Here is a 60948-nt window from a genome sequence, read left to right as displayed (position 1 = left end):
AAAGCTGTAGCTGGGACCTCACAGGTAATACCCATCACTATAGAGGGCAGCTGTAGGAAAGCGTCCATTCAGGGGCGGGTGGCCTTAGGGTCTGGGAGACAGTCAGAGGCAGAGGCGTGGGGGCACCTGGGCAGTTGGCCTGTCCAAAGGGGACGCTGCAGCTCTCTTCCTTGTGGAGGTTTTCACAGGCTTCTCGGGAAAGGTTGTCAATCAGATTTTGATGGTATTTTTCACTTTTATTCATTTATTTAAAATACTATCTTATTTTTTAGATATTTATTTATTTGACTGTGCTGAGTCTTAGTAGTGGGAGTCAGGATCTTTGCTGTGGCATTCAGGGTTTCTAGTTGCAGCATGTGGGATCTAGTTCCCTGACCAGGAATCAAACCTGGATCCCTGCATTGGGAGCTCAGAGTCTTAGCCACGGGACCACCAGAGAAGTCCTTTAAATGTTATTTTATTTTTTAAAAATTTTAAAGATTTTTTTGATGTGGACCATTTTAAAGTCTTTACTGAATTTTGTAACAACATTGCTTCTGTTTTATGTTTTGATTTTTTTGGTCATGAGGCATGTGGGATCCTAGCTCCTTGACCAGGGATGGAACTGGCACCCCCCTGAATTGGAAAGTGAAGTCTTAACCACTGGACACCCCCCAGGGAAGTCCACTGATTTTTTAAATGTTGGAATCAACTAACACTGTACAGGCTGATCAGTAAGGTTTGCAAACTCTGCCTGCACCAGTATGGGGGTGATAAGGCTGACCTGGGGCCAGGGTCCGTCACCACAGCCAAGGCCCCCAGGACAGGGGGTGGGTAGGACTACAGGAGGACAGGCCACCTTCGTTTGTTTGCAGGGCTCCGAGGGACACTGACGCCACGGCAGCTGGCTGGCTGCCACATGCTCCTTCCATCCCCCTGAGAGAACAGAGATCATAGAACAGAGTGACTTCCATTAAGAGATAAAACCTCTAGAAGAAAACAGGAGAAAATCTTCATGATCTGGGTTTGGCAAAGATTCTTTTTCTTAGATGGTGATATGGATGGTTCATTTCCCCCTGTATTTAACAAATGCCAGCATTTCATCATATATGCTTTAAAACTTAACATAACAGATTGCTGAAAACTTCTGTGGCCCTTCTAATTTCACAACCATATCTTTGTATTTGTATGCATCCACAAAGAACACACTGCATGATTTCAGGTAGTGTTTCTATGCACTAGGAAAAAACAGTAGAAAATGAACTTAAAAATTGATACCATTTACTGCATCATGAAAATACATCCATGCATATCTAGAAATACATCTGATAAAAGATGCTCAGGGGTCTACAAAAGTTTACTAAATATTACTGAGAGAAAGTAAGAATTTCCACCCTTTTGTCTGAAGCAGAAGGTGGGGAAGGGAGAGTGGGGTTGGGTGCCTCAGATGGGTCTTGCACTGGGGGCTCAGGGCTCCTGCCACACAGTGGTCCTGGAATGTAACAGATATGTTCCCCAGCCAGTGTGCAGACTGGCCGACTGTTCTCAAGGCTCCTTTCAAAGGGGTGCTAATAATGTAATAGCTGCTTAGCTGAGCTCCTGGTCTCTGGAAGATTCTAGGAGAGGCAGGGTGGCCAACACTTGGAGACAGGATTTCTTCTTATTAGGTCAGGGGCTGGTATGATTTTATGAGGGGCCTACGACCTTCAGATTCTTCAGGAAACAAACGACCTTCAGATTCTTCAGGAAACAACACGCAACACGTCAGTATCTTCGCCCGGGCTGGGGAAATCTGGTGTGGTGGTGATGACAGCTGAGCCTCACTGAGCGCCCCCTAGTGCTGGGACTTTGTTTGCTGCTGCTGCTGCTGCTGCTAAGTCGCTTCAGTCGCGTCCGACTCTGTGCGACCCTATAGACGGCAGCCCACCAGGCTCCCCCGTCCCTGGGATTCTCCAGGCAAGAACACTGGAGTGGGTTGCCATTTCCTTCTCCAATGCATGAAAGTGAAAAGTGAAAAGTGAAAGTGAAGTCGCTCAGTTGTGTCCGACTCTTAGCGACCCCACGGACTGCAGCCTACCAGGCTCCTCCATCAATGGGATTTTCCAGGCAAGAGTACTGGAGTTAGGTGCCATTGCCTTCTCCGGGGACTTTGTTTACTGTGCCCTTGTTCATTCATTCAAACCCTGTAAGAAGCTTCCTGGTGGGTGTTATGATTACCCCCATTTTACTGCTGAGGACACTGAGATGGGAGGCTCGCTAACTTGCCAACAGCAGCGGTAGGAGGCCGAGCAGGGATGGAATCCCGGTGGCTGACTGCAGAGTTGGTGCCTTTAACTCTTGTACCATTCAGATGTCATCCATGGGTCTGGGCTGCAGGGCTCCCCCAGCCTTGGGAGCTCTGCTGGAAGGGGTCTCTGGGGAGCCCCCAGTCAAGCCAGGGTTTACAGAGAGAAACGAAGGCTCCAATCCTGCATTTGTGGCTCTTGACCCCACATGACAGCTTACAGTCATCAGCGACCAGCGGCTAAGAGGTCACCTTTCCAGGAAGAAGCCCATTGGCTTCTTTTTAAAATGGACTTTGAACACTATCGCTGAGCTCTAAAAATGTCAAGTGAAGCTTTAACAGAGGCGATTTCCTCATGGGATCAGATTCTCTCTGTTGTTTCTCCTGGGAGGTGGGGAAGGGGTCTAGTGCAGATGAAACGGACGTGAAAAGTTCATGGTATCCACATTCACCCCAGTCCTGAGGGCGGGATGACCACACAGTATGGAGTCGGGGGCAGCCTCCAAATGCCTGCGGTATCTTGGCTACATTTAATTTTTTGTAATATGATGAAATGATCAATGTTAACTTTCAGATTCTGCTTGGTGTTCACATACACACTAATACATATATTAATACATATTGGCAGTGTTTGTTCACTGGACAATTTGTCATCCCGCAGTCATTTCTTCTACGTACACTTTCCTCCTCCATCAGCACTCTGTCCATATGGGAGCTGCCAGGGGCCCCTCACTCCTGACATCTGTTCTCCATTAATCACGTGCACCAGTTCTTCTCGGCCATTCACGGTGTGGCTGCCCCTCTGCCCTCATGGCACAAACCTCCCCACCGCCCTCCCCACCGGTCTGGAGTGGGGAGTCCCTACCTGGTCCCCGCACAGCCAGGGAGAAATGATGGCTGATTCCTTGTGTCGTGGAGGCAGTCAGCCATCCCCCTGATGGAAACAAAGCAATCCCAGCACAAGCTGAGGGCGGCAGGCCCCCCAGGAAGCAGGGCACTCCTCGGATCAATCAGTTCCCTGACTGCTTCCTGGAGGTGAACACCAGGAGTGCGCACAGCCAGGTGGCAATCTTTGTCTTCCTGTAAACCCACATTTCCCACAGAGGCAAAGGCGCTCGTTGAGCATACTTTTTAGTTGGAAAAAGAAACCTCTTGGGTCAACAATGCTGTAAATAAAGCCAATGGTCTAGAATTTTGTTTTTGAAAGAACAACTGATGTTCACTTTGAACACACAGTGGTCATTTAGCCTAAATGCAAGGTACCGTTTCATCATGAGATGAAAAAGCGCACAAGTTCAGGGTGCCTCATTCTTCCTGGAGCGCTATGCATTTGGGTGCTCCATGTGGTGGGTTGGGTGGGCTCCTCTTGGAGCCCAGAGGCTGTCAGGATACATCCAGAGCATCCTTGCGCCTATGATGGGAGTTGACTGGTTGTCAGTGGGTGAGTTTGCTGGGAAGCCAGCACTCACCCACTGGTCTGAATAATCTCCTGTGTCATTTGGTCTTAGCTTGGGTTTGCCTTCCTTTTAGTCAGACTCAGCAAATGCATGGCACACCTCACCCTTCAATCCAGTGTCTAAGGATTACCAGCTAATCACAGTCCTCTTTCCTATTGAGCCCACTGTGACCTCAGAATTGTTAAGCCAGTGTGCCAGGTAGCAATGACCAAGCATCTGGAGAGCTGTTTTAAGTCCAGGTTTCCTTCTCATTCGTTCTCAAAACCTCATGTCTCAGTTTTGCCACTGGATACACAAGGATCTTGAGGGCATTTTGTCTCTTTTATGTCTCATCCTGCAGGCACTTCTCTTGAGAGGATTAGCCTTGGGGACAATGACGCTTAAAGAACCAGGAGCTCTGATGTTCACTGGACTATTGTTTTCTGAGACATCAACCCTCCTGAAGACAGCCCTGAAAATATTCAGACTTTGCCAGTAAAAGTGTTTATTCTTTTTGTCATTATAGTAAGCAATCACATGTATCCCTGGGAGATGAGGAGGGCCTGAACGATGACAAAGGTTTTGGAGTGGAGTGGACATGGAGTTAGAGGAGCAGGTCAAATATGGAACACAGCGGAATGGAGCAGATTTCTCACTGAAAGGGATGCAGGAGTCGGTAGTGGCCACCATGAGTCTGACTTTGGGCTTGGGGATACATTTACTGTGTTGGCAGTCCAGGAGGAGGCAGAGGTAATCTGGGGGAGAGAAGTGACCTGGGTTAAGGGTCTTTTGACTCAGGGAGGCTGGCAGGACATCCAAGAGGGGGCATCCCAGTTGCTGCCTGACTTTTGGTTTTCTTTAGTTCTGTTCGCAGAATCAGAGAGAAGCAACATCCTGTCAGAGGTGGCGGATTCCCCTTTGGTCCCTCTGCTGGGTTTTCTCCAGCCCCTTGCCCTCGGGCAAGAAAAGAGCCAGCAGCGCAGTCTGGTGCGGGCTGCAGGGCAGGCTCTTAACACAGCAGGGCCCTTCAGATGCTCCGCCACTGACAATCTCAGGCCTACCGCCTGCCAGCATCTGTTCACGGAGACACAGCATCACAAACTCTCCAGACTGGAAGGGACTTTAGAGGTCATCCACGGCAGCCTCAGGGCTGGCACTTTCAGACTGTTCTAACAACTTGAGAGTTCTTCCTTCTATTATTCGGAGACTGTTTCTTTGGACTTCCCTTTAACATGCTGTTAAAGATATGGGTCAGTCGTGGAAGCCTTGGTAAGGAGAAGCATGTGCGGGCTCGTGTTTGTGGGTCTAGCGGTGAGGAGCGCAACAAGGCCAAATTTGGGAACATGAATTCTTTTTGTCCTTCACACGACAGCTACAAGAATGGTCTCCATGGTTACAGCAGCTTCTCAGAGGTGTCTAGATTTTCATTTGCTATATTTCCCTAAATGTCTGATTTATGAATAATCTGTTTAGGTAACCTGCTGGAAAGTTTCTACAAGTATATGAATATCAAGGAATATATATTTATATATATATTCACAGCAACAAAAAGTAGGCTGATGGGCATTTTTGGAACATTTTTTTTTCTCCCATTAAAAACAGAAATTAGGATCAACTTAAAAATTTTCAAGTTAAACAAGATTCACTGCCTTCATGTTCTTCAAAGGCATGTGAGCTGGAGAGGGGCTGGAGCTAACCTAATTATGTTTCCTTTAATGTGAAATAGCTATTTGCCTGACATTCTATTTGCATCTCACCATCACATTCAAATAGCTGGGACATTGATTTTTTTTCCCTAACGTTCCCTTTGAACATGAAAGTGTTTTTTTTTTTTTTTTTCTCCTGCTTGTGAGAACAGTGATAAGAATGGATCGATAATTACATTGTTGGGTAAAAATGAATATAAATTTTATTGAAAAACAACACCAGCAACAATGAGGGGAAATCATACCTAACAGCCAGTGGCCCACACAACTCAATGCACACGTTATGAAAAGTAATCACCTCTTCAAAGCTCCAGCTATGCATCCAAATGAAAAGAAATGATCGACCTCAGATAAACTGACGGGGGACGCAGATGTACACCACCTCTCACCTCGGAAAGCTTTGCCAACAGCAAAGGACGCTACCATGCTATTCGGTCCCCCGTTTGCTGTGGGTGATCCAGTGAATTTCAAAAATTAAACTGGTTTGGAAAGAACTGGTTAGCATGGCAGCAAAGACCCAAGACCACTGAGAAATTTTTTCTACTTTTCCAGTCCTTTGAGAAGAGGATTTCACAAACTTTCTTGGCAACTTGTCCCTCCTGCTTAACAACAGGAAATACTTCTTTACGTCTAGCCTAAATCCTTCATGCTTCAGTTAATCTATTTATTTCCTCTTAATCTCAGCAGGCTGTCAGGGGTTTGTCCTGGTGGGACAATGTAACATATGGGGAACACACAATGATCACAATCAGATTGGAGGCAGAGTCCAGCTGTGCTAGTGGCGCTTCCAAAACAAGTTGAACAGAAGTTAATTGCAGTTGTGGTTTTCGCCCATTTGCCTCGTCCCACTCTCCCACCCTCCCCGACCCTCTATGCCCTTCTGTGGCTTCAGGGCTGCCATCCTAGGGCTTGCAGCAAAAGCTTTCTGAGTTCCATCAGTTCCAATTTTTCACTGATTTACGAATGAATGTGGTCAGACTGTCCCATCCACTTCTACCCGATTTCCGGGTAAAATATTCCCAAACGGTTATCACGTTCTCGTCTTCGCACCATGCCAGGCAGTTCCTTGCCTCGCTTCACAACTTGTGTGGGAACGACGTGCTCCACGGATACATGAGAAAACTCCGAGAAGCCACGAGAAGGCACTCAGTGAATTTAATATAAACATCCCAGCCGCATTTTTTTCAAATGCTGCATAAAACCCCCAGCCTCACGGGAGTTTGCAGCACCTGCAGCTCCGCATTTCGGACAGCAGGGGACGCCCGTGCCATTCCACTGGCCGTTAGAACGCCTCGGTCGGGAAACAAAGATGGGGATTTGAATAAAAGACTTCAAAATGCAACCCCGAATTCTACCCTGAGCAGCATGCGTGTAAAAATTCATGAAGATTGGATTTCATTTCATGTATTTTTACTTCAATGGAAAGAAATGCAGGTGTTGTCTGTGCCTACAGCTGTCTTTACAAGGAGCGGGGGGCGCCTGGTTAAACGAGCAGGGAGGGGTTGCTGATGCTCCCAGGCGCTTGGCGAGGCTGGGCCACCGTCTCCTGCTTGGGACAGCTCCTGTTTTGCTGGGTGGCATCCTTTGTGTGCTCCAGAATGTATAGACTAATTATACTGTTTTGTAGAGGATGCAAGTTTTTCCCAGCAGGACTAGCAGCCAGCTCTGGGTCCAGTGAGTGACATGAGTCATAGAAGGCACTTATTATTTTGATGAAACACAGCGCGTTTCTTTCAGCCCATAAAATCAAAGGGGTGAGAAAAGGCTGTTTCCAGGGTGTAAAAACTCCTCTTGTTCCCCTGTCGTGGTGCACAGCAGTTCCGCCTCTGCAGCCTTTGTGCATTTTCCAGGCGTGAGTGACACAGTGCTGAATGCCTGGGTGGCAGAGCCTGCCAGAGGATGCTGGACACAGGCCAGGGCAGCTCAGCCCACCGTGATGTACTGCCCTCGTGTTCCAGGGCCCCCGGCCTGGTGGAGGATGGGCCCCCTGAGACATTCCTCTGGACCGGGTCCATGCTGGGGCTGGTGGGGATCTTTGTGGGGTGGGACCTTAGGGAGATGATGGACTGGAGTGTTTGGGAGCCTGGAACTTGAAACAGGCTTGGGCAAGGGCGGCAGCTGCCACCCTTGCTCTGGGACGGCTGGGGCAGGGCTGCAGCCCCAGCACGGAGGACTGGCTTACACAGTACTTGGTTAAGTGCTCCACGAACATTCGCTGAATACACAAATGTCAGGATGAAGGAAAGGAGGCGTGAGGATCCCCAGCAGCTTTGGCTGTAGCTAGTCCGGGGCATCCAGAGCGGCAATGCAGGGAGGGGAGTACTGGGCAGTGCTGGCTCTTCCAGGCCCAGGCCCTGGTAGGCGGGGCTGCAGAGCCGAAGGAGCCAGGAGGGCAGGTGAGACCACCTCCAACCTCTCCATGTGCTGGGATGGTGCTGCAGCGGCCATGCAGGGCCTCTCAGGGCCTCTCCATCCTTCCCTCCTGCTGCCCTCATTGGAGCCAGTCTTTCTGCTGTTGCCATGGCAACACTGGCCTGAGGTGCTGCTAAGGGCCGGCTGGGCAGGCGAGACTTCTCAGGCCTGAGCAAACAAGGAGCTCTGGACGGTCCCTACAGAAGGCAGACCCTGGGGGTCTCTCTTGAGAGGAAGGAAGGGACATGGGATAGAAACTGCTCCCAGGGCAGGTCGAGGTTCCCCAGGTGTGGCCTTGGTGGTAGAGATCTTGGGGCTGGTGGGACTCTGCTATTGTGGGGGCCCCCAGCACTGCACCGTTCTTACTACTTCACCTGAAGTCTTTTTGAGGGTTATTGCCAGGGGTCCCTAAGGGCCCAGAAGCCTCCTGGGGTTCCCAGTGTGGGTTTCAGGCTGGGGCCTGAGGCACAGGCTCTGAGAGGGCTTGCAGGAGCTGAGTGAACTGCTGATAGACCGAGTAGATGGTATTAATCCCTCTGAGAGCAGAGTCAGGGGTCTTACATCCTGAGACCAGGGTGGTGGGACTGCCATGCATCCCTGCCTCTCTGGCCCCCACCCAGAACACGAGGAGGCACTGGCTGCCCTCGGTCCTACAGTCTCCCATGACGTTTCTGGTGCTACATTTCAGGCACATACAGGGATTGTGGAGGCCCTCGGCCACCGGGCTAGTTGGGGGACAGTTAGCTTCCTCTCTACGCCTTCCTTCTCAGGACCTGGAAGAATAAGAAGCAGCATCGGGAATGCAGGAGGTGGTCAGGTCTGGAAAAAAGATGACAGTCTGACCTCCCCTGGGGTCCGAGAGTTGGTGAGAATTTCTGTGCAGCTCCTGGGAAGGGGCTTGAGAATTCAGGATGACTCAGCCTCACGGATCACGCCCGCTTCTCTCTCCCCATCACGGAAAGGTGTTTGGCCCCGGGCGGCAGTCCTGCTTCCCCACACCAGCCCGAGAACAACAAGGACAGCGTTAGCACGAGAAGGGGGGTGTCTGGGCAGTGAATACAGTTACAATACCTTGGATTTACATAGCACCTTTGTCGTCTAAAGGGCCTTTGCCTCTGTCCCCTTGGCCACTGACATTGCAGCCTCTGGCAGAACAGGAACACGAGGCAGAGGTCCAGAAGGGATTCCATGCAGACTCAGTGGTGTCCGGGCTCTGTGCGTGGCCCGGCAGGGGTCGGGGTGGCAGGTGGCCCTCACTGGGCGTTGACCTGGTACTTGAGGATGTAGGAGTAGAAGCTGTGGTTGGCGTTCTCCAGCACCATGACGTACACCTCCTGGCAGCCTGCGGTGCTGCAGCTGCCCTCCCAGTAGCCCTCGGGGCTCAGGGTCAGCGGCCACGTGTCCTGCCCCTTCACCAGGGCTTTGGCGACGCCGTGCAGCTTCAGTTTGAACGGGACATTGCGGTTGGCGGGCAGCACGCCCGACAGCGGCTCCAGCAGCTCATTGTCCACCCCCCAGTTGCCAAAGCTCTCGGGGAACACGGGCCAGTTCACCTTGGTGTTGGTACAGCAGATGAGGTAATTGAAGACGAAGAGGTAGTTGCCCGGTTCCTGCCTCTTCTTGACGAAGATCTTGAGTGCAAACTTGCCGGCGTGGGGCAGCTGCACCTTCAGCTCCGTCTGCTTCTCCCGGTGCAGCTGGAAGATGTAGCGTCGCTGGGTCTCCTCGGTGACGGGGCCATCGTCTCCGTGCAGTGAAGCCAGGACGCTGATGCCCTCCTCCACACCGAAGCTGACGGAGCAGCGCCCGTCGCTGGTGTAGATGACGGGCTCAGGGTGGGACGGCTTGGTGATGCCCATCTGCTCCGAGAACCAGCTGGGGCCCACGGGCTGGTGCAACTCAGCTGGCAGCCGGACGTCATTGTCTGCACAGTGGCACTTGAGCGTGTACTCCAGCACGGAGCTATAGATCTCCGAGTTGCCCTTGGCAAAGATCTGCAGCTTGTAGGTGCCCGCGGTCGGGGGGTACACATCCAGCTTCATCCCGTTCTTCCGGAGGCTCAGCAGCCCGTGCTCCTGTTTGCCGTTGAGCATGAACATGAACAGCGTCGGAGAACAGCTCTCGATGGTGACTGTGGCCTTTCCATTCACTGTGGGGAGAGCCAGGATCAGGTGAGAGGAGTCCGACCTGTGCTGGTAATCGTATAACAATAGGATCTCTGGGCAGGGAACCCTGACTTACAGCATCTGCCCATTTCCCTGGTGGAAACACCTTCACCCAATTATTTTAAGCCACCAGCATGACCTCATTGAACATCATATAAGCCGGTGGCAGCACACCTCTGGAAGGGTTCTCACCCCTTTGGGTGGTTCTCTTCCACCAGCTGGGGGTGGTGGGTCTCAAGAAAAATCTGCCCCCAGTCATACGTGCTTGCCTTGCCCATTTGATTCACATCAGGTGAATGTTGCCAGGGGGCTTAACCTGATTCCAGGGCAGGGGAGAGGGCTGAGGGGCACGGAGGGCCAAGACCCTGGTTGGAGAGCCATCTCTGACTTTGCCTCCAAGTCTCAAGTCCTGCTTCACCCTGCTCCCTTCACAGCTGGCATGTCAACAATCACCTTAAAAACTTGTTGCTTCCCTCCTGGAGACTGTGCTCCAGGGACAGAACTGCTTCCTTGCGGGTCCTCCCCGCACACCCACCTCCACCCTCTTCTCCAGGCCGTGCTTCCTGAATGGAGTCAAGTGCACAAGAGGATCGTGTGCATCCCACACACGCCTCGCCCCTTGCCCTCCAGCGCTGTCTTCCTCTGTCCTGGTCATTGCTGTGGGTGTACAGGGGGTCAGTTCTCTGTCTTTACAGCCCATGGGCACTCCCCTCCCTGGTCCCTGCTGCTTTGCAGGATCACAGGGAGGGGCAGGGCTTCTCTGAGAGCCTTGCCTCCCCCTCCCTCAGAAGCTGATCACCTGCCCCTCCTCCCAGCCACCTCCGACTAGTGTCTCATTCACACTCTCTAGTAGCCTCTCCCACATCGGGATCCAGAGTTCCTGCTCTGGAGGCAGAAAGCCATGCTCAAGAATGCTATAGGATGAGTGCCCCTGAGACTTCCCATCTTATCAGCCACGAGGCCCAACTCCAGGATGCTCAGTTGCTGCATTCAGTGCTACCTCCCATCTTGGGAGTGAGAATCCCCACAAGGGGAAGGGGGCTCCACTGGCCTCCCCGCCCCCTGCCCCCACCGCCTTCTTTATGGCTCTTCGAACCAGAAGACGTTCCCTGCCTTCTCAGGCACTGCCAACGCCTCACCTGCCTCTCCTCCCACGCCCCTCCCTGCTGCAGCTCCCTCCCACTCATTCAGGTCTCTGAAACCTGGCTTCGGCCCCCATCCTCCAGGTCTTCAGTGACTTCCTTGGAGGATCCGGGTCGCCGATCATACAGCCACCTTGCTGTTCGTCTTGCATCTGCCACCCACCCCAGCCTGGCCTCCCCACCTCCTCTGATTCTTTTTCCTTTCTGTTACACGAATGGTGGTATTCTTTGTGCTTTTGTGCTGTTTTCTTCGTGTATGCTCCTTCTCCATGGCTATCAGCCACCATGAGACATGGTTACCTCCAGAGGAGAGTGACCAAGAACAGCAGATCACTATCAACTTCTCTCAGTTGAATCCCTCCTCAGGAGGCAGAAGCTGCCTCAGCCTTCATGGACCCTGTCCTGCTCCAAGTCGCACCCTAGAGGTCCCCGTGCAATTCCTTTGATGCATCGAGGGCTCCTGGCATCTCCACATGGTAGCTCAAGGGCTCCTGAAAATATCTACCCTGGGGCTCCCTTCCGTGTGTCACAATCAAACTGGAGGCCAGAGGAGAGGCTTGTCCCCTCCTGCCTTGCCCAAGTCAGGCCCATCCTCAGGCCCACATGGTATTCCTGTACCTGCTCCAGGGGGACACCCCTTCATGTTCCAGGGCCTTCACATATGCTCAGTGTCCCCCAAACCTGGCTAAGACTTCAAGGCAATGTTCTGACCACAAAGAAGGCTTTTCTGATGCCCTGGGGTAAGGCAGGCGGCTGAGTGAGCTGGAAGCTGCCCTTTTGGCCCTCCCTCTCCTCTAGGGAACTTAGCAGTATAGTAATGTATCAGTGATGGGTAATGTGGATCCTCCCTGCTGGGTGTGGGTGCCACAGGGAAGGGCCCGCCTGTCTCCTTTCTTGCCATGTCCTGGGCCTGGCTGGGGTGCCCACCTCAGGGGGTTCCTGGTGAAGGTGAACTGAATGGCTGGGAAGCCTGGAAATAAAGGAACGGAGACCCTTGGGACTTTGTTAGAGCCTGTGACCTCCTCCTCCCCTCACGCCTCCGTCACCCTCTCACTATCCCTTCTTGCATTTAGCCTACCTGTTTCCCTCTCTGCTTTCTTGTCATCTCCACTCTTAACAAAACTAGCTCCGGCAAAGAACTATTCTTTAAATATGCTTCATGAATATGCAATCAAATTTTAGGTTTACTGTATATTCGGAAACCCAGTGTTTACATTTCTCTGTCTCTTAAAGAGGCAAGCTCCTTGGTGGCACTGTTTTGACGTCTGTGTGACCTGGCGCAGTCCTCCCCGTGGCCCCTGCTGGCTGGAGCAGCCCCTGTCTGACAGGCATCCAGGGGGCACAGGCACACTCTGAGACAGCAGCCTCACGCTGTTATTTCAGCAGCAGGAGGCATTCGTCGTTTTAAAAATTATCCCAGAGCTTGGCAGCCTGGTTATGGAGACCGTTGTGAGGTTGAAGGGAAGAATCGGCTGGGACTAACATGGGTGCCCGGTCACCTGAGTGTGGGCATGCGTTGGCCAAGCTGGGCCGGGTTCTGCATGCCAGTGGCCTAAGGACCTAGTCGGGGAGCAGAGGGGGTCTCCCAGGAGAGTGCTGGGGGCTTTATCAGGAAGGGGGCTGCTGAGCAGCAGAGTGTTGGGAACTGGCGGAGAGCAGGCATCACAGGAGACAGGGACGGACATGTTTCAGGGAGGACCCAGCAGGTCTCCCACATGTGAGCTCAGGTGCCCCAGATGAAGGCCGGGCTCCAGGGATGCAGCCTGGCCTCTGAGGGCTCCCCTCACCACCTGGATGCCTATTCATCTGCCTCCTTCCTGCCTGCAGGCAGAGCCAGCCTTTTCCAGGCAACTTCCCCTGGGCTGGATGTACAGGACCTCTAGCTGTCCCCAAGGCTGGCCTGGACTGGCATTCGCTCCCCATCTCTCCACAGGGACCACAGGCAGCTGGATGTGGACTGGGAGGCATTTGGGCACCGGGTCCCAAGGCGCGCAGCACCACAGTTAGGGCTCAGCCCAGTGGGGTCAGTGCACCCCCACACTCCCACCAAGGGCTGCCTGTGTGCTCCAGGAGAGAAGGCCAGAGCTCACCTGGGGCTGTTGGGAGGCCTGTGGGGCCTGTTGGGAGGGGTTTGGGGCCTCCCAAATGGCATTAGTAGTAAAGAACCCGCCTGCAATGGAGGAGATACGGGTTCCATCCCTGGGTCGGGAAGATCCCCTGGAGGAGGGCATGGTAACCACTCCAATATTCTTGCCTGGAGAGCCCCATGGACAGAGAAGCCTGGAGGGCTACAGTCCATGGGGTCTCAGAGTCAGACATGACTGAAACGACTTAGCATGCACACACCAGGAGTTTAGGAGCTTCTGTCGCGCACCTGAGCTGGAAGGCGTCGGAAGCCAGGCTGAAGCAGTCCTTTCCCCACTGTGTGAGCTGAGAGAGGCTTCCCCAGTGCGGGGCCACTAGCCCTGGCCCCCCAGCATGCCTGGCCAAAAGCTCAGCCCTCCGGAGCTGCATGCCCCTGTCTTGGTTTATGCTGGTGGGATGGGTTTCTGTCCTTGCAAATGTGACCTGCGGCTGCGTCTTGCCCTGACGGCCCGATGGCCTAGGCAGCCTCAGTCGCCCCTGCACAGCCCCCACATACCGCTTCCACTGAGCTGGGCACTGGCAGGGCAGCCCACGAACCCAGTTACCTGTTTTGATGATGGAAGTCTGCGGCTGGGCGCTCAGCATTCCCTTGTTGTAGAACTCACTCTTGTGATACATGTTGCTCTCAAACTGCCTCAGGGATTGAGGGGGTTTGAGCAGTTGCCAGTTCTTGTTGTCTGGGAAATGGTCCTCGATGAACAGTGCAGGGTGGGTGAGGAAGTAGAATTCGTTGTAGCTGGAGGGGGGACGGCTGGTCAGAAGCCATGCTGGAGGCACAGGCCCTGGCCATGCAGAGGGGCAGGTGGGGCCCACAGAGGGTCTTTGGGGCCTTCTTGAAGGTAACACATGGGGGGTCCTACCCACAACCCAACGGGAAGAGGCACCATCTCCAACCCTGACGTGGGTGTGGCAGATGCCCCCTCAGCAGCTGCTTCCAGAGATAGGAGACAAAGCAGGATCTGAGGCCCCCTTTTAAGAGACGGCTACCGCCTGGCAGTGCATGTCCAGGCAGAGAATGGGTTCCTCTGCTCTCAAAAACAAAGGGATCTAAAGGGAGCAAAGCCAGGACCCAGGGACAGGTGCCAGCGGCGTGGAGGGAGGGCAGGCAGGGAGACTGGGGAGCCAGCTCCATGCTCTCTGTGACTTGTTGTGGGCAGCTGTGCAGGGGGAGGCCCTAATGTAGTCCCCGGGGCTGGCTAGACGCAGCTCTCTAGAGGTCAGTGATGAGGATCAGGAGAAAGGGGGACTCCTCCGAGATGGGAGAGCCTTCACTCAGCCCAAGGCAGGCAGCACTCAGAGCCGACAGGGCAAAGGAGGGTGTGACTGACACCTCCTCCCAGTATGGGCTGTGTATACCCACGGTGTCTGCCACGCATGCAGGGCTGTCAGGATTTAAACTGCACAAGTGGGGCAGTACTCTCATTTTTCTGGATGAAAAGGCATTTGAGCTGCTGATAAGGCTAAGGCCAGAGCCTTGGAGGACAGACGTGCTCCAGACCTGCCCCCCAGCCACTCTGCCCTGCAGTGCCCACAGGGATGCTGGGCACCCTGACACCCCTTCCCACAAGCCAGACCCCCTCCTTCAGAGGTGGGATATGGCTGCATTTACACTGGGGAGGAGGAGGAGAAGCCCTGGTATCTGGGAGAAGCAGTAGGAGAGAATCCTGGCATCTCAAATAATAACATAGTCAATGGCCAAAGGCCCGACTATGAGTCTCTGGTGGCTCAGAAGGTAAAGAATCTGCCTGCAATGTAGGAGACCCTGGTTCGATCCCTGGGTTGGGAAGATCCCCTGGAGAAGGAAATGGCAACCTACTCCAGTATTCTTGCCTGGAGAATTCTATGGACAGAGGAGCCTGGTGGGCTACAGTCCGTGGGGCAGCAAAAAGTCGGACACGACTGAGCAACTAGGCCTTTTTAAAAGCCTGAGGGGAGCCTCCAGACAAAGGAGGTTCTCAACCCTGCCTTTCTTGGCACTTGCCCTGTGGGCAGACTCTGTGCTTTTAGCCCTTGAGTGGAAAAGGAGCGCTGGGGAGCCAGAGGGGGAACTGAGACAGGGAAGGGTGAGGTGACAGAAAGGTCACCTGTCACCAGCCTGGAGCTAGCTCACCCCGAAGCCAGAGGAAGGGGGTGAGGGTCCGCAGCACACAGAGGCCCCCAGCTCTCCTTCCCCTTCCACCAGCCTTCTCCGCTGCCGCCTCCTTCAGGCTCCTGCCTCCCCTGTCTCCATTGACCAGACCCCCGCAGAGCTGAGGTACTCACAGGAAGGTGAATTTGGACGTGGAGGAATCCACCAGGCCACTGCCCCAGGTGCTGTCCACCAGGTGCCATCTCCCCTCCAGGAACACAGCATTCCAGGCGTGGTCAAACTCCCCAGAGAAGCTCTGCCCCAGCTGGTAGCCAAAGCCCTTGGAGTAGCCAGGCACGGTCACACACTGCACTCCAGCTATCCTGGGGCGGGACACAGGCTCTGAGAGGCGGCTCCTGCTGGGGGTCCCTCCGCCCCTGCAAGTCTGTCTGTCTGTGGCCCTGCCTCAGGCCTGTCTGCTGTCAGTCCCTCCATACCTCTCCTATTCCCTGCCTTCCACACAGTCACACACACACAGCCTGAGGGCTTTTATCTGCAGGGGTGGAGGCTGGAGGCGACATGGGCTGGCTGGCTTGTCCCCCGCCACCTCTGGCGCAGACAGACTGGCTGCAGGCTCCTCCAGCCTGTACACAGCCCTTGGGACTGTCTCTCCCCTGAGTTGACCTGGGGGCTCTGCTGGCAGCTGTAGGAGGACACCGGTGCAACAGCGAGTTCCGCCTGGTGAACATGGAAACCAGGAGCAGGACAATGTGCCAGAAAAACCAGAGTGACTCTAGACACATGGATGGGGAGCTGGGTCTAGGTGACATCTAGGTGTCAGGGAGGGGTGCTGGATATGAGGGTGCAGGAGGAAGCTGAGCCCACCTCCCCTCCACCCAAACCGGTGATACCCAGGATGCTCGCACCAGCCCGTCAGATGGGGCTCAGCATGAGCTGTCTGCCGAATCCGCCCTCCCCTCGCATGAACTGGGGCTGCGCTCCTAGTGTGGCTGGGCCTCTATCAGGGAAGTGCCTGGTGGGGGTCCCTTCAGGAGCAGGTCTGCAGCCTCAGTTGCTCTAAACAAGAGGTCATGGAGCCTCAGGGTAATAGGGTGAAATGGCCATAGGACAGGCATGGGGACAGAAATCGGACATTATCCATATAAAAATGAATGTTTAACAAACAATTAGCATAATATTGGATTAAATATGACTTATCTGCATTTACATATCACTTGTTGAGAGAACGAGTGGGGCAAGATGTGGAGCTTGCAAATCACCCCCCACGGCCTGAACTCCCCTCTTCTGCTCAGCGGCAGGCCTGCCCTGCTGAGGCTCCTTATGGGTTGGGAAGTTTTACAGCCACCCCATGCCCCCCACCTCCCTTCTGCCTGCCACTTCACAAAAGGAGATTCAGGCTCCCCAGGCTGTCAAAGAAATCCCATGAGAACAGACCAGCTGGGCCCGTGGGAAGGATTTCGGAAGCACTTGGGGGTGCGAGCAGAGAGCAAGAGAAAGTAGATCCCATGTCAGGATTCTGCGGGTGAAAGGGAACACTGACTCCAGGAGCAGAAGGGCCCCCCAGAGGCAGGAGGCCCAGCATGGGTGGGTCCAAAAGCCCGGAGCAGGGGCAGGGGGAAGAAGCAGCCACACCCAGACAGCCCCCTCCTCATTTGGCTACAATGGGATGCGGGGCCCAGGGGGTTTGTTTTCAGGAGGTGGGATCTGAATGAGTGCAGTCTCAGAGAAAAAAGGCCTCTAATACTTAGAGGTCTTTTAGACCCTCCCCTTAGAGAGGGGAGAAAGTGAAAGAAAGTGAAAATGCGGTGAAAATGCAGTTGCTCAGTCATGTCTGACCCTTTGAGATCCTATGGACTGTAGCCCGCCAGGCTCCTCTGTCCATGGGATTTTCCAGGCAAGGATACTGGAGTGGGGTGCATTGCAGAGCCACCAGGGAATCCCTGAGAGGGGAGGGGTGCGTGCAAGGCCAGAGGGGTGGGATGAAGATGATGGGATGGGAGGGGCCTTCCATTGGAGGTAGGGCTCCACATACTCAGAGAGTGGATAAGGAGAAGGAATGTGGTGAAAAATATTTAGCGAGATAAGAGATGCTCCTGACACATTCACTGTTAATTGACAACCTTCTACAAAACCCCATCATCAGCACAATCCCTGAGTGTGTGTATGTGTGTGTGTGTGCGCGCGCACAGAGAACCAGAAACAGAGGGGGAGGGCAGAGTGAGAAGACAGCGCAGAAGTCATCCGGTCTCTTAGTGATGGGATTTGGGGTGATTTTAATTTTCTTCTTTAAGCTTCTCTCTATTTTTAAAATTTTCAATGATGATTATGTGTTGCTTTTCGAATTGGAAAAAAAAATCATAAGTGCTACTTGAAAATGACACTTCTAGTGAGTTATTTTCCTTTCTTGGCCAGAACATTGGTGCCCATGAATTTCTAGGACTGGAGGAGGGAGAAATGAGTGGCCGGCATGTGGAGGATGGGGAAGGGGCTGCTTCGCAGGGAGGGGAAGGGAGCTATGGTCCTCAGGAGCACGCTTGTCCTTCACTCAGAGCCACCCGACATCAGGGGAGGCAGGAGAGGCACTGAGTTCCCACGTGGCCTCCAGGAGCTATGATAAAGATGGGCTGGTGTTGATGTGGGTAGAGGGCTGGCTTGAGCTAAGTGTCCTGGGAGAAGCCGTGGCCCTGGGCAGAGGTATCCTCTCACCCAGGGCCAAACTGGAGGTCAGATTTGAGCACCAAGTCAGGGAATAAGCATGAACGCCCCACCCTGTGCCTGGGAAGGGCTCCCTGAGGGCTTGGGGCTGGAGGGGGTGAGACTGGCCTGGGTTGAGCCAGGAGAACCCGTTCATTCCATTGTGACCTTGCCAGGCTCATCATGGGCAAAACGAAAGGTTGGCGTTAAATGATCTCTAGGGGTTGACTCTCCACTGACAGGCTGAGGAGAAGCTGGGAGGGCTGTGGGGAATGCCTGGGGCAGAATAAAGATGAAAAAATCCCCTCAGCGGTAAGCTTCTGCCATGCTTGACTATGATGTGAGGATATTTTATTACCTGGCAGCAGTGTGCAAGATGAGTTGGACAAAGCAGTCGTAATGTAGAGCATTATTGTTAATAATCCATAACTCTCACGCAAAAATGTGGAACTAGTCATTCTAGCTGCTGGTTGCTGGTCAGGTGACCCACAACCACCTCAGGCCTCCAAAGATTGCTGACTGTACACACTCCGTGCAAAACACTCTACAGGGGATCATATCCCCTGTACGATATAATATCCCATGTCATATCATTTAGAAATGCAATAAATACTACAACATAATAAATTATGATGCTCTAAAAATAAAGCTCACTGGCCACCCTCGATGTTCTCATAGTAGGAAGAGAATGAATATGTGAATCATGACAAAAATGCTAGTGATCAGCACAGCTCTTGGGCTTCCCTGGTGGCTCAGATGGTAAAGAACCCACCTGCAATGCAGGAGACCTGGGTTTGATCCCTGGGTTGGCAAGATCCCTTGGAGTAGGGCATAGCAACCCACTCCAGTATTCTTGCCTGGAGAATCCCCATGGACAGAGGAACTTGGCGGGCTCGTAAAGAGCTGGACACAATTGAGAAACTAAGCATAGCTCTTTCAGGAAACCCAAAGGGGGAGGAATTTGCTGGAAAGATCTGAGAGAGCACTGAAGAAAAGGCAGAGGATGAGAAACACTTCCACCTCTTAAGGAACCCCGACCAGCCATCCTAGAGCCCAAAATATCAGCCAAGGAGATGTGTCTAGTAACCTCAGGCTGCAGAGTCTTGGTTTTTACTTTTGACAGTGTGGAAAACCTCAGCGCCAGGGGTAATGCTGCGGAGACGATGGATCCAGACTGTGACTGTCACTTTAAACAGCAGGGTGCTCAGGGCTGGTGCACTGGGATGACCCTGAGGGATGGGATGGGGAGGTGGCGGAGGGGGTTCAGGAAGGGGAACACATGTACACCCATGGCTGATTCATGTTAATGTACGGCAAAAACCATTACAATATTGTAAAGTAATTAGCCTCCAATTAAAAAAAAAAAACAAAAACCAGCGACGATCCGGGCCCCGGCAGCAGGATGGCTGAGCGGCCTGGGGTGGACGGTACACCCCACACATCAGCCCCTGACCACAGTGGGCTTCCTTAGCTCTGACCACTTCTCCCTGGATGTCGGGACCACATGGGAAAGAGGGAGGGTGGAAAGGACGAGAGCTGTGGGAGAGGTAGCGAAGCATGCACTGTTTTCCTCTCTTGAGAAAAACACTGTGATTTCTAATAGTAAAATTAGGAAGCATGGTTTCATTACCTTTAAGTCCAATGGCCAGTTTAACTGGGCAAACACATGAATTAGAATTTTTTTAGGGCCTGCAGTTCCCAAAATGGTCCCCAAGAAGGTCACAGAAAACAAATTTATGGTTCCCAAAGGGGAGGAGGGGGGAAATCAAGTAGGAATTTGGGATTAAAACATACACACTACTATACATAAAATAGATAACCAACAAGGTCCTACCGTATAGCACAGGGAATTATATTCAATATCTTAAAATAATCTATAATGGAAGAGAATGTAAAAATGAATATATACATATATATACATGTATAACTGAATCATTTTGCTGTACACCTGAAACTAACACCACATTGCAAATCAACTAGATTTCAATAAAAACGAAGTGTGTATGTGTGTGTATATATATATATATATATATATATAATTCCAAAACGAGATTGAAAGCAAAAGTTGCTCAGTTGTGTCCGACTCTTTGCGACCCCATGGACTATAGAGTCCATAGAATTCTCCAGGCCAGGCCAGAATACTGGAGTGGGTAGCCTTTCCCTTCTCCAGGGGATCGTCCCAACCCAGAGATTGAATCTGGGTCTCCTGCATTGCAGGCAGATTCTTTACCAACTGAGCCACCAGGGAAACCCAGTTTGTGGTTTCTACACTGCAGCATGACATGCATAACCATGACTTATGTTTCACAGTTTATGCAGCTGATTTGTTATAAAGTTGGCAGTGTTTATATTTCTGCTATATGGTCCTCTTCTCCTTTCCTTATGCCACTCCCCCGCTTACAGTGAGGTCAGTAACTGTAATCATGGTAATAATTCTCACTCCACAGGCCTGTTAGAGCTTTTGGAGGTTGACTTCAGGATCTCCTCTGTGACAAGTGAGGAGTCAGCAGTTCAGAGAGGGAAGCTGACTTGCCTGGGGACACACAGAGGGCTTGGGGGCATCAGTGCCAGGACTCGTGGGGCCCAATGCCCAGTTCAGGAGGATCTGCATCGCACCAGCCTTTTTGTACAGCAAGATTTGTTTCAATCCATAAACTTCCAGGTGGTATACAGAGTAAAATTAAAGATTGGTTTGCCATAGTGATGCAATTCGTCTTCATGAGCACTGTCCTTTGGTGTATCTAAAAGGGTGGTGGGGTTTAGATGTTCCTTTCAGAGGCCATATAGGATGGAGATAATTTAAGGTTATCCTGTATATCCAGCCTTCGGGGCCTCTGGAACCAAGCAATGTTCTGGGATTGTCTGGGACATGATGCGGAGCAGCAGCACACCGCTGTGACAGCTGGAAGATGCATGGGAAACAGACTGACATCTGATTGGTGACAGCCAGTCTCCTCCGCATCAAAGCCTGAAACTGGTAATAAGCTCTTGGCTTTCTCAAAAGTCCCTGGAAAATCTGCTAGCTGGTGGTGTTAGAGCCGTGGTAACAGGGGAAGAAATTGAACTGGAGGCTGACTTGCTGGCAGAACTCTGGGGAATTAAGCATGACCCTTGCAAAGAAATGAAGTGGAATTCGTGAAGGCTGTTGGGGAACTGAGGCAAAAGCAGAGACATGAATGCTGGACGAGAGAAAGTCAGAAAGAAGTTGGACCAGCAGTTACAAGCAACAGTACTAACAAAAAAGGCACACTGGTTACTTGAGAAAGACGATGAGGAAATGAATGATGTTGCAAAAATATCTGAATTCCCCACCAAATTACTTTATTAAATCAGTCTTTAATGAGGCCATTGCAAGGAGGCAGACTGGACTGGTAGAAGTAATGCCAGCTATGTGGACACAACTCTTGCTGAGAGGCCACTCTGACAACCAAGCAGGGATAAATCAGCAAGTGTGGATTGCACGTCCTTGGTTATTAAGGGATCTGCTAATGAATTTACCAAACCCTCAGCAGTTATTTTAAAGAGAAGAGGGCTTAGGAAAGACGCATGGCTGAGGTTACTGATCTTTAAAGCCAAAGTTAAAGGAATTCAGAGAACTGTGAGCTATTGTTAAATATCCCAGGCTATGTGGAGAGTATTTCACAGGGTAACTGCCAGGTGGGAACATAACTTTAAATGATGCAAAACGTTGGTCTTTTAATGATCAGCTTCAGGCCAGAAAATGGCCCTTGTTAAGCCTCTGGACTAGGCCAAAGAGTTGACAGTTCCACTCAAGGCCAATGTCAATTTTCTGAGCCTATGTGAGTCTATGTGGTCTGTAGAAAAGTTCTACAGAGCAAAGACACTCCAATACTGAGAGGACAGGGAGGGTTAAAAATAATAGCCCCCAAGTTCTCCTTTACTCCTGCCAGTAGTCAGTGGAGTCCCCAGTGTACAGATGAGAAAACCGAGGCTCCCAGAAGCTTCAGTTCAGTTTAGTTCAGTTCAGTCGCTCAGTCGTGTCTGACTCTTTGTGACCCCATGAACCTCAGCATGCCAGGCCTCCCTGTCCATCACCAACTCCCGGAGTTCACTCAAACTCACGTCCATCGAGTCGGTGATGCCATCCAGCCATCTCATCCTCTGTTGTCCCCCTCTCCTCCTGCCCCCGATCCCTCCCAGCACCCAGAAGCTTAGTGCCTTCCAAAGGGAGCAAAACGAATGAGTGGGACGTTAAGGACTGGAGATCAAGGACTGGTAAACTAACTGAGGCCCAGAAGAGTCTTTCTGGCTGTGAATCTGGCACTCCTTCCATACCATGCTAAGAAGACTTCTACTGGATAAGAAATATATACTCTGTGACTTAAAACCCCAAGTGTTTTCAAATTTGCAAATTAAGATGAAAATAATTACACTCTGAAAGATGCTAGGTTCCAATAGAGCTGAGCGTAGATGGAGGGTTATTCCCTTATTTAAAAAAAGAAGGTCCAACTCATACAAGTCCTGTCATTTCCTGTCACTGAGGGCCTACTGTGTGTAGGATTCTGAGATGGATGTTCAAAGGGAAAGAAGAAGGTGGGGGGAGACACGAAGACATGTAAAACCAAAAGAAGAAATGAGCATAGGCAAAGCCTATATGAGAGAACAAAGTCCAGAAAGCAATAGGACAAAATGTTAAGTGTTCTCTAACTGGTAGGATTCAGGGTAGCTTAATTTTCTTCTGTTTTCTTCTATGCACTTTATAAATCACCTATAGTTAAGTTTTATTTTTAATTTAGAAAAGTGATTAAATAAAAGCCTAAGCAAGATCTGAGCTGGTGTATAGGTTTGTTGATGGCATCTGGGGAGGGAGAGGTGGAGCCTAAAGAACATTGAGAGGCAAGGCGAGCAGATGGAGCAGGATTAGCCGGAAGTGAGGGCAGTGGCAGAGGGGGCAGAGCTGGAAGGGAGGAGAGGCTGCAGTTTGGAGGACATTATGGGGATAGTGTGAGCTTTTAGTCTTGTTCAGAACCTAGGGCCCGGGAGCCAGGGCAGGGGGCTGGTGAGGACCCGGGTTCCTAGAAGCCCTGAATGTATGTGGGGTGCCTGGGTCTGGGGTAGCGTGGGAATGTAGGGGGGGTGGGTTGCAGAGGGCTTGGCATCCTCTGCCTGCTGACCCTCGGGTCCCCTCGGGGGCTGTGGTCTCAGGGGTGGGCTTGGAGGTAGGGGACGGAAGAGCAGAGAGAGAACAGAAGGGATGGAACAGCGTGTCTGTGATGGGTGGTGGTGATGAGGGTGGGAGCCTGGAGGGCTGGGGGTCAGGCCCGGAGTGGGTGGCGGGTCCCCCTGGGAGCAGGACATCGTATGGCCGTGGTACAACACTGTCACACCACTACCTGCCCGTGGACACTTTAGTTATCGTCTCTACTCTTGGTTTGATGAATTGCCCCCTGCAGTTCTGGTCGGCTGAGGCTTGGGAGCCTGAGGAGACTCATTCCCAGAGGCCAGCACAGGCAGTGGGTGCAGTCTGTCTACCCCCTGGGGAGGGGCTTTGCAGTGGCCCCCAAGGCTGGCTGATTGTTACTGGAGGAACACGGCAGAACTTAGACAGTGGGCACAGGAAACTGTAGGGTCAGCAGGGTTCCCCCAGCCTGGAGTCCGTCTCCAGGTCACACAGAACCAGCGGTGAGGTCTCCAAACAGCAATGCCTTCCCTACCAGCCACTCGCCTGCTCTCACCACCTCTGCGTCGCCCCCCGCTCCTCCCCCACCCCGCCCCAGGCATCCTGGTGCTCGGTCCCAGAGAATCGGAAACAGAGCCCAGAGGAGCTGCTGCCCAGTGATTCAGCTTTTCCAACGGACACATTTTTTTCAGGTGGGGGGACTTTGTTCCCCCAAGAGTCCCCTGCGCCAGCCCCGAGGACAGCCTTTCATAGTCCTCCTGGCGCCTGCAGCCATGGTCCTGGCATTCCCACATCTGCCATTCTTCTAACCTTCAGCTGCACAGAGATGGGAGAAGGTGGAAAAAGGGCCTTTTATAACCAAATTATCTCCGTGCATTCATCTGCCATTATGTTAATGTATCGCGAAGCCCGGCAGATGGTACAAAGTCAATTATGCTGGTGTTAAAAAGGGAGAAATTGACCTTTTCAAGACTCACTTGGATTCAGAGTAGAGTTTGCAAACTCCCATTTCAGGTCCAGTGCGTGGGTGAAGGCACAGGGCAGTTGGCAGGGGGAGGCGCTGGGTCAGGGTGGTCAGCCTGGGAGCACTTTGTACCTGCACATTCTCTCAAAGAGCCCAGCGTAGCCGTCACAGTTGGTCTTCTGGGTCTGCAGGATGACAGTGGGTTTGAAGGCCTGGCGGTCCTTCTCCTGGGCAGCCTCGATGTCGTATTCTGGAGAGCAGAGAAGGAGGCTGTGAGGAACCAGGTCCTTGGAGATGAGCAGGCTGGTGCAGAGGAGAGAGGGGTCCACCCCTCTGCCCCTGCCCTCTGCTCTGCTTCCAGCATCATGTGGGCTGGCCTCCCTTGGGCCCAGGAGAGGCTGCTGTGGACTGAAGGGAACAGGGCCCCAGGCTGGGTGATATCTGGGAAATGTACCCTTGGGTGGTGGGAGGAAGTGCAAGGCATTGGCAGAAGGGGCCACCTGGCTCTTTAGGTCTCTGAGCAGGGGCTGGGAGGGGAGGGACCAACACTTGGGCAGTTGGGGGCTCTGCACGCAGCTCTGTAAGCAGAGCCAGTGAGGCTGCTCCCCCACCCCTGCTGCAGCCCCAAGGCCAAGGCCTCACGCTATGCACATGGAGCTGAGTTACTGTTAACGCTCGTCCCAAAAAGAGAAGACAGGCCACTTTACTTGGCTAACGAGAGAGCCTAAGACCTGTGTGAGGCCTTGAGGCAGAAATCATTGTGGCCTTTGAGGCAACAAAGGGTGTGTGTGTGCCCACGTGTGCCCACGGGATGTGTGTGTGTGACGGTGTGTGTGAGGGTGTGTGTGTGAGGGTGTGTGTATGTGTGTGAGGATGTGTGTGTGTGCGTGAGTGAGGGTATGTGTGTGTGTGAGGGTATGTTTATGTGTGTGAGGGTGTGTGTGGGTATGTGTGAGGGTGTGTGAGGGTGTGTGTGAGGGTGTGTGTAAGGGTATGTGTGAGGGTGTGTGAGGGTATGTGTGAGGGTGTGTGTGTGTGTGTGAGGGTGTGTGTGAGGGTGTGTGTGGGTATGTGTGAGGGTGTGTGGGTATGTGTGAGGGTATGTGTGAGGGTGTGTGTGGGTATGTGTGAGGGTGTGTGTGTGTGTGTGAGAGTATGTGTGAGGGTGTGTGTGGATATGTGTGAGGGTGTGTGTGTGTGTGTAAGGGTGTGTGTGTGTGAGGGTGTGTGTATGTGAGGGTGTGTGTGTGTGAGGGTGTGTGTGTGAGGGTGTGTGTGTGTGTGTGAGGGTGTGTTTGTGTGTGTGTGTGTGTGTGTGTGAGAGTGGGGGCCGCACACAAAGTCATATCAGATGTTCTGATTCCCATCCTGCTCCCTTATTAGGCCCAGGCTGAACTGCTGAGGTTGACGTGGCAGAAGGTGGCCCTTCAGGTCCTGTGGCCAGATGGCCTACCTGTGTCAGGTGAGTTCATCCTCTAAGCTGCGTCCCTAACTGCCGCTCTGGGAGGACAAAAGGAAAGCCCAGTGACAGCAGGTAGGGGATCTTCGCTGGTCACTATGTCGCAGGGAAGTCTCTAGAAGTCCATCCTGCCACTTGGCTTCTCCATGGTCTGTAGGAGGCAGCAGGCCAGCTTCCCCTTAGCAACCTCCTGGGGCTTTGCCTGAGCTGGTCAGACAGCTGAGGGGGTCCTGTGCAGAGCTGGGGGCAGCTGCGTGGCCCCTGGCTCTCAGAACTTGGAGACCAGGCTGAGAGTGGCAGCGAGGTCACTGGTGTGGCAGTAAGGAACAAGCAGAGGGGTGCCCACCCTTCCTGGCATGGATGCTTTGAGAAACCTCTGGTGCTGCAGTAACTTTTCAAACAACTTTGACTCATCCCCAGCCACCTCCTTCCTGGAGATGACCTACTGCTCTGGGTTCTCATCTCTGTGGAGCAGGTCGACCAGGAAGGCAGGACTGAGGGAAGGCTGTAGCTGGGTGATGGGACTCAGCTCTGGCTGTGGGCAAAGGGCCAGGTGGGATCTCTACCCCTGGCCCTTCACAGAGCACACAGACTCGGGGGCGTAAACACGGACAGCTGGTGCGTATGAGTTAACCTTCCTTAGTCTGGTTAATGAACCCTGGGAGCCCTTCTCCTCCACCTTCCATCTTATTGCACACACACTGGTGATGGAATTAAGCCCAGAGATGCTCCTCTGGGAACGGTGTCCCAGAGCCAGCAGCTCCACAGGCGGGCCTACCTATGTGGTGGCAGATCCAGATCCAGATGGCACGGACAATCTCCAGGTCACTGTGGGCCTCCTGGAGCAGGTCGCTCACCAGCTCCTCAAGGCCACTCTTGACTGTCACCTGGGGAGTGGGAGGGGTGTGCTACATCAGGGCCTGAACATTGGGTATCCATAGGCAAAAGAATGAAGTTGGACCCCTTACGTCATACTGTATAAAAAATTAACTCAAAAATAATCAGTGACCTAAATATAAGAACTTAAACCATAAAATTCCTAGAAGAAAACACAGGGGTAAATCACCATGACTTTGGGTTTGGCAATGGATTCTTAGATATGATGCTAAAAGCATGGGATACAAAAGAAAAAATGGATTAATTGAGCTTCATAAAAATAAAAACTTCTGTGCATCAAAGGACAATATTAAGACAGTGAAAAGATAACTTACAGATGGAAGAAAATATTTGCAAATAATGTATCTGATAAAGGTTTAATATCCAGAATACACAAAGAACTCCTGTATTTCAACAACAAAAGCAAATCCAATTTTAAAATGGGCCAAGGACATGAATACACAGTTCTCCAAAAATTTAGATGGCCAATAAAAATATAAAAAGATGTTTATCATTAGACGCTTTAACCTCTGAGCCACCAGGGAAGCCTATCATTAGTCAGTAGAGAAGTGCAAATCAAACCTACAGTGAGATACAACCTCACACCCACTAGGATGACTGTAGTTTAAAAAAAGGTAGGCAATCACACACACACACACACAAAGGCGAAAATGTGAAGAAATTAGAATCCCTGTACATTGCTGGTGGGAATGTAAAGCGATGCAGCTGCTGTGGGAAAGTTTGGTAGTTCCTCAAAAATTTCAACGTGGAATTACCATGCAACTCAGCAATTCCACTCCTAGGTATACACACCCAAAAAACAAAGACAGATCCTCAGATACTTGTTCACCAATCCTCGTAGGGGCAATATTCACAATAGCCAGAAGGTAGAAACAATGTAAGTGGCCAGAGATGAATGGATAGCCAAGTATGGTATATCCATGCAATGAAATATTACTCATCCATGGGAGTTGGTGATGGACAAGGGAGGCCTGGCGTGCTGCGGTTCATGGGGTCACAAAGAGTCGGACACGACTGAGTGACTGAACTGAACTGAACTGATGAAAAGGAATGAAGTTCTCCTACATGTTGCAACTTGGATGAATCTTGGAAACATGATGCTAAGTGAAACAAGTCAGACACAAAAAGACACAGTGTATGATTCCACTTACATGAAATACTAGATAAATTCATGGAGATAGTAAATTGGTTATCCATTCATCTCTGATGGCCATTTACATTGTTTCTACCTTTTGGCTATTGTGAATATTGCCCCTAGGAGGATTGGTGAACAAGTATCTGAGGATCTGTCTTTGTGTTTTGGGCCTATGTACCTAGGAGCAGAATTAGAGGTTGCCAGGGGCCTTCTGTCCCCCATCCACACGCTGTGGAAAGGCACTCAGGACCACCCACCCAAGGGACTCAGGATGCACTCACGAGGGTCGGGCAGAGGCTTTGCCACCCTGGGTTAGGACACTCCAAGCTGTCTTGAGGGGTGGGGGGCACACAGGCAGAGGGGCCAGCTCTCCTACCTGTGAGGCATAGGTGTCCAGCTTCTCAAACTGCCGCAGGTCCAGGGCCATGGACTTCAGGCTGGAGCGATCCCAGGGGTAGGCTGGAAACAGGAAGGCTGGTCAGTGGCTGTGACTGGCCAACAGGACTGCCTGGCGCAGGCCTCCCTGTCTTTGTGAGGAGCCGTGACTGCCTGACCTTCAGCATGACTCCTAGACTGAAACACTGCTCTCAAGAGCTAGATCTCCTAGAACGCTTCCTCTTTGGGAACTGTCGCAACTCCTCTAGTCCTCTGGGAGATTCACAGGGACCCTAAGGAGACCTGGAAAGTCAGCAGTAAAGAGACTGCACCTCAGTGAACTCAGCAGCCCCAGGCAGACTGCGATAGAATCCCTTCTCCTATCAGGTAGGTTTCTGCAGATTCTCTGCTAGCTTTTCCAGAAACAGTGCTCTGTGGGAAGCATCCAGGCAATGCTGCTGGCCCCTGATGCCCTGGCTTTGGTGCCCCGGGTGGCTGTGCTGCAGGGCACTCTGGGTGTTGGAGGAGGGCATGGTGGTACTTGGCCACTTGGGCCTCCATGCGGTGAGGTGCGTCTGGCACCCAGACAGGCTTCTTCCCTTGCCCGTGATCAGCTGGAGACTGACTGCATGCACCATGAGAAAGTTAAGAGTTCTGGCAACAGGTGCCTAAGGTAAGGTGGGGGGCCCCAAGGGAGGCTGAGTCTCAGAATCCCTCACCCATGTCCTGCCTTTCTCAGAGGGAGTCCAGACCCAGGGCAGACTCAGATAGCTACTGCAGAGCTAACTGATCAATGGTCAGAGCAACCCAAGGACGGACAGGCAGCAAACCCCTGCCCCAGCCCAGAAAAGAGCCTGGGTTTTGGCTGGGTCTTTCTTATTCAAGGCCCAGGCTGACCAAAGTCAGGCAACCTGGGTGGGAGGTCAGGGAGGGAGTGGGAAGAGGATGGAGCCAAAGGGGCACTGATCCCCCAACTCCAGGGGGTCAACTCTCATTCTGCCATGTCATGATGGAGGGGGCGGTGAGTGAGGGGTGCTTTGGGGGCCACAGGACATGACAGCAAGCCTGGGAGGAGCAGAGCGATGGGGAAAGTGCCTGGAGGGACTGCACATGGCCTGGAATGGCTGGCCGACATCTCCCTCACTGGGAGTTGCTGAATCCAGTAGCCTGGTCTCAAGCATGTATCTGTGGGGTACCTGGGGGAGTGAACGAGATAGTGGATCACGTGGTAAGGTTAGAGGTGCTCTGCTCCCTGGAAGGGTGCAAAGAGGGGGTCCTTTGCAGGCAAGCACAGAACAGGGATATAAAACCTCTGTGCCCAGTGCGGAGCTGTTCCTGCATGTAACCCACACATCCTTTGAGGACAGCCCCCTCTATTTTTAATTTAAGCAGAAGAATAATTTATTAAATGTTTTTAAGTAGGTACACAAGCTACAGGAGGAGCACAGCAGCAAGCACGGAGGCTGCGCAGTCAGAACCGGGGCTGTAAGTCAGAGTGGAAAGGAGTTGGAGACAGTGTTTTGGAGGCAGAGCTGCTGTTCTCACTGAGATGGATGCAGTGGCTTCCTTGGTGGGGACAAGGTGTCACCACCAGCTCTCGCCTAAGCTGCTCTGCAACACTCCCTGGGCTGGCACTGCATGTGAGGCACTGCCAGCTGGTTAGGGAGCTGGCCATTGTCCAGCCACAGAGGAGATCCCAGGCTCCAGTCAAGTTCAGCATCAGGAGCAGGCCACACGGATTGTTCTGCGTGTCCCCACTGATGCGGGCCCCTTCCTGTTAGGACCGAAGCCTTTTACTTCCTTCTCAAGCTCAGATTGGCTTTGGCCACCTCTCTCTGCTCCCTCAGTCCCTGCTAACCCGCTGCAGTAGTCCTCACATGGGGCAGGGTGGGGAGCCTCTGACACACCAGGATCTGAGGCTATTCCTGTCCTAAGAGAAGGCAGGGTGTGTGGTGGGTGGGCAGGCAGTGCAAACTCCACTTGAGGCTGCGGCCTTGCTCAGCAACCCAGCGTCTTCTTTCTTCATTTTCTGCTCCTCTACAAGGACCAAGACCTTCCCTGGCTCCCCTCCCCCGATTGCCTCCAGCCTTCTGTCTTGCACAGTTTTACCCAGAGGCTCCCTGGAAACCCAGTGCCATCATGGCTCACCTGTCTCATGCCAGAGCTGGGATTTCTCCCCTCTGATCACTCAGATCACCTCAGAGCCTATCCTGGGTGGTCCACCATGGGGCCCTCACCCAGTTGGGCCCTCAGAAGGGATGGGGATGCAGCAGTAGGCCCTGCTGAGCTCCCCCCATCTCAGTGTCCTCTCCCCCCATGGACTGTGGCTCCTGCACCTCTGACAAGGGCCATCACGGTGACCTAAGTGGATATGAAATGGACTTACACGTTTAACAAGCTTCAGCTCTGCAAATGAGGTCTCCCCTGCCCCCATTTCGAAGAAGGATGGCATTTCTAAAATGGGACTGAAAACCCTATTATTAGTTTTACCCTTTCTTGGTTCCATTTTACAATATCTGAACATTAAAAATACCCATAATGATTTATGCCTCATTAAATTTACTTTTTGAGCAGATTATGTAAGATTTGAATATGATTTTGCATAAATACATTTAAAATACCAGTGGCATTAACTAAATTATTCTCATTTTAAAGCAAAACATTAGGAAGAAGTAACAAAATGTACTAAGCCTTAGATGCCATCTGGTCTACTGAGGGGGAAACTGAGGCACAGGGAAGGTGTTGTTGCTATTGCTCAGTTGTGTCTGACTCTTTGTGACCCCATGGACTGAAGCACTCTGTCCTCTGTCCTCCACTATCTCCCAGAGCTTGCTCAAATTCAAATGTCCATTGAGTCGGTGATGCCATCCAACTATCTCATCTTTGGTCACTCCCTGCCCTCAATCTTTCCTTGCATCAGAGTCTTTTCCAGTATTGGAGCTTCAGCTTTAGTATCAGTCCTTCCAATAAATAGTCAGGGTTGATTTCCTTTAGGAATGACTGGTTTGATCTCTTCATTGTCCAAGGGACTCTCAAGAGTCTTCTCCAACATCACAGTTTGAAAGCATCAGTTCTTTGGTGCTCAGCCTTCTTTATGGGAAGGTGAGTGAGGAACAAAATTAGGATTTGAGCCCAGGCTGTCCATCACCCTTTCAGGATTTCTTCCCCTGTCTCACTCTGTTGATTCACATGCCTCCTACCTTACAGACACTTGCTTTAAAACTTAATTCAATTCTGAACTCTGTTCTAATGTTTCCCATAATGGGCTGCCTTGTTATTGGTGGGGTTTGTGCTTTAGCTTTGGGATCACATCTGGTGTGTGAGCTTTTCACTTCTCCACCTGTGTCCATAGCAGATATTGCCAGTCAATCATGATAGTCTTGTCCTCTGAGCCCCAACATGGCCCCAGATACCCAGCTCTAAGGAGCTGGACTGCTCCAGGGAGCCATTTCCAACTGACTGCAGATTGGCTCATGAGGCTAACCCAATCTCAGAAAACAATCCCAAGAAGGCTTTGCAACTTACCATGGGTATCTTTCCCTCCAGGCTGCCGGGGTCTTGTGTTTCCATTTTTATCAACTTGTAAACCTACAATATCCCAAAGGTCAGGAGTAGAGACACTTCAGAAGAAATAGAAAGGCAAGCACAGATGATTCTGTGTGGTGGTTCTGACCCCTCATCTTCACTCTCCCTCTCACAGTATTCCTGCTCTCATTCCCACCCACCACCAAACTACTGCTAGGATTGCCCTGGGCTTTCTGGTGAGATATGGAGGACTCAGAGCCAATGGGGGATGACAAGAAAGAGGAGTTCAGTCTGTGAGCAGAGAAAGAATGTTCTAGGACATCGAGGCTTAGGATTACTCAGCAGGCCTGGAGTCCCTGTTCCTGCCTCCACACTGGATGCTCCTGCTGTCTTGGACCACAGCTGGAGATCCTGAGGGTGTCAGTCAATTCACACTGCCAGATGATCTCAGGAGAACTGACCATGAGCAGACATGAGAGGGGAAAGAGGGGAAATATTCCTCAGGAAGGTTCAAGGGCAATCAAATCTATAAATGCAAGACTATTAAGGCATTGTGTGTGTGTGTGTGTGTGTGTGAGAGTGTGTTAGTCGCTTAGTCATGTCCGACTCTTTGCGACCCCACAGACTGTAGCCCACCAGGCTCCTCTGTCCATGGAATTCTCCAGGCAAGAATACTGGAGTAGGTAGTGATACATTCCCTCCTCCAGGGGATCTTCATGACCCAGGGATTGAACCCGGGTCCCCTGCATTATAGGCAGATTGTTTACCATCTGAGCCACCAGGGAAGCCCAGTAAGGCAGAATGCTCACTAATTGTCATTAGACTCCATAAACAACAGGAGATAATTTCTTGCTGATTTGAAACCAGGTCAGGAAGATGTGGGTCCTGGATGGAACCAGGAGGAGCTGGGGATAGGGCTGCCAAGGGAAGTTATTCTTTGCTCTTGAAGGTCATTGTTGGCTGTAAATAAAAAAAAATAGAAGGTTGCAAATGTACGTAGGTCATTCTGAGAAACAGTGGGCCTTGTCTTTCTTCCGTTCATATTTTGTTTCCATCTACATTCTTCGGTAGAGTGATAGGGGTTCAAAATAGTAGCCAGATTTTTTGTGTGCTTAACTATTGCCTGGCTTGTGCTTTATTGACTGTCTCACGTAACCTCACAGCAATCCTTTGAGGGACCTTGAATCATTTTCCTCCTTTTGTACATAAGGAAGCTGAGTACAAAAGAGAGGTTAGGCTACTTACCTGAGGTCCCACAGCTGAGATCTGACCCAGCTAGCTGACTCCCAGGGCCTGCCCTCCCGATCTCCTGGCTGCTGAGGTCTGTAGGACCAGGCAGCCGTAGGGGACCTGCCCTGCGGCTCCCCACCCCGCAAGTGGACGTGCAGTGCACGTCAGCCTGGGCTGTTCTGCAGCTTCTGTTCCTTGGCTGGAGTTTCCCCAGGCCCCTGTGTAGCCCCAAGATGGACAGATACAGGGTAAGGACCATGAAGGGGGCAGTGGAGATGTCGCAGGCCTGGGTCTGGGCCCGTGCGCAGAGCACGGAAGGCAGCCAAGCACAGTGGCTAAGGGCATGGGCTTCATTTGGACCTGGGTTCTGATCTGCTTCCTAATCAGGAGACAGGCAGTTATCTCACATTTCTGAGCCTTTGCTGATCTAAAAAGTAGGGCTAATACTGGTGAATAACAAAGACTTAAAAACCTATTGAGTGTACAGTGCTTATGGACAGTGCATACCACTTTTTAAGCAGTCAATACACGGCGTCTAAGAACAACAAAATTCTTGTGATGAAATTCGCGTTTAGCTAAATGCCTTGTGTGACCCAAGAACAGGGGTTATTGAGTGTGGAGAAGAGAGTGTCCCAGGGTGAAGCTGCCATGGCTCTGCTGGTTCCCTGTGTGTAGGCTCAGGTCACTCCTCCTTCCCCCAGAAGGTTCCCCGGGTTGGGCTCTGGCCCTTCCAGCTGCCCCAGCCCTCCATGCCACCCCTCCAAACACGAGCAGCCCTGTACGCACGTACGTTTAGCTAAGGAAAACTTCTTGAAGAGTTGGGGCATGGCATCCCGAGGGTGGACCTCCACAGTCAGCTGTGTTCCTGCAAAGGAATAGATAATATTCTCAGCCAGACGCTGCCAGAAAAGGGAGCAATGTCTCATGACGGATGTTTGAATAACAGCACACAATTGGTTGTAGACCTTTCTTTTCAATATGCAGATAATTTTTGTTTACAAAACCCCAAAGCAAGAAATAAGCAGACAGTTTCCAGATCTGGGCAGGATGGAGTAAACAACTTCCACCGTGTCTTTCGCACTCAGTGCACTGGAAAGAATGAATAGACCGACTGTTTGAGGACGCTTCAAAGCAAATGCTAGAAGGCAAACTGGGGAAGAAGATTAGAATTTAAAGCATCATCAAATTGGCAGAGTTGACCATTCCCTTCCCCTATGGCATTACCTAGACTGGACTCAAAGGCAGACCCAAATGCATAAGGGCACGGTGGATGCAGAGAAAAAGTGCTCCAAGAGAAGCTCTTTCTTTTGGCTTGTGGAGTGAGAAAGGAGAACTCGAAGAGTCAAAGTGGAGGAAACCCTCTCTTGTTTTTTCCCTTTTTTCTTTCATCTCCTGACTCAGCCCCCAGGGAAATTCTGCTGGCATCAGTACAGCAGTGAGTTTGGTGGCCCAACAGACACCTAAGTCTTTGTAAGGGAGGTGGTTACCAGTGAAGCTGTGATTCCCAATAGTGTAGGGGAAAATACTCATTGATTTCTTTCCCTCTCTCTGTTCTCTACTGGTTGTTTCCAGATGCAGACACAGAGATGCACCCAGAAGAGTAGGAAAGCTAAAGTCCCAAGATTTAGGGCTGGAGGACTGGCAAGTGGGTTGTAAAGAGGAGGGAATCAAGAGAGCAATTCCATAAAGTTATGGATGAACTCCTGAGGTCACCTCTACATGAATGGATCTCATTCACATTGTGCACGTGCTCATCCTAAACATGATATCACAGTCTTTGAGAACTAAACTACGGTATAAAACAATGGCTTGATTGGCTGCTGTGAGGTGCATGTGCGGTGCAGACCTGGCAAAGGCTAAAACCCTGTTACTCAGTATAGAGGGATCCTGGAAAACATCAACTTAAAAAGAAAAAGAAAATAAATAGATGCTAACCTGACGGTGACACAGATTTTGGAATTATCAGCCAGAGATTTTAAAACAGCCATGATGACCATGCTCTAAAAAGTAAGGTAAATAGTCTTGAAATAAATGAAAAGGCACAAAGTACTAGCAAAACTTGGAAGATAAAAAGAAGAAACAAATAAGAATTTTAGAACTGAAAAATACAATTATTTAAAAAAGACCTGCATAGACTCAATAGCAAAGTAGAGATGACCAGAAAAAGAGTCAGTGAACTTGAACAGAGAGCAATAGAATTACTCAACAAGAACAACAGAGGGAAACAGTGAACAGAACCTGTGGGATGGTACCTGAAGATTTGACACTCCTGTTACTGAGATCCCAGAAATAGAGAAGAAACAGTGTGATGCAGAAAAATATTCGAAGAAATAATGACAGAATAATCCACACAACCAAGAGCTGGTTCATTGAAAAAATCAGTAAAATTGATAAACCTCTAACTAGAGTGGCCAAATAAAGAGAGACAAGACACAAATCAGGATCAAGACGTCAATACAGGAATTAAATGAGGGCTATCACTCTAGATCCCATGTATACTAAAAGAATAATGAGGAATAGTAAAATAACTCTATACAGGTAATTTCTGCCACTGAAATGGACCATTTCCTTGAAAGCTATAAACTATCAAAACTCACTGAAGGAGTAATAACCTGAAATTTCCCATATGTATTTTTAAAACTAAGCTTGTAGTTCAAAATTTTTCAAAAACAAACAAAAAGCAAACCCAAACCAGGTCCAGAAGGTTTCACTGGCAAATTCTAACAAAACTGTCATAGTAGTTTAATTTTCAATTTTGCACAAGATCCTTCAGAAAATAGAAGAGCAGCAAATACTTCATATGTATTTTATGAGGCCATCATCAATCTGATTCCCAAACCAGACAAAGACAGTATAAGAAAAGAATACTATAGATTCAATATCCCTTGTAAACATAAACATAAAAATTCTCAACAAAATATTAGAAAATTAAATCCAGCAGTATAGTAAAAGAATAATATACCACTTTGGGAATGCAAGGTTAGCTCAATATTTGAAAAAATCAGTGATTGTAATTCATCATATTAGCAGGCTAAAGAAGACTCACATGATCATATCAATTGATACAGAAAAAGCATTTGACAAAATTTAATATCCACTCAACAAACCTCTCAAGAAACTAGGAACAGAAGGAAGCTTCTTAATCTGGAAAAGGGCACCTACCAAAAACCTAGAGCTAACCGGATATTTAATGGTGAAAAGTGTAAATCTTTCCCCCCAGGGATTTGGAACAAGGCATGGATAGCCACTCTCACTGTTCCTAATGAACACTGTACTGAAGTTCTGCCCAGTGAAATAATAGAAATAAAAGAGAAAGAAAGAAAAGTCATATAGATTACAAAGAAAGAAGTGAAACTCTCCTATTCACAGGTGACATGTCTGTCTACATGGAAAAATCCCAAATAACCTACACAAGAATTTCCTAGAACTAAAAAGTAAGTTTAAGAATGGTCACAGGATACAAGGTCAGCACCTCAAAATCAATTATATTTATGTTGACAATAAATGATTAGAAATTGAATTTTAAAATTACTATTTCCCAAGGCTCCAAAAAATGAAATAGTTAAGTGTAAATCTTAAAAAAAATGCAGGAATTTTATGCTGAAAACTAAAAAATATGATCAAACAAATTAAAGCAGACTTAAATTCATTGGAAAAGACCTTGGTGCTGGGAAAGATTGAAGGCAGGAGGAGAAGGGGATGACAGAGGATGAGATGGTTGGATGGCATCACTGACCTGATGGATATGAGTTTGAGCAAGCTCCGGGAGTTGGTGATGGACAGGGAAGCCTGGCATGCTGCAGTCCACGGGGTCACAAAGAGTCAGACCTTACTGAGGGACTGAACCGACTGACTAAATACACAGGGAAATATGTTATGTTCATGAACTGGAAGACTCAGTATTGTCAAGTTGGCAATTCATCTATAGATTTCATGCAATTTCAATTAAACTCCTTGGAGGAATTTTGTAGATTGTAAATATAGGCCAGATGATTCTAAAATTTAGATAGAAAGATATTGCAACTAGAAAAATCAAGTTAATTTTGAGAAAAAGATAGGAGAACACCAATGGATTTTAAGATGTTCTATAAAGCTACAGTAATCACACAGTGTGATATTGACAAAGTGATAGATATATAGCTCAATGGAACATAATAGAATTAAGAAATAGACCCACACAAATACGGCAAATTGATTTTTTACAAAAATGCAAAGACAATCCAATTAGAAAACGGGTAAAATAATGGATATCTCACCAAATAAGAGTTCAACATGATTAACCATTAGGAAAATGCAAACTGAAAACAGAATGAGATACTACATCTATTAGAAGAGCAATAATAAAAAATAATGATAATGCTATATGCTGATAAGGTTGAAGAGAAACTAGATCCCTCACAGATGCTGGTGATATTGTAAAATGATGCAGCCATTCTGGAAAATTGTTTGGCAGTTTCTTAAAAAAACAAAACATGTACTTAACATATGACTCAACAAGTATACTTTTGTGCTTTTATCCCAGAGAAATGAGACTCTTTACATTCACACAAAAACATGTACACAAATGCTTATAGAAGCTTTATTCATAATTACCCCAAACTGGAAACGTCTAAATGTCCTTCAGTGGGTGAATGGATAAACACCTTTTGGTACAGCCATGTCAAGCGATACTTCTCAACAATACTCTTAGGAGTGACGGGAGGATGTGAATCTATACAAAGAGTCTGTACAAGGGAATTTTGGGGGTGACAGAACTGCTTTGTATTCTGATTGTGGTGGTGGTATCATGAATCTGAGCATGTGTTAAAACACATAGAACCGCACACCAGAAAATCCAATACTGTATGCTAATTGAAATTAAAATAAAAATTTAAAAATACCAATCAAATGCAAAAGTAAAAGTAGAATTAAAACAGAACTTATGTGATACAGAACAATGTAAAATAGGTGACAATGCAAAGCAGGATAATAATAAACATGTTTTTGTACCCTGCTTTCTTCACTTGTCTTTACATTACATGTTACTGAATATCATCACAAGTCATTTTAAATGGCTGCATAGTACTCTGTTCTACAGATGGTTTATAATCATAAGAAGAAATTTCTGTTTGTTGGATATTTAAGAGTTCCCAAATGTTCTGCTATTTAAACAATGATGTGATGAACATTCTGATGTTGTCTAGTTGCTAAGTTGTGTCTGATTCTTCTGTGGCTCCACGGACTGTAGCCCACCAGGCTCCTCTGTCCATGGGATTATCTTGGCAAGAATACTGGAGTGGGTTGCCATCTCCTCCTCCAGGGGATCTTCCTGACCCAGGAAATGAACCTGCATCTTCTGTGTTGGCAGGCAGATTCTTTACCACTGAGCCACCAGGGAAACCCAAACATTCTGACACACTGCTTTACACACTCTTCAAATTGGTCTCTTCAAATAAATTCTTAAACATGTATTGAAGAGTATGGAGATTTTTAAGGCTTTTGTTAGATATTGGCAAAATCTCCTGAATGATTTTATGATTCTCTCAACAGTGTAAGAGAGTGTCTACTTTGCGCACTCTTTCTGTGTTTAGTGGCAAAATTGGTTACAATACTTTGTATTTCCTTCCAAAAAGAGGTCTTTCATTCCTTCCCACATTTGGGCTGGCCTGATGATGCAGTCTGGCCAATTAGCATGAAATGATGCTGTGCAGGCTTGGAACCTATGTCAAGAGACTCTGCTGCTTCCACTCCATTCTTGGGATTCCAGCCACAACTGCCATGTAACTGTGCCTAACCTAGCCTGCGGAGGGCAAGAGACCACAGGGAGCAGAGCACAGCCATCGCAGGTGAGGCCACCCTGGACCAGCTGATCTTCAGCCAGCCCTCCCACTGACCACACACAGGGGTGAGGCTAGCCAAGACCTGCAGGCAGCCAGGTGTGGCTCAGACAAGAACATCCAGACAACCCGTTAACTTGTGAGCTGTTAAATGTTCTAAGGAACTGAATTTTGGGGTGGTTTGTATTGCAAAAATTTGACATTTGATTGTCATTAATCCTTTAAGTTTTTTAAAAAATCAATGAATAGTGACATCTCACTGTTTTTGTGTATTTATTAAGTTTTCAGTATTGTATTTTTTTTCAGTATAGTATTTTATTTGCCGTTTTAAACTTATTTTGTGAATTGCTTATTTACCTACTGATGTGGTATTTTTTTCCTTATTGATTTCATAAGAACTCCATTTACTAATTCTTTGCCTGCTAAATGTGTTTTCACAGAATAACAATACTGACTTTCTTGTGTAGCTCATAACCTTGCTCTGCGTGTTAAGGAAAGTAATTCTTAAACAAGTTTAAAAGGTACAAAGTAGCCTCCAAGGGATTACTTTGAAGGGGTTAACATTCATTTTGACTGTAGTTTCTAGCACATTCACTGGCAGAGAAAATCAGCCTGTGACTTGACAATTAGGATGTTAAGTGTTTCAGAGTTCAAAGCATCTTTCAGCTCTGGTCAGAGGATCTGCTACCATCGCCATGGGCAGCAAATGACGGCTGTGTGTCTTCCCACAATGCCCAGGGCAGGGGTCTACTCACCACTGCCTTTCCGCTTTCTCCCCCGAACACTCAGAGCTGGTCTTCGAAGTGGGTGCCAAGCTATACTTGCCCACTAGATGTTTTATAACAAAAAGGATTTGAGAAAAATGGCCACTTCCTCCCCTTTTGTAGGTCACATCACACAACGAGCTGAGAAGTTCTGCAGAAGTCTACTTGACCCAGCATTATTTCGTCAAACAAAATTTGGAAAACGCTGGGCTGCAACAGTCTCTAGAAGTACAGAGAAGCTGCAAAGCTGACCTGACTATTGGTTTGAAAGTGAAAATTGCTCAGTCTTTTTTGACTCTTTGTGACCCCATGGACTATACAGTCCATGGAATTCTCCAGCCCAGAATCCTGGAGTGAGTAGCTGTTCCCTTATCCAGGAGAATCTTCCAAACCCAAGGATCGAACTCAGGTCTCCTGCATTGCAGGAGGATTCTTTACTAGCTGAGCCACCAGGGAAGCCCAAGAATACTGGAAAGGGTAGCCTATCCTTTCTCCAGGGGATCTTCCGGACCCAGGAATATGAACTGGGGTCTCCTGCATTGTAGGTGGATTCTTTACCAGCTGAACTACCAGGGCTCAACAACAAACCTCTTTCCCAAACTTCTCCTAATGTCCAGGTACTTCCAACCACTCCTATCCAGCCATGTTGCTATGTCAGAGAATGAGTGAGCTGAAAATCAAAACTCTATAAGCCCTTTCCGAGGTGGGTGCTGAGGTGGTCTCCCACTGGGCACTCGCCTGGCTGGAAGCTCACTAGCCAGTCACCCCTTCATGCATCAGTCACCCCTTCTCACCTCTCCCTTCCTGAACTGCCTCGCCTCTCCCTGGCCCCCCCTCCCGGGATCTGACGTTTTCCTGAGGCCCCCTCCTGGCTCTGCCCCAAGTGGTGCTATTAATCGTCACTCCCTTGAAGAGAATAGCAAAGCTCCTGGCCTCCCTGATGGGTGTGATTCTTGCTCTCATTCACAGGTGTGCAAGGGCACTTCTGGGAGGCTTCTCTGCTCCAAACGGTCCTGGACCTGGGCACACTATCCCCAGTGAGCATGGTTGCAGTATCACCCCGTGCTTCCTAAAGGTGTGAAGTGCTAAGAGTTTGCCAAGTGCAACATTCCTTACCAAACAAAACTCTTACTTTAAAGAAAACATTAATTTGCCAATGATAAAAAGTGGAATATCATTTGGACAAACTTTAAAGTGAGATCTAAGCCCTAGGCACAGTCAGATACCATGATGCTAATCTTAGTCACAAGTATACCCAAAGGAGGCCTTCCTGGGATTTCGGATCACCTGCCCCAGACTTTCTCATGTTACCGCTTCCCAGTTCCACCAGCTATCACTGAAACAGCATTTTGTGAAGCTGAAACTTTGGCTGTCTTAGTAAAAGCATATTAGGGGTTATTTTCTGCTACACCTGAGAAGTGATTGCCAGACCCTGTTCCCACCCCCAGAGATGTGGCAATGCAGCAGGCAGGCCTAGCCTTCTACCCCATCAGGAGAGTCCTCTCACCCAACAGCTTCTCTCCAGGTCTCTGCGGGTTTGAATCAGGCTTTGTCTGAAGACCTAATTTGCTCTGAACATCTAATACAGAGATGGCAAACAGATTTTGTGTTGTTCATTAACTCTGACTGATTGGAAGTGGCTGCCTGGAGCGCTTATCAATTAGCAAAGACTGTCAGGTGTGTGCGTGTGTATATGAATGTGAGTGTGTGTATGCATACATGCGTGGGTGTATTTGTGTGTGTGCTGGGGCAGGGGGTGGTGGTACGGCATTCATGTCAGATATTTGTCATCATTGACTTAAGACGCTCCTTAACTCTGTCCATAACTGGCTGTCACCTTTACAACCTGGATTCTCTGCCTTCGAATTTTTCCTGCAGTAGCTGAGTTAGAAAATCTCAGCTAAAGTGTTTCTAAAAAAACCCAACTCTTAAACAGCCCTGGGCTGGGTGTTCAGAGGTTTCTGCCCAGAGTGTGGTAGTCAGCATTAGTGCAGGAAGTGTAAGCTCTGACACCCTGGGAACAGCAAGCTGACTGATGACGGCGACAGTCCAGCTCTGCAGATGCCGCACCAGGTACAGTCTGACTCAGGGTGGAAGCCCTGAGCAGCAGCTCTAGCTGTGGGGTGACTGCGAGTGTGCCAGAGCTCAGGGCCAAGGCCACAGGGCACCAGCCAAGAGGTGTGATCAAGGCTGTCTCCTGCAGCCTGACTGACCCTGGCTTCCACGGGGCTCTTGAAAACCCAGGGCCATTCATGATTCTTTCTGCAGAATGGAGCTCACCAGGGATGTCCCAGGTCTGGAAACACGGCAGTTGGAGCCTAGTGCAGCCCTGATCAAAGAAGGCACAGGCAGTCTGCCTGGGGATGAGGGTAGGTGACCAGGAAGGAGGCCTCAACAGAAATCTGATTTGCAAAGAGTAACTTTTGGGGCCTGAGGTCACTGTGGCTTCTATAATCACTCCCCTCTCATCAGGCCTGTCACAGATGAATCTTGCAAAGACCTCTTCCGTGTGAAGATCCAAGATTCCCATGATCATTCTGTCACCTGTTGCATAAAGTTACCACCCCTTCTGCTGGGAGCTCATCCCCAGAGGCCGCGTGACCTGCTCCTTCATCACCTCCCTTACTCAAATGTCACCTCAGGGATGCCTTTCTCAACCACTCTATTTTAAATTGTTCCCTGTGGTAGCTGCATGATGGCCCTCAAAGATATCCATGTCCTAATTTGGGAACCTGTGAATGTTACCTTCTACGGCAAAGGGGAGTCTGCAAATGTGGTTCAGTTAAGGATCTCGTGATAGAAAGGTGATCCTGATTATCTGGGTGGGCCCAGTGCCACCACCAGGATTATTATAAAACAGAGCGGGATAGAACTACTTTACAGAGAGAATGCAATGTGACGATGGAAGCAGAGACTGGCGTGATGCAGCCACAAATCCACAAGTGCCAGCAGCCTCTAGAAGCCAGCAGAGTCAAGGAAAAGATTATCGCCCAGAACCTCCAAAAGGAACCTGATGCTGACCAAGAGACTGATTGGCCTAGTGAGACTGTTATGGGATTTGTAGTCTCAGAACTGTTGAAGAGAATATCGTTGTAGTTGCTAAGACATGTCCGACTCTTTGTGACCCCATGGACTGTGGCCTGCCAGGCTCCTCTGTCTGTGGGATTTCCCAGGCAAAAATACTGGAATGGATTGCCATTTCCTTCTCCAGGGGATCTTCCAGAACCAGGAATTGAACCCAGATCTCCTGCATTACATGTGGATTCTTTACCACTGAGCCACCTGAGAAGCCCATTGAAGAGAATAAATACATTTGTGTTAAGCCACCGAGTTTGAGATTATGTGTCACAGCAGCCACCAGAAATGAATACTCAGCTGTGTGACTTCCCCCTACATGCCCCTTCCTGCTTTATTTTCTCCCCCAACCTTATCTGACACCTTGCATTTTTCTAGTCAGGTTCATCAGTTTCTCTCACCAGTTGTCAGCTTCACAGGGAGGGAACCTTGACTGTTGTGTTCTCTGATGGATCCCCAGTGCCATCATCCAGAGGTGCTTTTTGTGAAATGAATGGATCAGCATGAGTGGGGACTTTGCCGCAGCCCCAGAGCAGGGCAGCCTCTCCCTCACTGTGGTCCAGGCTTCCATAAGACCTGGAGGGCCCATTCCATCCCGATCTTCAGTGGACCTTGTCCAAGGCCACCTCTGAAAGCCTCAGATCCTGGGAGGAGGCATGTGAGTGGCCCACAAGAGCCAGGGTATGGGGTACAGGCAAGGTAACTGGAAGGCCCCATTTCACTAGTCCAATCCTACAGGTCTGGCAGGAGCACCCTGCTTGGGGACCACAGCATCCTCAGCCTCAGTTTCCTCCTCTGTAAACAGGGATAATATCATGACCCCACAAGGGGGTATGGCCAGAACTAAGTAAGATAAATAGTTGCTAATTCACACTCAGTGCTGCAGTCCATCGGGTGGCAAAGAGTCAGACACGACTGAGCGACTGAACTGAACTGAATCCACACTCATTTCAGTGGGGTGTCACTTACTCTTATGTCACTCACTCTTATTTGGGGTGAGCTGCTTGCTGCTAGTCCATTTCAGAGAAGTGGGGGCCCAGGATTGTCTCTGTAGTGCTCAGAGGGGTAACAGGTTGAGGTGGGCCCACTGAGTGACCTTGGGTTTGTCCTGGAGCCATTGTCCCAGGAATCCTGCCCTAAATGGATGCTGACCTAGCCTGCAAGAAGAACTAGCCACTTCCTGCTGGAACTTGAGCTGGCAGGCCTTTCTTCACTGTCTGCCAGCATCTATCCTTGGGGATGCTGAGGTAGCTGGTGTTACAGAGCAATTCCCCGAGGACCTCTGAGTCCTCCAGGGTTTCCTCCTCACCGCCTTCTGGACATAGCCTTACGAGTTAGAACATGAGCACTGAGGGCACCGGCAGTGACGTCTTAGGTCCAAGTCTTTGAGAGCTCTCAGGCCCCAGGCCCTTCAATCCAGAGCAGAAAGCCACGGCTGCAGGGAGGGGAGGTGAGTGAGTGGGGGAGTGGACGTTGGGTGGGGCTCTAACCTGGCTTCTCCTCCAGTTGTAGCTGTGAGCCACCCTGCCTCCACCCTGAGGTGCTCTCAGATCTAGTCTCCTGCAGAGTTAGCAGCGGACGCCCTCGCCTGCTCTACCCTCTGGGACGATCCGTCCAGCAAAGTGAGGATTCCTAAGGAAGGGCCCTCTGAATCCCCACTGCTGAGTTAAACTTGTCCCAGGGTGGAGGGCCCTGTCCGGGAGGGCTCCATCTCTGGGGGAGAGGCCAGGGAACCGCCGTGACTCGGAAGGAGGGAGGCCTGGCGGGGGGAGCCGGGTCCCAGGGTGGCTGTAGAAGCAGTGCTGTGAGAGGAGCGACAGCTGAGGTCTTGATAGTGGTTGGGGTGGTGGGGGGCAGGGATGGTGCTGGGAATGGAGTACTCCAGCTCTGACTCTTGCTGGCCTTGCAATCTTGGACAGAAGACCACCTTTCTAAGCCTTGGTTTACTCATCTGTAAAATGAGGACAGTAAGAGTACCGATCAAATATGACTGTTGTGAGGCATAACCCACGTGAGAATGACCATGTACGTGGCCTGGCAGGGTGCCTGACGTGAGGTTAGCGCTCAGCGAAAGTGATGACAACCAGGGTGATGATGATGACAGCAGTGGATTCTGTGGCCCAAGGACTTCATTGCTCTATCCCAGGACACGGCCAGCCTCTCACTGTTTACCATGGGATGTGGGGAGGGAAGGTTGCTCCAGCATCCCCGGGGCAGAGAGGGCCCTGCTCTCCACAGTCTGTGCTCTGACCCCACTCTCTCTGGCCAGGACAGCAGATCTGGGCACACAGGAGCTGGGGGAGAGGGGACAGGTAGTGGCGGAACCTTACCTTGGTTGTCGTAGGAAGTGATGACCTGGGTCTGCTGGGCATGCTGCTTCTCCACCAGGTTTCCTATTGAGGGAAGACAAGAGGGGCATGCAGTGACCATGGGGCCCAGAGTAGGATGGAATTTTCCCTGGGCAGAGCAGAGAGTTGCCAGGCTGGGTATCAACACGTGTGAATCAGTAGAATCTTATATCTGAACACAGAGGCAAGCGCCTAGGAGCCCGTGTACACAGCCTCTCACTCCCAGCGGGGGCCAGCAGAGGTTAGTTTCTCTTCTAAAAGCTGGGCACGTCTCCCATGGGCTAAGTGACCACCGCTCCTGACTTTGGTGCAGCCAGGCCAGTTTCCATAGCACAGTGTGAGGCCTCCCTGATCTCCACACCTTTCTATGGAGCAGCCTGGAAGGCTCTTACCTCAATCATGGGCCTGTGGCTTTGACTAACTTTGGTTAACGTTTTGCCAAAGACCCCATGGCCAGGTGAGACCCCGGGCTTGAACCCAAGTCTCCTGAGTCCGAGCTCAGCCTCCTGCCTCTCTCTGAGAGGAATGGAGGGTACCCTGCTCCTACTATAGCCTCAGAGTTGGGGTGCTTGCAGTTTGGTTCAGGTTCACCAACATTTGCAGGGCACCTGCCATGCATTAGTGATATTCGTGTCCCTGGGACACAGAGCCATGCTCAGAGCCTAGTGGAGTCAGGCTGCTATGGAGACATGCCCAGCTCCTGCCATAGACCATGGCAGGGTGCCCCCTGCCCCTCCTGTGGGAAGCACCGCCTCCCCTCCATCTCTGCTGCACATGTATGGCAGCTGTGGTGGTCTGGTCTTGCCCTTGAACCTCTGCTTCAGAGGGGCAGGGATGAGGCTAGGGAAGGGCCACTACCACCCCGGCCTGCCATCTTCTCCCCTGGCCTCCTGCTGAGCTGCAAAAAGGCTGTTGGGCCTGTCCCTGGAAGTGACCACTGGCACAGTTGCAAGTATGCCTCGGGAGCACTGGCGCGATTTGGCTCTGTTCATATGTCATCGCTTGTATACCTAACCAGAGCTGCCACTCAGCATTTCCACGCCTTAGGTCAGGCAGAAGCCGGTCACGGTGGGTGGGTGGCTCACTGAGCTGAACTGGATTGCTATCCTCCTTGTGGGGGGTGGGTCTTGCCTGGGGAAGCTCACTCTCTCTAGGCTTCTCTGTAGCAGGCCCAACCAGGTCAGTTAGCCCCATGAAGGCTGAGGTTGGTCAGTTGGGCAAGGGTCAGGGTGCCTGTGTGTGCCAACTCAGGGTGAAGCAGTATGTGCTAGGCTGGAGCTCCAGGCCAGACCCAGGCGAGGACAAAGAGGCCACCTCCTGTGGGCACAGCTGGCTGTAATCTTCGCTAGGCTGGAGGGTGGAGGAAACAGGATCTGGGAAGGGAATCCTCAAGGAGGATGATTGGCTGGCATAGCTGCTGTAAGGGTATTTATAGTCATGGCTGCACAACTGGTTTCCCTGTGGCTGTGGGGCATTAGTCCCTGTGCTGCTAGGCAGACTTCAGCCAGGACCAAGGAAAGCAGCCAATCACAGCAGGGGAAGCCCGTTGCTGGGCAAGCTGATGGCTCAGCCCAAACACCTGCTGCTCAGAAAAGTGTGGAGCACTTGGGCTCCCCCCATCCTGCCAGCACCCCAGCCAGAGGAGTGCATGAGTAGCAAGAGGGGGGACCAACAGCATGTTCATCCACATTTGTGCACCCTCCACCAAGTACAAGCCAGCAGCTGCTTCCTTCTCAGGTGAAAGCCGTCCAGTTTCCAAGGCTGGGCACCATTCTGGTCACCAGGGCTGGGTGACCTGAGCACCAGCCAGGCAAGTATGTACCCAGGACCTCACCATCAGAAAACGCAGAAAGAAGCTGTAGATTTAACTTCTGCTTGCATACAAGCATGCCACTTGAAAAAATGAATAAAATTTTACTTCAAGTGAATTTTAAATTACATATGTTGGCAGAGTGGTGGAATCCCCTTTCCCGGGCTCAAGGCCTCTGTGCAGTCTCTCCCCAGCCCTGCATTTACCTAAAACTCTTTTAAAATTCTTGGGTGATTTTGCAAGAACTACTTTAAGCATTCTCTTTCTTAACTAGCACCTAGTACCCACTTCACATCTTTAAGAAGAGTCTTGTAATAGTTACCATATCTTTTTGTGTTTTGTTATGTTTTTCCACTAATCTTCCCCCAAACCAGGAACCCTGAAGATGGTAAAAAGGGGATGAATTCAGTATACTTCAAACCTCTTCTAATGTAACAACATGCCCAAGAAGCCATAAGATGGATTTCCAACAACTCAGGTGAAGTAGGAGCTGTAACAAACCAAGACGGGGTGTGTTTTTCCTCCTACACGACCCACTTGCCCTCCACCCACCCGCACACTGGTGGGGCATGCCCACTTGCCTGGGCTGCTATGTGCTTCTGAGGCTGTCAGGTCTCTTGGAGGTCTGATTCTTTTTCTGCTTCTCATGAACCCACAGCACAGTTTTGCTAACTTAGCTGTCCGTTTAGGTAGAGCTAGAACTGGTGTGTCTCCCATCTGATGGTCCCACCCCAAGGATAAGGAAGACATCCTACGCATGCAAGCCCATCAGCCAGGACTCCGAAGATGGTCCCTGGTTGGGGGAGGGTGTCTTGAGGATAAGTTATCTCCATGCATAGCACAGGGGACACAGGCAAGCTCTTCACCTCCAGGGTGCTGAGACTTGGCTGTGGTGAACGGCATTATGATGCAGTCATTCTAACATGGCCCCAGGAGGGTAGGCATTCCTGACTATTCCATTCAGTTTCATCTCCAACAACTGGAACACTTCCCAGAACCAAGCAATCACTGTACACCTTTACTGAGGGAATGAATGAATGAATTCACTTTTAGAAGTTCGTCCTCTCCCTCTGTTACTGTCAGAAGGATGGCAGAACATAGGTGCTCAGTCCTGTTCATTTGGGGTCTTGTTTCTCCATTTGTGGAGGGTCATGGGGGATGGGTCCTTCCCACTGGCATTTGATGAGTCAGTCATCTGATCCTGGGCTCAGATAGTCAGGGTCTGGCTGAGTCCCCTACTGGGGCTCTGGGAGTGGAGGTCTTATTCTTGCTAGAATTCTCACAGGCCCACAGTGCAGTTCCACAGTATTTGTCCATGGAGGCTGGGCTTATGAGTCAAGGAGGGCCAGAATAAGGCCCAGTATAATGGTCCATGCATGGCACTGCCAGAGAAATCCTGGGCTTGCAGGGTGACTGACGCCTGGCACTGTAAAGAGGTAGCTTTGGAAGCTGGGATTTCTCTCAGATCTTATTGTATTCTGGGTTCCAGGCCAGGAGCCACAGAACCCTGGACTGGCATCTTCCCAGGCCTTAAGTAACACCACCCAAGGCAGGCCACTGTTTTCCCTGTTTAGAAATATTTTTAAAAGATAGATGCCCTGCATAACCTGGGAAGCCCCTCCCCTGGGGACACACCCAAATCCACTATCCCAAACAATGCCAAGGTTTTCTTTATAGCTCAGCCAGTGAACAAGTGGGTGCTCGAGTTGATAGCATTGCCCCCCACAACAGCCTCCAGGAAACTGGGGGACCTGATGCCAAGGGAAATCTTCCAGGGTCACAGTGGCCCCAGAGGCCTGGCTGAGTCACAAACAGCCACTGTTGAGTGGTTAGACATCTAGGCCAGTCATCAAACAAGTGAAACCCAACATTCATAGACATTTTTCAATGTGTTGAATTCAAGAGATTGGAAAGAAAATAAAACGAAGATGAGAGAATTTACCATGTAGGTCATTTCCTTCTAGTTTCTGCCATCTCCGGATTCCATTCCCGACGCCTTGAAGTCCTGTGAAGTGACAAAGACCAGCATGAGGCCTTCTGTGGAAGGAGACTCAGATCAAGTGCACCAGTTGTGAATGGATCTGAGCTAAAGGTGGAATGTGGCTCTCTAGGGGTCTGAGAGAGGCTGCCCACAAATGAGAAGAGCTCAGAGGAATGAATGCAACCCTCTACATTTAAAACATTAAAAAAGTATTACCATGGTAATTTTCAGGGGTGGTGGTTGGTTATCAGGATCATTCAGGGAGAATTTTCACAATGGAGATGCCTCTTTGTCATGCCCACGTTTCCACTGCATAAGTATGGAAGCGTTATTGTGAAGACATCTGCTAGATTCTTCATCTGCTAGAAGACATTCATTTTGCCTGCCTATTTCTGTGTGTGGTGAACCTTCTTCCACTTTGAGAGTCCTAAGGTAGGGTGGGGAGTGGGCAAAGATGGAAAGTGATAGATCTCTATGGGAACTGAGGGTGACGGTGGTCTGCTCTCCCAGCCTCCCTTGCAGCTAGAGCAAGGAGCCTGAGTGGCCGAGGCATCCGCTGAGATGCACCTGTGTCTCACTGCATCTTGGGACCTGTGAGGCAACAGGGAAGGGAATGGAAGTGGATCTTTCTCTCTCTCTCTCTCTTTCTGGCGGTGGCTGGAAGTGGTGGCTGCAAGGTCGAGTTCCTGGCACAGAACTGGCATATATTCTGGCAGTGCAAGCAGCTGCGATAAAATCAAGTTGCTGGCATGGAAGGAGCATCGAGGGCTCCTTGGTGGCAGCAGAGGCCTCCTCACCAGGCCAGTCCTGCTCTGCAGCCTATGGCCATGTTCCTGGAAGCTCAGCTTCCAGTATGAATCTCCAGCCCTTTCCACCACTCTGAGTGCCCCCAATCCTTTCTTGACATCCTTCTCTTCTGCAGAGCCCTCCATAGTCAGCATCTGGGACCTACCACTTGGAACCCTCACTGACACCCAGGGAGTGGAAAGCACATGTCCCATCGACTTTGGGGAGAAATCCTGAGGTATTGAAGCTTTTTCAGACCTAGTGCAGGTAGCTTTAGGCTACCTCCTCTATGGCGAATATGCAACAGGAGTTGAGGGTTTCCAGGAGTGTTTTGGAGAAGCACGGCTCTAAGGAAATGGCTGGGGAAGTGCTAGGGCCCTGCAGAAAAGGAAAAGGCATCTCTGCCACCTTGCAGCCCAATACCCGGCACACACACTCCGTGCCTCCTGGTTCCTCTTAATCTTTTCTGCCACAAGGACACAGCAGAAAGCCACCTGCTCACACCCTCGGTCGGTTCTCTGCCCGTGAAAGTAACCAAGCTTCGCTCTCCTGACACAGAGTTCAGACCCTCCTTTGTAGAGCCAGGAGGATTCCCTGCCTGGCAGGCCCTGGAGTGGGAGCAGACCAGAGGACAAGACACACCTGGAAGAGGGGGAGGGGTGTGTTTTAGATTTTTGTGCACCAGCAGGAGGCCTTGGAACAAGCTGGTCTTGTTCAGCGTTTCTCCTCCTTGGTTTGTCCCGAGGAGTGGGCCCATGTGCTGGCTTAGCTAGGGGTCTCCTGGACATCACTGCTGTCCAGCGGGTCTTGGAGACCGTGTGCTCTCCCTCTGCTCCAGCTCACAACTGTCTGATTGTCAATAAATGACATGGTCTCTGTGCTTCTATAACGTCTGGAAGAAACTTTCGTCAGGAAAATACTTGGAGCGACATATCAGCAGAGAGGGCTCAAGAAACAGGGGTCTTCTTTCTCTGAGTCATGATCATGAGTATGAAGTGCATTGATCTGGCGTCATGGAGGGTTTGTGCCCGGTGTTGGATACTTCACTGAGCAGTCCGCATCGCTGGCATCTCAGGGCCTTCTCTGTGTCCTCCACCCTCTTTCTAGTGTCAGAACCATTTGGAGAAATGTGATCAGAGCAGGAGAGGGAGGTGGGGACTCATGGGCTGACATGGAGCTGTGCCTTGTGGGGGGCCTCTGGCCCTCTGGACCACAGTCCATGCAGTAGTGGGCAGCCACATTTCTGTCAAGGAAGGCCCAGCGGCCTCTGTCAATTTCCTCAATACAAATACCCTAGACAGGCCATGTCCCCTTCTCCCAGGGGCAGCTCTGAGAACACCAGAACCAACGAACCCAAACAACTGCTAGGCCTCAAATCCTCTGGAGACTGGGTGCCTGTCAACATTCTCAGCTCTCCACCATCTCTTTTCTCTCCCCTGCCTGCCTCCCCTGGACATCACTAGGAGCTAAGGGGCAGCTGCAGCCTGCGTGGCCCGGGGTGGGGGTGGGGGGCAGAGCCATCCATGGCCCCGCTGCTACTGCAGGGTGGGTGGAAGGCACGTATTCAATGTGCACAGGGGCTGTGGGGACAGAAGAGTTGGGGACAGACTTCGAGGAGCACTGGAGCTGGAAGGGAGACGGGAGGCAGAAGTTTTACCTTGAGGGCTGTGAAACTTCACTCCCAAAGAGCCAGGGCACAGTCCGTCTAGTGCACCGCACACCAGGCTCCTCAAGCGCTCCTGAGGGCTTCTTCAGAGACAGGGACGGGGGGCTCCCAGATGCCTGAGGGGCCAATTTAACCTCTAACAATACCCTTCTCTACTCTTCTCACATTGTTTCCTATCCTAGGAGAGTACAGGGGCCAGGGTCCTGCTTTCCACAACCACTCTGGGAACAGTCGCTTTGTTTTACCAGTATCACCTTCCCCGGAAAGTCTGCAGGACAATTAGAATCATAGGTAAGCCAAAGTGGGGAGAGCAGCCTAACGCCACCCCAGCTTGTGTGCCTTTCACACCTTGCACGCCTTCTACTGTTGGAAGCTGGGAGAGGGCTCAGGAAGTGAGGCCATGATTTGTGCGAGGACACCAAGGGGGGCCCCATCTCAAAGTCTGACTCAGTACACGAATTCCCCGGGGTCCCCTGTGCCCTGCAATGTGGCCCGTGGGGAGCAGGCCTCGGGCACGCAGGATTCAGGCCTGAAGCTCTGGTCCTTTTCCTCCAGGGCATCTTCCAACCTGATCTGCACCCTTCAAAGAGTGACCAAGAGGAAACTGGCTCCCGGGGTGACGGAAGCATCGCAGGCATGCACGGGGAGTCAACCCGGGGCAATCACGGGGCTACGCGTTGCCACAGGACGCCAGAGCCGCAGAGCTGAGGCGCAGCCAGCTTTGGGGAGCAGTTCGGCCTCGCTGACCTCGTTCCGGGGGCGCCTGGGGCGCCCCTCGGCGGGCAGGCCCTGGGGCAAGGAGGTCGAGGGGCCGGGGGCCGGGGCCGGCCCGAGCGCGGGTTACCTCCTCTGCGCTGCGGCGGCGCGCCAGGGTCCGCCGGCCGGTCCGAGTGCGCGCCCTGAGCGGCGCGCCGCTTCTCCGAGTGCACGATCAGCAGCATGTCGATGGACACGGCGTTGCTGTCCTTCTTCAGCTCCATGGTGCCCCCCGCTCCGGCCGGTGCGCGGCGGCCGCTCGCGAGCCTGCCTGCGCTGCAAATGGCCCGTGCGCGCCGCTGCCCGGCGCGGGAGACCGACCGCGAGGGCGCGGGAGAGGGCGCTCCCCGCCGCCCGGCCGCGGCGCTGCGTTTCGCTGACTCTGCCAAACTCGCCATTAGGGCCCTCCCGGGAGGGCGCTACCCTTATGAAGCGACTCTAAGTCACCTTTGAAAGGAAATCCCTGGCTGTCCGCGCTCCGGAGCCTCCCTCCCCGCGCCCCTTGCCTCCCGGCCCGGCCTGCCGGCCGGCCACTGCCCCATCCCGCGATCCCGGGGGCCTCCCCGAGACAGTCCGCAGAAGACCTCAGAAAGCCGCGACAAATACAGAAACCGCACAGTGCTGTCAACGGGGAGAGTCAGTGCAGTAAAAGAGAAACGGCAAGGGGGCTTCAGATTCCATTGCAAGATGTGGCGAAATTGGCCGAGTTTTGCCCTTGGCACCACTCTTTCCCCGAGTGAGCTTGGAGGTTGACAGCTCCCTCCGTTAGAGGGAGATGTGTAGGATGTTGAGGTCAGGACCCCTGCCCCATTATGGCCCTACAAGAACTTGGAACTTGCCCACTGGACATCAGCCTAACCGTCCTCTCTGGCCTGAAGTGAAAGTCTTAACATCTCTGTACCTTCTAGAAGCCTGGCTCTAGCCCTGTTGGCAGAGGGGAGGGGGAGAGGAGGAGGCTGGGTGCAGGGAGCAGCCTGCTTGGGCCACGGTCAGGGAGCTGGACCTGAAGGCCCGTCTATTTTTAGCGAGGCCGGGCCTGCCCAGCCAGTAGCACCGCCGGCCTTTGGCTCTGGGACTCAGGAGTGTTTACAGCGCATCTGCTCGGTAGCCTTTGGCACTGTGGGCCTACCTGGCTGGGGCCAGACCCTAACTTGACTTTCCACCATTAAGAAATCCCATGCCGCTGGAGGCCTTTGCTCTGGGACCCTCTTTGCTGTGGAGCTGAGTGACCCCACCTTGCACCATGGCCCCTGGAAGCTCCCCCACCTCTTGGAGGCAGACTCTATGGCCCAGGCCTGGGTTCTACACTTGCTGCCCCTGTTCCCTTGGAAAAGCCACTTCCCCTGCGTTTGGTCACCTGTGCCATGGGCATAATTCAGACCCTCACTAGGCTGCTGTGACAGTGATGTGTGGGTGAAGTGCCTGATGCATCATAAGTGGTCTTCAAGTGGTAGCTGTCATTCTTCGCTCATTCTAAGGATGAGGAAAGGGACAGGTGAAGCGGCAAGTCAATAATAGAGCTGGGGTCACACAGCTGAACCTCAGACTCAGAAACTCTTTCCCTGTTGACTGTGGCTCACAATGCCATCACCTTGTTGCATCACTGCTGCCCCCTTGCCCACTGAGCAGCCAATGAAAGGAGCAGTCACTGGCTTCCAGCAGTACTGACTGGAGGCTGGAGAGGGCTCAGCATGGAGCCAGTAAAGGTGGTAATTCCCAAGGCAGTTTCCTTATGCAGGGAACCCTGTCCTTCCCTGTCCCGTCTGTATGTGTGCATGTTCACACACACACATGCGCGCACGCACACACACACACACACACACACACACACACACACACACACGGCTGGGAGGCTGGCTGAGCCAGATGACCGGGGAAGTAAGAACTATGGTTTATTCAGCGTCACCCCATCCTTGGGGCTAAGGCCTTTGAGGGTGCAGATCCCAGCAAAAGCTCCTGGACAGCACCTGAATGGGGGTGGCTGGGGAGGGCAGGGAGCTGAAGCCCCTCACCAGACATTGCATTCTCATTCCCACACTCACTTGCCTGCTGGGAGTGTCATCTTTAGGAACTCACTCACCGTGACTTGCCTTCCACCATAACTTGCCTTTATAGAAGGGGGTGATGACCTGGAGGTGGGTGGGGGTTGGCCAGTCAGCTCCAGGAAGATGGTCTGGGGCCCCCTGCCTCTCTAGGTTACCTGAGAATAGATTCTTTGGGGAGGGCTTCTCCCACATGGTTCGATGCACATTTGGGGCAAGAGAACTCTTTGTTGTAGGGGGATGTCCTGTGCATTGTAGGGTATTTGGCAGCATCCCTGAGATTTACCTACCAGAGGCCAGGAGCACCCACATCCCACTTGTGACACCCAGAACATTTCCAGACATTGACGTATGTTTCTTGGGAAACAAAAATGCAGTGAAAACACTGGCGGAAACCCGTAAAAATAGAGGCTGCGTTGCCTTGACTGCTTTGAGAGATGCTGCTGCTTCTGGATCTTGACGCTGCCCAAAACCTGGACCCATTCTGCAGAGGCTCCCACCCACAGCCTCCAGTCCAGCAGCTGGCTTTCTGAAGCCCGCAGAACTACTTCCTTCCAGGAGCAGGAGCAGAAAGAAGAGATGCCTTCATCACCCCACCCTTCCCCTATCCCTGGTCTCTGGTCCACCCTTCCCCTATCCCTGGTCTCTGGTGACCCATACCTCCATCTAGAGCCTCATCAGTTTTGGGCCGAGAGGGAGACACCACAGGGAAGATGGTGTGGATGAGGGCATTTGGATGTATCTGGAAAGGGGAAGGGAAAGCAAGAGTGAAGACTGAGGCCATGAGTTATCAGTCAGAGGGTCTATCTCTATGCTCAAAATCCCCCTCCAGTTGTTCCCACAACCAGAGGAACAAAGAACAGACACAGCCTGTGATTGACACCCTGGTCCAAACCTCCTTCTGCAGACCCATGCCTTCCTCTTCTCCTGCCAACCCATACATGCTGCAGCCACAACCATGTAACTGCTCCCCAAGCACATCTGTCTTGTCTGCTTCCTGGCTTTGCTCCACATTCTAGCTCCTCCATCCTGCCACCATCTTCAACAACATGGATTCAAGGACCTCTGTATTTTGACCCAACTAATTAGTCTACACCCTTGTCTTAGGATCTGACAAGCCAGGGGATATCTCCATTCTAGGTCAGAACTTTAATTATTTGAATCACAATGAGTTGGAAATTTCAGGATTCCAAAAGTCAAAGAGCAGTCAGATGACTGTATTTCACCTTTATCCTTGTCATGTTTAATACCCAGACAAGTCCAGCTGTCACCCACACTGTGTTCACCCCTTTCTTGAAGGGGAAATTCATCAGCCGAATGGTTCTGAGCCCTCAGCTGATTTTGCAAGATGGTGGGGGATGGTGGACGGGAGGAGGCTTGCTCTTGCCAGAAGAGAATATGCTCCAACTCATAATATTGTTTTTCCTCAGAAATAGTAGTTCCCCAGGGACCACCTAACTCTTACCTCTCTAGGTATTCCAGGAGACAAGTTCCCCCCTTTTCTATAGAGACCTAATAGGGAAGCCAACCCTTGAAAGGCTCTTAGCAGGCAATCTGTAGACACAGCATGCTTTTCTCCATTGGTACAGTAGGGAAGGGGCACACATAGCGTGAGATGACTCAGTGAAGAGCAGAGACCAGGTCCCCACCTCTTAACACTCTCTCTTCCCTGGAGATGGGCAAACCATTACATGGGGGATTAGACATCTTTCCCAGAGACTTTTTCTACAGCAGGTGTGGGCTTCTCCAGGAGTCTTGACCAACCTGGCTTGGTTCGTTTCTGCTTCTAAATGTTTATTTTTGCTTTCACTTCTTCCTGGAAGACCTCTTTGGACCTTCCTGGCAAGTACAGTTTCGCCATCCTTCAAGGCCTGACACCAGCCCTCACCTCCACCAGGAAGCCTTCCTGGTCACCCTAGCTCCTGGAGCTCCTAAAGGATGCCAGCTCTCTGATGCTTCTCTGTGTCCATTCCAATGGTTAACATTGGAAGATTTCCCCAGCTCTGGTCCCATGCTCATCAAATTTAGAAAAGCTATCAATTCCCACGGGAGCAGTTATGTCAGGAAAATGTATGTTTCCATACTACCTCCTAGCCAGGTGACCTTGGGCAACATACTTAACCTCTCTGATCTTCAGTTTTCCTCATCTGTCAAATGGGTGAGGGTGTTGCTAGCATTAAGTGAAATAAAATGCTCAGCAATAGCTTAATTAAACCTATAGCAGCTGCCTGCATTCCGGTCAGACTCCAGTCTGGTTCCTGGTCTGAGGAGGCTCTTGTGGACGTGTTTCCACAGTTGGGAAGGGGAGGAACAGAAGAAACCAGAGGGTCAAAGACCCTCTTGTGGAGCAGAAAGTTGCCTTCCCTCCTGTGTCACTGTTCTTTGTTGCTATTCTGCCATTGCAGAGAAACTCAGTGAGCCCCAGAATCCATTTTTTGCAGAACTGACATCAGATCTGTGCAGCACAGTGTGGTTCAACACAACTCTCCTTCCTTCCCACCCCCTGTACTCTATGAACACTGAGTGAATCCAGTGGGAAGTGCCTCTGTATCATGTCCATTTTATGAGTCAGTTCTTTGCATCAGATGGCCAAAGTATTGGAGTTTCAGCTTCAGCATCAGTCCTTCCAATGAATATTCAGGACTGATTTCCTTTCGGATGGACTGGTTGGATCTCCTTGCAGTCCAAGGGACTCTCTAAACTCTTGCTCATTATTTAAAATTTAGGAAATGCCAGCACTATATAAAAAAGAAAATAAAACCACCCAATCCTATCATCTAGGGATAATCACTTTTAAACATTTTGTTATTTAGCTTTTCTTTTGACTACAACATATAATTATTATAACATATATAATAAATGTGTGTGTATACCCATATATACACATACACATATAATGTGTGTGTGTGCATGTGTGTGTGCTAAGTTGCTTCAGTCATGCCCGACTCTTTGCAACCCCATGGACTGTAGCCCGCCAGGCTCCTCTGTTCATGGGATTCTCCAGGCGAGAATACTAGAATGGATTGCCATGCCCTCCTCCTCCAGAATATATGTGTATACGTATTTAAAAAATAAAACTGGGATCACATCACATAAAGTTTGGTCTCATGATTTTTTTGGTATCAACATCAAAAAATACATATTATTCACATGTAATGAATAATTGACTAAAAAGTATTCAAAAACCCAATTTAAAAGGCTGCTTCATCACCCACTATGCCTATGTGCCATAATCTACTTTTCTATTTTCTTGTTGTTGAATTTCTAGTTTGTTTTGCATCTTCGACTTTTATAAATAATATGTTGATAAATATCTTTGTGCTTATACCTTACACCTTTGACCACATTTCCGGTTAGTTCTTTAGAGTAGATTCTAGGTAGTGGAATTACTGAGTCAAAGGTTATGACTATTTTAAGGCTCGAGATAGATATATTGTCCAATCACTTTGCAGAGCAATCGTGCCTGTTTACAATGTCACTGGCTGTGTGCGTTCACCTTGCTGTAGACTGCCGCAAGAGGTGAATGCTGTCACTGAGCGAACCTTTGCCATAATATAATCTATGCGTGGTAATTAATTTTCATCTTTAAATTACCACTGGGATAGAACAATATTTTTTATGTAAATGTATGTGTGTGTGTGAGTGTTAAATCATTAAACCTCATGTGGTTTGTATTCTTAGTTCCTTTTTCCTACTGAAATGGCACAAGCATTTAAATATTAGTTTGGACAAAAGAATACTCTTCCAAACTACCCAGGTCTTTCCTATTTGATAGCAAAGTCTGGTGAAGTCATGGCCTTTGAGGGCTGGGTCATAGTCTTCCTCGTTCCTGAGTCCCTCCTATGTGTCTTGCACACAGAAGGTGCTCAATAAATGTTTGTATCAGATGGGGCAGAATGAGTGCTCCCAGCCGGCAAGACTTCTCCCTTTAGCCTGGAGGGTACCAGCCGTCCAGAGACGGTAGTTTGACGTTCTGTGCTTTCCTCAGACCTTCAGGGGCTGGAGGAGGAGGTTAAACCGGGACGAGCAACACTAAAGGCCCCTCCCCCGCTGCTGACCGAACCATCTGGAGCGCGGATCTGGGGAGAGTTTGGTTCCCACAGCGCTGCTCAGCCCCACGCAGCCGCCCCCACCCCACCCCACTCGGGAGCCAGAACTGTGACATTTCTGTTCAACACAGTTTCCATCCTCAAGCCTTCCCGTCTGTCTCTCCCCAGTGGCCCGTCAGCCATTCCCTGGGCCAGTATTTCTGTCCAAGGCACCCTCATCGCCTGTCCCTATTTTTCTGTGTATGGCTCATTCCAACCCCCTCTTCTTGCATATAATGATGTGCGCCTGTGGGAAGAACCACATCCAAGTTCCAGGTAGTTTAAATTTTATAGTCTTTATACTCGCTGGCGTTCTTGGCCTTTTCCTGTGGATGGATATGATGAAAATCAATTTGTCTCTCACCACCACTTCCAAAATATCTCAGGCCATGCCAAGAGAGGTATCCAGTGGCACATGAAAGCCCATGGAGAGATTACCTCTTCAGCTTCACCAAGTGTTTATTGCCGAGCTATTGAAATGCCCCCTGCGTGTTCCTCGAGCCGCTTCTCTCTCTGATGGAAGCAAGGCGACCTCACACCTACTTCCGGCTTCAAAGTTCGTCCACCCGTGTCGCCTTCTTCCGTGCAGAATTCTGCATTTTACTTCTATGAACTCATGTCATCCTCGCTCTAACCCAAGGCTGGGCTGACTCCTTTTTGCCATTTTACTGACAAAGAAACAGAGGAGAAAGAAATCTGTTCATGTGACTTCCCCAGTGCACCACTGCTGGCTTCTAGATGAGCCAGTGCTCACACCAAGCCTCCCACACTTCCCATTCTGTGCGTTTTAGCGGAAAAGGCACAGGTGTCTTTCCCAGCAGCAGGTTGGAACTTCAGCCCACCACTATTGGGGCCCAGACTCTGTTCCCAGTGATACATGTCCCTGGGGAAGAGCCCACACAGCTGGTGGTGGGAGGCTGTCTAATGGGGTGGCAGGGAGGCACCCAGAAAACGGCTTTGGAGTATCCGAACAAAAACACATGTAAAGTCAGAACAGCCTTTTGATTATTACTGGAGACCCCTGGGGACTGTTGGGAGGAGGCTGTTGGCCATTTGCCCCAAGCAGGACAGGCCCAGTGGCCTGGATGTCAGGGGGCACAAGGGAGCCAGTTTCCAGTCTCAATGCAGACTCCAGCCTTGCCTTTCCCTGGGGGCAGAGCCTCTAATAGGAGCCATGGGTATTTTTAGTCTCGCATGTGTGGGCACAGAACAAGGCGAGCTAGAGGAGAAGAGCTAATAAGCCATGGTCCTTATTAAGTTGGGAAGGATGAAGTAAGGGGAGGGTGGGGAGCCTGGTGGAACTTTTGCACATGCCTCATTTTCAGAACGCTGTCTTTCCATAATTCATGGAGAAAGATTGAGGTCAGGTTGATTATGCACACCCCTGGTTACAGAGGTCTGAAAGTGGGGCAGGCTCACCTCCTGCAGCATGCTGGTTGCCTCCCCACTGGCCTGGTCTGCCCTCTGGGGAGCAGGTGGGATGCATATTCAACTTTGGGTCTTGGCTATTGAGGCTGTCATGGTGAGGGGCTTTCTAAAGGACCAGCTTAGAAGCCGATTCCCAGTATGATCGTCGCAACCTCAGGAAATGGTTGAATGGTATCAGCTATTATCCTGATTTCTCAGGATTTGGAAATGAGGTTCAGAGAAGTACAGGCACTTGGGCAAGGCCACACAGTTGGGAAGTGACAGAGTTGGGATTCAAATTCAGTGTCCTAGATCAAGGTTTATTGTGATTTTCTGATATATTCCACTTTTCCCCAAAGGACAGTCAGTCAGGTGTAAGACTCATGATCCATCTGATTTAACCACGAACCTTTTTTTTTTTTTTTCTATGCCAACTCTGTGTCAGGAATTCTCTCATTGGTATGAGACAGTGAGGAGGATACAGCGCCTGCTCTTGAGAACTGTGGACTTGGTGAGGATAACATAACGTGACTCTCAACTGGGTCTCAGGGAGCCAGTATGCAAGCCTGCTCTGGAGAGGGGCAGCCTGGGAATTGAGGTCAGCAGGTTTCCAGACTCTGGTGTCCAGCACAAGGATAGTCAAAGCTTTGCTGATACAGTCAGTCCTTTCTCTAAAGCATCTTCTGAGGGCGAGACTCAGGACAACAGCTAGGGAGAGTAAAGTGTCTCCAGTCTTGTGTTGCTTGGAGTCTAGGACTTACAAAATGAGGGCTTGGCATAACTGGAATGAAGGCCTACCTGTCTGCTGCTCCTCTCAGCCAGGTCCTTCCTCCCATTCCCCACATCTGTATGGTTTAAGAGCAGAAGGATATGGTGAAAACATGGATTTGGGAGGAGAGCTTTGCAAACACCTCCCTGCCTTGATCCAAAGGCAACCGTGGCACGTGCCACTGTCCATCTGTTTACCCATCCACCAATCTTTCTTTTCACGTACTCTTTTGTATCTAGTCATCACTCCATCTATCCACCCATCTGCTCGCACGCTCACCCACCCGTCTCACTTAGCCATTTGTTCCCCCATCTTTCTGTCTCTACCCAGACATCACTTCTCAATCCATCTGTTAACCCCATCCCTCCATCCATCCTATGTAATGTGTTCCACCCACCCCCTCATTCACCTACCCTTCCATCCCCATCCCATCACCACTTCCTTCATTCCGTTTGGAACCAGACACTGCATTCCAGGCTGTGATTCTGTTGTGGTGGGGACACAGAGATCAATGGGTCTCTCTCTGATAGTCAACGACCTAGTGTGCAGAACCACTTATGAAGGACCCAGTGGAATTTAAGAGGATCCTGAGAAAAGCAACCAAAAAAATATAGCTGCAGAATAAGGAGAAGAGAAAGGTCTGGAGGAGGATCAACTAAGGTTTTTAGATTCTGCTTTAGGGGGAAGAAAGAAAGAAAAAGAAAGAAAGGAAGGAAGAAAGAGGAGGGAATGTGTATTGAATATCCACTGCATTTGAGCCCCTGTGCTAAGTGTTTCCTCAGTCTTAATTATCCCAACAACCTATGGAGTAGTTCTGTGTGCTTTGGAGATGAGAACTGGGACTCAGACAGGGCATCTGTTCA

General features: G+C 50.5%; 1 protein-coding gene and 1 long non-coding RNA gene across 2 annotated transcripts; one reads left to right on the top strand and one right to left on the bottom strand.

Annotated features, from left to right (window-relative positions):
• Positions 1 to 5582: 5582 nt before the first annotated feature.
• On the bottom strand, positions 5583 to 52059 carry KY (kyphoscoliosis peptidase). The gene is made up of 11 exons (XM_024996334.2): positions 51868 to 52059; positions 48533 to 48595; positions 44763 to 44825; positions 33568 to 33642; positions 31548 to 31610; positions 28024 to 28106; positions 26394 to 26502; positions 24289 to 24406; positions 15532 to 15720; positions 13815 to 14005; positions 5583 to 9966 (listed from the first exon to the last, which is right to left on the bottom strand). Exons 1-11 carry the CDS (start codon positions 52001 to 52003, stop codon positions 9071 to 9073), a joined length of 1986 nt encoding a protein of 661 aa, XP_024852102.2. The 5' UTR covers positions 52004 to 52059; the 3' UTR covers positions 5583 to 9070.
• LOC132345902 (uncharacterized) lies at positions 49404 to 51955 on the top strand. Its single transcript, XR_009495476.1, has 3 exons — positions 49404 to 49595; positions 51206 to 51314; positions 51579 to 51955. It is a non-coding gene; the product is annotated as an uncharacterized lncRNA (long non-coding RNA).
• Positions 52060 to 60948: the final 8889 nt, after the last annotated feature.

This window comes from Bos taurus, chromosome 1, assembly GCF_002263795.3.
Source record: "Bos taurus isolate L1 Dominette 01449 registration number 42190680 breed Hereford chromosome 1, ARS-UCD2.0, whole genome shotgun sequence".
In the NCBI taxonomy this organism is placed as follows: domain Eukaryota; kingdom Metazoa; phylum Chordata; class Mammalia; order Artiodactyla; family Bovidae; genus Bos; species Bos taurus.
Note: the sequence above shows the minus strand (reverse complement) of the source record. Positions and strands in the feature narration are given on the sequence as shown.

Coding starts and splice junctions, on each gene's coding strand:
- KY (XM_024996334.2), bottom strand. CDS start 52,003: ATGGAGCTGAAGAAGGACAGCAACGCCGTGTCCATCGACATGCTGCTG. Junction 26,503..28,023: donor TGGACACCTATGCCTCACAG/GTAGGAGAGCTG, acceptor CCCACTCCCCAG/GTGACAGTCAAGAGTGGCCT. Junction 15,721..24,288: donor CTCTTTGAGAGAATGTGCAG/GTACAAAGTGCT, acceptor GTCCCGCCCCAG/GATAGCTGGAGTGCAGTGTG.